The 72089-nt window shown below is 43.3% G+C and overlaps 2 protein-coding genes across 2 annotated transcripts; both read right to left on the reverse strand.

Annotated features, from left to right (window-relative positions):
- Window positions 1-23737: 23737 nt before the first annotated feature.
- On the reverse strand, window positions 23738-32907 carry LOC133382037 (lysozyme C-3-like). Its single transcript, XM_061621695.1, has 4 exons — window positions 32739-32907; window positions 31989-32150; window positions 26396-26474; window positions 23738-24066 (listed from the first exon to the last, which is right to left on the reverse strand). The coding sequence occupies exons 1-4, from the start codon at window positions 32872-32874 to the stop codon at window positions 24000-24002; spliced, it is 444 nt and encodes a 147-aa protein (XP_061477679.1). The 5' UTR covers window positions 32875-32907; the 3' UTR covers window positions 23738-23999.
- Window positions 32908-48639: 15732 nt separating this feature from the next.
- Window positions 48640-57179, reverse strand: LOC133382038 (lysozyme C, milk isozyme-like). The gene is made up of 4 exons (XM_061621696.1): window positions 57032-57179; window positions 56162-56323; window positions 52846-52924; window positions 48640-48706 (listed from the first exon to the last, which is right to left on the reverse strand). Exons 1-4 carry the CDS (start codon window positions 57165-57167, stop codon window positions 48640-48642), a joined length of 444 nt encoding a protein of 147 aa, XP_061477680.1. The 5' UTR covers window positions 57168-57179.
- Window positions 57180-72089: the final 14910 nt, after the last annotated feature.

Below are 72089 nucleotides of genomic sequence, written 5' to 3' on the forward strand. Positions count from 1 at the left end.
CCTCCTAATGTGGACATAACATCCATACGTTCAGAGTATAACATGCTTACTTTCCAGATCCAGAACAATAGGATCCAGCCCAGAATGACAGAAAGACCGAAATTTTGTGTGGGTATTGGTATACCATCTTGTTATGCATGGCTGAAGGATAAACTGGGTGCTCAGAACCCTGCCCAGAAGCAGGTAACACAGACTGCACAAAATACAAAGACATTAGGCGGGTTTAAACAAAGAAATACAAAAATAGGTGATGGGTGGGACGGCAATACGTTTGTTGCCTTAATGGAAGAAACAGCTCCTAAACAAGGCACTTGTTATGTTTGTGCACACACACCACCACATGGACAGGCTGGAGTCCCCTTGACTGGGGCCCCTTTGCCGTTGAAAGAATATCTTTCCTTTGCCTCACATTCCAGCTCACAGGAACTAGAAGGGGGGTTGGTTCTAAGCGGGCCCATCGCCAGATCAGTCTGTGTAGGCAGCGGAAGCCAACCTACGGGTGGAATGGTGTGTGATGGCTTGGTTTACTCTACAAACCCGGGTAATTGGACATTTCTAAACGGAACACACAGAGCAGAGGGTTTGACTTGGTTATCCATCTGGCAGCATTTGTTGCGGCTGACTTTTGCAGACCATCATCTGGTACCTTTCCTCACGGACTTAGTGGACCATCAAACCCCAGCTGGACTCTGGTGGCTTTGTGGACACTCAGCGGTAAGGAAATTACCGATATCAGGCTCTTGGACTTGTACGTTGGGAAGGGTAGTGCCAGGGCTTCGGGTTTCCCCCACCCTTCCCACCTTGCGCCGCCGTAACAAAAGAGGAAGCGGTACTGAGGGGTTTTTTTCCAATGTATGGCGCAGCCAAAACATACCAAGAACTCATAGAACTTTCTCAAGCCTTTATGAATGATTCGGCTATTTCCTTTTCAGATCTTACGAATGAACAAGGACAAATTAGAACTGTAGTTTTGCAAAATCGGCTCGCCTTGGACTTTTTATTGAGCTCTCACGGGGGGGTCTGTTCGTTGATAGGGAGTGAATGTTGTACCCATATTACAGACAGTAAGGCTGATGTCATTAAACACATTAATGATATTGGGAATATCTATCATGAGGTGGAGCGCATTGGGAACTTCTCTTTGTTCTCAGGATTCTCTGACTGGTTTTCTGCATGGCCAGATTGGCACAAAGTTTTATTCTACATTGTTATGGTACTTGCTTTGGTCATCTCTGTGTCTTGTTGTTTGCAATGTATTCCTAATTTGATGCAATTGGCTTCAGCGTGCTTCAGCAAGCTTACGTTGTCCTTTTCCCGGAAACCACAACCAACCTACATGGAAATGGCGTTGAGACCGATTTGGCAACCCAAACAAAGTAATGCAGCTACCTGAGAGACTGTTTGTCTCTCAGGGCTGAGAGGGGGGATTGTTAAGGATAAAGTCCCCAATGGTCGTGAAACCATAGTTCACTTGTCCTATCCAAACCAGCTTGGGCTTCATGGGAAATAGAACCAAAGTGGCCTTTATTTGACTTTTGGTATAAAATGTCGGTTTATTTCCTGGTGACCTGACCCTTACCTACATTCCAGTGGCTCGCATAATAAAAGCCGGTTTAAGCTGGAAACTTCCCTACTATGCATTTCTGTATCACATTTATGCCTTGCTTATTGTTACTAATGCACCTTGCATAGACATGTCAAACGCTGTTCCTATGCCCCTCATATCCTTGACTTGTAATACTCCTTTTGATATGTAAGCAAAGTAATATCATGTCTGTCTCCAATTTAGGGGGCGCCCAGTTGCAGCTGGGCCTCCCCTCAATAGTTGCCTTTGTCTGCTCCTGCATAGTGCTTATCTCAAGGACATGTGAAATATGCAGACATGGAGTCTGAAAGATAGTCTTGATGTTTCCACTTTGTCCTTCCCCCTGTACCCCTTTACCTCCTTTCCTATGCCCCAAAGCTATGGCAGTTAGCAATTGTTTCTTTTGTGTTTTATGACGTGAAACCGATATTGTAAACTTCGGGATAAACCTATATAAACCCTTGAACACCAATAAACGAGGTTCCCATGCTGGCCTGCTTCGGCTTGTAAGTATTGGGTCCCCTTTGCAAAGGTTTTTGTCTTGTGTTACTTGATCTCTGATAGTGGGTTTCATTTGCACTCAGCTCCGCACTCTTCCCGGGTGTAATAAGCGAGTTGGGGAGACAGAGCGGCTTGCGTGTTGGGTTTGGACCTAACAGTAGTTAATAATTCTTTTGAATTGAATGTAGGATGCATCCTCCTATCCTGGGCAGGTTTACACAGAAGGAAATCCCATTTGGATCTATGGGACTTACTCCCAAGACAGGAACAAAGGCTGACATTTCTTTTTATTACAGGAGAGTTGCTGTTGCTTGTCTTCCCATCTAGATTTTGCATCTTGCATAGAAACATCTTTTTTTAATCCTCTCCCCCATTTCCTTATGCTTTTCAATTTCTTTCTTTTTCTTTTAACCCAATTGGGAGAAGCATTCGGGTGATCTCAATAACTGGCTCACTTGCTCACTACACTTGGATGTTTTTAAACGGCATGGGGGTTTAAAGAGATTAAAAAGAGCTGGATTTTGTTAAACCCTTTTCTTTGTTAAAAAAGAAAAAGAAACAGGGAACACCATCCTCCTAAAAACCAGACAGATGTAAATATTCGTCTCTGCCATTAGAGCAAACATATGCATAAGATTGAGGCTACCATCCAAATCCCTTACATGGAAGGAAGTTCAATGGACCATACTTCCGTGAAGGTATGTTTAGGATTGAATCCTATGCTACTGAGATGCTCTCTCCACCCACCTCACTCCAAGTGTGCCAGGCATCTTGATGGGCCATTAGCTACTTCATTTAATTTGAAAAGACACACACTGTGAAGAAGCAAGAAACACATCAAAGTGAAATCATGTACTAAACATGTTAAAAATGTGTGAAAATTTTGTACCGTGGAAAAGCATTTGATCACATTGAATGGCAGCATTTGCTGGCTGAGCTGGATCTGCCAGTGGCTTTTGATACCATTGAATCTTTTGGATCACCTTTTGTGAATGGGACTTGGGAGTAGAGCAGCACCCCCCTCCCAAGAGCATTGTACAAAACTGAATGCAAGCCCAGGAATGTGGGGATGAGGCGCAGCATGGCATCCCCAGTAAGCGAGCCCACCGCCAGGCTGACAAAGAACTGGATCATGGACATTGGAGGGGATTTCTCTGACTTTCACATGGTGTTTGTAATACTTTATAATGAGGTAGTCAGAGGACATTCTTCCTTCACCTCTTTACTTTTTAAATTAGGCCATGGCACAGCAGCAGATTGTCCAGTAGCACATTTCCAATATGGGGACACATGCTTGTGGTGACAGTTCTACTCAATGACATAATGTTGTTACCAGGGGCCTGTATAGAAAAATATATGGCTGCCTGAGGGCCTTATCCATTATGCTAAGCAATCTTGGGAGGGTATAGAAAAGCATGGATTGGAGTTCTGCTGTCAATACAGACTGAACCATAATACTCAGTTTATTGAAGATTTTCAAGCAGAGAAGCCTATAGAGTAAGATCACTGTCTCCCCACAGACACATTTAAGAAAAACTTTCCATCCTATACCACGAATGCCCTCCTGTTCCACCTTGTGGAGCACAAATGCTTGCTTAGAAAGAGAGAGACTCAGTTTCATCAAAGGGAACCAAGAGGATGCTGGATCTCATTCAGAGTCATGGAACTCAGAGGCCACAGCCACATCTCCACTGCGAGAAGTCTCTTCCTTTGCAATTGCTCTTCCAAGCAACCCTAAAAGTGAGAATGAAAGCAACAAATGAAGAAAAAAAGGTCACATAGCTGTTCCATGGATTGCTACAAGTGAAATGGATCTCCTTTAAAAGCTTCAGAATGTTTCCAAGTGAGGCATCAAAATCAGCTGCTTGTTCATCCTTCCTGTTCATTGTGTGTGCATAATGTCTTGCCTTCTGGTCTCTCCTCCTGCTCCTCTGCAATCTATTTAAAAACAAGGGATTGGGATTGTTAGTCTCTGCCAACCAAATGAAATAGTTTTTGGCTGCAGTAACATAATTAGTAGATAATGGTCAGCAGCCAGGCCACAAATCTGTCAGGCTTGAGTTGAGGCAAAGAGGCCTTCTCTGAATGCAAGAAAGTCATCTGCAAATGAGTAGTGACCGGCACAACACAGGATGAATCCTCCTGCTTATCAACTGTTAAGCAAGAGGATTCCTGACTGTAGGGCGCTGCTCCTTTGCATGCAGAGAAGCCCCTCGTGAAGGGGAACTGGTGTGCAGGGCTTGGGGAGGCCTGTCAGGAAGGTCAGGTGGAAAGGCAGGCATCTACCTTCCCCAGCAAAGGCCTCCTCCTTCCTGTCCACACCTGCCTCTTCTCTTCTTTCTACCCTACTCCCTGCCCGCTGATATCCTCAGATCTAGGAAAGGGCAAGAAATTCAATTCAGTTCTCATTTAAAGCGAATCTCTCAAATTTGCACTTTCTGAAACAATATAAGAACCAAAACTCAGCCATGCACTGAAATTTGCACTTATTTGAATTTTGCAAGGCAGTTTGCCAACCGAACAATGTTTATAAAAATGTATATGTTAAGGGAAAGTGTGCATAAAAATTAATATAGGAGTGAAAATAACATAAAAATGCATTATATTAGGAGAAATTGCCTACAAAAATGTGTTTATTATTCTTACTGAAATATTGGAGAATTTTCATGAAGATTTTTCTTTTAAAAATTTGCAAATTGCTGCAGAAATGTAGAGAACTGAATTTAAGACTGGAAAAATGAGAAAATGAGAGAACCGAAATTGGCAGATCCTTCCACCCCTATCTGGATCAATCTGGGCTGCCATACCCAACCTGTAGAGATCTGGGGCTATCTCTGCCCAACTTGGCTGAGGCCTAAATGCCTCCAAATAGGCTCGATTTGGCTCAGGCCTCGGCTGAATCTAGAGCACAGCCCTATTTCATACCCCTTCTTCCAATTTTCTCATGAACCTCTTTTCTCTCCAGGGCCGTGAACAATGGAAAAGTTACATGAGAAGAACATGAGAGAACTGAATATGCCTTTTCTGATAAGAGGATAAAGGTAGAGGAGACAAAAGAGTTCTGACAGCTCAGACTGCAATCCCATCTGCACTTACCCTGGGGGTAAGCTCCATTGAACTCATTGGGAGTTACTTCTGAGTAAACATGCATAGGATTGGGCTATCATGCATCTTTGAAAGATACATGCATTTTTACAATAATTCTTTGGGGGCATGAGGAAGCTAGCAAACAATTTTAACCTTTAAAATAGCTTAGATTTCCCAACATACTCAGCCATCCACCCCTGGGTTTCTCTTTAGTCAGCTACAAAATTCAGGTGCTCACGTCTTTTCCTACATTCCAGTTCATTTATTACTACATTTATATCCTTTCTTTCCTCCAAAGAGCTGAAGGTGGCTTACATGGTTTTTCTCCTCCTCCAATTAATCTCCACAACAACCCTTTGAGGTAGGTTACGCTGAGAGATGGTGACTGGCCCAAGGTCACCCAACAAGCTTAATGGCTGAGTCAGGATTTGATCTTTGGCTTTCCAGGTTCTAGTCCAAAACTCTAACCACTACTCCACATTGGCTCAGTTCCCAGACTGTTTCCTTAAATCCCACCTAGATACTAACTGCTCCTAGTAGCCACCAGCCATCAAAAACCAAGGCAGCATCTTTTAGCCATCATCAGTGCATACTGAGGAAGCATCTTAAGCTGCCAGCTATACAGAAGCCTAGTGAAAGCCACCTTTCTCTGTACAGCCACAACAATTGAAAGCTCAGTGCTATTGAATCTTGCAAGCAATGAGATGTCAGCAAGAGAAGAACTCAGCAGGCACTCATCCCTTGGGGGTCATGGACAATTCTCTTAGCACACTCAATGGAATTTGTGATGTCGTCACTTATGAAAGCTGTTGAAAGATTTGTCAGAAAGCAAAGGAGGTTATTGTGGATTTCTAAAAATGGTTATTTCCAGTGCCATGAAGCAAACACCCCCATTGCATAAAATATTATGCAAAATAGTATTAACTATTATGCAAAATACTGGATAAAATATGTCAGGAAGAGCACATTAGAATGATGGTCTAGTGAATGTCCCAGAACTGTTAATTCCTTTCTATGGTCATGCAATGGATTCAGCCAAAGCCCAAATCCTGAATTGAATCGGGCCAATTACTGTGGATTGGGTTGTCACATGTCACATGAAGATCCGCCCCGGTTTACATCTCCCATTCCTCATAATGTGGCTACCCTCCACCTATGTTTATTATTTTCCATATAGGGTATTTTGCTCCCCCTCCTTCCCCTTAAACAGACAAACTACCTTTACGTCAAGCAAAGCAAAATTTCCCTGCTATTAGCAGGACGAAACTCCTCTTCTATGTTTAAACAAATCCTGACCACAAGCTCTCTAGGCTGCACCTGTTTCCTGCTTCTTTGTTCATAATTCAAATAGTGATCTTACCACATTCTATTGCCACATCAGCAATGCGAAAACCCCCTTTTCTCTATCAATGCTAACTCTAGTCTGCATAAAATCATTTTATTAAACATAAAAGCAGCCTATCATTCTATTAACTACTTATTCTTAACAATAAAAATAAAAGCTTCATACTTTTATTTATCTCTTAAAATATTCTGAAAAAGCAACATATTTCACATATATCACATACTGATTTTATTTTTTTTAATGTTCAACTGGTTTTGACAATAAACTGTTATATGAGATGTATGTATTTTTACATCTCCTGTGTGTGCGTGTGTGTGTGTGCATGTGTGTTGGAATATTTCCAACAACCCTGTGAGGTAGGTTTGCAGTCTGGAAACCAAGGCAGCTCACAATAAGAAATAAATCCCTTTAAAATCCAATAACCATAAAAACAAGTATAAACAGTTGCAAAATAGCTTAAAGTGGCATGATTCTGAATTTTGGGTTGCGTGGATGAAGTTGCTTATCACTTGAGGTTACAGTTCTGTCCCTGTTTGAGTAAGCCCCACTGAATACATTGGGACTTGCTTCTGAATAAATAAGAGTAAATAATAAACATATTTAATAGTCATGCTTATACAAATATTTCTTCATTTTTCATATCTTTGGTTTTTGGTTAGGAATCCTGACTGGTTGTGGGATGCTTAGTTTTCTGCCTTACCCGTAGGAATCTTGTTGTGGTTGGTATGGTATTGCATTTAAGAAATCATCACTGTCTTTTGTTTTTGTTTTTCTATTTGCATTTCATTTACCTTTATCCTCACTCCCTTTCATCCATCCTGAGCAGGCCATAGCCAGCTGGGGAGGACTAGCCTCAGAGTGTGGCAACGGTAAACCCCCTCTAAATACCGCTTGCCATGAAATCCCTATTCATAGGGTAGCCATAAGTTGGGATCGACTTGAAGGCAGTCCATTTCTTTGCAGAGGATCCCAAGCCAAGCTTTACCAACAACACAATCCAAACCATATCTACTGAGAAGTAAGTCCTATTGAGTTCTATGGGGCTCAGTCCCTTAGTAAGTGTGTTTAATTGCAGCTCTTTGGGGGCATCCATCTTTACTCCTGAGTGCTTCCATCTAACATCTCCACAACACTAGGCTCCTTTCTTCCTACAATGGACTTCTGGTGACTGGCCTGACCTGGCCTGAGGGCACTTTAACCCCTTTTTGTCAGAAGCGAATTGGCTAAATTAAATGTTCCCTACCCAGGCTCCATCTTTTAACTAAGATTTCTATCTTAATTTCCAATCAGATAAATGTTTTTGTATGAATTGTATGCGCCAAGCAACTGTGATTGATGCTTAATGTATAGTGCTTAATGACATCACTTGGACCCGCCCTGTGACATCACTTGGACCCACCCCATGACATCACTCAGGCCCACCCCTGAAATCTCAGGGTTTGGGATGCTTCTGACCTGGCAACCCTATGGAGGAGGAGGAGATGCAATTTCTCCTTTCTATGCTAGTCTCCCTGCTACACGTTTGTCCCCCAACTTATTCAGGAGCAAATACGAGGCTGGGTGGGGGGATGGTCCTGAGGACATTCAAGGGCTCATTGGCCTAAAGCTCTCCCAAACTGGAGCCATAGAATGGGTTGGGGGAGTTGTGCACAGCCCTAGTGAATACAAGTGTGTGAGAAACATCACCGTTTTTTCAGATGTTTGAGCATTGTCCCAAGATATGGAGAATATTATTTTTAATGAGCTGCCATTAAAGTATATAGTGTGTCCTAGCTCCCCATCATCAGTTGTAGTAATCATAACAGCACTAGTTATTCATATAATAAGTTCAAGAAATGGATTTAGGGACAAAGAGTAGAAATCAATGACTAAGAATGGCTCAACTAAGGAGCAGGTGATGTTTCGTATTCAGAACTCCTTAGCTGGGGAGCAAGTGATGCTTCTTACTTACTTCTCCAGCAAGACCCAGTTGTTGCTAGGGGGAGGGATTCGGTTGACATTTAAGGTGAAGTTACTTAATTCTCCCTACCTGAAACAATATGGAAACTGAAATATAACTGTCTCTTAACTTTGCAATGTAATGCAATGTCTCCTCATTTTGCAATGCAGTTCTCCAAATAATGTATACATTACGGGGAAGTGTACATGAAAATGCAGATATCAGTGGAAATAACATACAAAATGCATTATAGTAAGTAAACTGCATACAAAAGCATTTATTATAACAATAACAATAAGAACAACCATAATAACAATATCCCACCCTCCCTTCCAGTAGGAGCTCAGGGTGGCAAACAAAATCACTAAAAACACTCTAAAGCAGGCTTCGAATCCCCACACTGCCATGATGCTCACTGGGTGACCTTGGGCCAGTCACTGCCTCTCAGCCTGAGAGGAAGACATTTTCCATTTTAGGGGGACGTTACATGAATATACATGTATTAGTGAAAATAACATACAAAAGTGCATTATGCTAAGTAAAATTGCATACAAAATGTGTAAATTATAATAATACTAATAATATCCCACCTTCCTTCCAGTAGGAGCCCAGAGTGGCACAAAAAAACACTAAAAATCACTCTATAGCATATTAAAAACAGACTTTAAAACATATGAAAACAAAATATACTTAAAAACATATTAAACATCTTTAAAAACATCTTTTAAAAAAAGGTTTAAAAACATCTTAAAAAGAAATTCCAATACAGACAAGACTGAGATAAGGTCTCTATTTAAATGGCCTTTAGTAGGCGCTGAAAAGATAACAGAGATGGCACCTGTCTAATATTTAAAGGGAGGGAGTTCAACAGGGTACGTGCCGTTACACTAAAGGTCCGCTTCCTGTGCAGAATGGACCTCCCGATAAGATGGTATCTGCAGGAGGCCCTCACCTGCAGAGTGCAGTGATTGACTGCGTATATAAGGGATAAGACGGTCTTCCAGGTATCCTAGTCCCAAGCTAAATAGGGCTTTGTACACCACGACTAGAACCTTGAAGTTGGCCTGGTAGTAAATGGGCAGCCAGTGCAATTCCTTCAGCAGCAGGGTGACATGTTGGCAATTCCTTGCCCCATTGAGCAGTTGTGACTCTGCATTTTGCACCAGCTGCAGTTTCAACACCGACCTCAAGGTCAGCCCCACATAGAGCACATTACAGTAAACCAGCCTGGAGGATACCAGTGCGTGGTCAACAGTGGTCAGGTTATCTTGGTCCAGAAACAACCACAGTTGTCTTATCAGCTGAATAAGCTGTTTTATCAGCTTGTAAAAGGCATGCCTAGCCACTGAGTATGACCCCATCCAAAGCAGGCAACTGATCAATTATCTGAACTCAGGAACCACCAACCCATAATGCCTCCGTCTTGCTAGGATTCAGACTCAGTTTATTGGCCCTCATCCAGCCAACCACTGAGTCCAGATACTGGTCCAGGGCTTACACAGCCTCTCCCAATTCAGATGCTACAGAGAAATAGTGGTGGATATCATCAGTGTGCTGCTGACACCTTGACCCAAATCTCCTGATGACCGTTCCCAAGGGTTTCATAGGGGACAAGATGGTACCCTGCGGCACTCCACAGCACAACTGCCAGGAGGTCAAAAGACAATCAGTGCTATTTTCTGAACGCAGCCCTGGAGATAGGATGAAAACCACTGTAAAACAATGCCTCTAATACACATCTCACCAAGCTGGCTCAGAAGGATACCACAGTCAATGGTATCAAAAGCTGCTGAGACATCAAGTAAGAATAACAAGGTCACACTCCCCTGTCCTTCTCCCAGGGCGACCAAAGCCGATTCAGTCCAATAACCAGGCCTGAATCCAGACTGGAATGGGTCAAGATAATCTGTAATCCATCAGGATGAGGTAGTCCCAAAACCAGGCTAAAGGAACCAGAATGATAAGAGAAGGTAGGAAGGCTGCCTACCATGTGCCTGGCAGCTGCTCATTTAAAGTAGAGTCTTCTTACTTTTAAAGAAATTATTAGGTGAATGCTAAGAGTAGAGAAAGATTAAAATTAAAAGGATTTCCCTTGATAACAACTCCTCCTGCTGGGAGGAATGGTGGGATATAAATCAAATAATAAATAAATAAAAATCAGTGGGCATACTACTCTCAGGTGCCTGGTGGCCAGCCTCCCTGGTTTTCTGCAATGTAACTGAAGGCCAGGGGAAGATGTTAGGAGACAGCTCCTCCCATGGGGCTTTTTCAGATCAGGAAGTGCAAGCAACTGGGGAGGCTGCAGGGCACTGAAGAAAGGTTTAATGGAGAGAAAAGCAGACACATGCACCCTTGGCCACCTGTCAGTGATAAGGTAAGCTCCACCTCACACCCACTAAAACTGAATTCTAAAATGTTGAATTCTGAATTCTGATTGTGTGAGCTACATGAACTCCACAGTCCCTTGTCCCCAGAACAGTACAGACATGAGGGCGGGGAAGGGGGCTCCTTGCATGGACTCAATTCTCTTTGCTTATTAGAATTCTAGGCCACAGGGGAAACACTTGAGGAGTGTGAATGCAAGTCCCTTGAAGGGTGTCGCTGTGGAGGGAGGGTGGCCTTGGGAGAGTCCTGAGGGCCAAATAGAGAAGCCTGGAGAGCCACATTTGGCCCACAGACCTGAGTTTCCCCACTCCTGGTGTCCACCATGGGAAATGAAGCCTCTCCAAAAGCACAGTCAACCCTCTGAAAAGCTGCTGTCAGTATGTCTGTCTCCAGCTCAAGTTCATGCGCTAGACGTTCTTAGGGCAAATCTCTGCCCAGCCATTAATGTCCTGGGTAGGAGGAAGCTAGACAACCTGCTATCTTGTCAATCCTCACCTTGCCTCAGTCTCCAATATTGTGATTTATTACTCGCATGTGTCCCACGGCAATACCCACAACATAATAAAACAGTTACAGAACAGCACAAAACAATAGCAGGAGATGAGGTTAAGGTTGGCTCACCTTACGTGGAAGTTGCAAGGTTTACTCTGATAATATCTGTGTGCAGCTGGTGCTGAGCCAAGCTTTGTCCTTCAGTTTCTCAAAGGTATTCTTCCCATGAGGAAGAGGATCTATTTTTCTCAGGGCACTTAGACTCTTGGTGTGTGCAGTGTTACCGATGCAAGGTTGTGTGTGTGTGTGTGTGTAGGATGCTGAAGATATGTTTGTGTGTGTGTTTGTCAAAAAGTACTGAGAATTATTACCATCACTTACATATAGGCTGGGCACGTGTCTGACTTTACAGAGGACAGATCTCTATTTTGAAGGTGTTCTTTATTTGACAGCTTCCACGAAGTCCCAGAGACCAGCATGGGTATGAGAGAAATCAACTATTCATCAACCTGCCCACACTGGTTACTGGAGCCTATTGCACAGGGATTGTGGAGTAGCACAACTTGCCTTGTGATATTACTACTTGTACTACAATTACAAGTTGTTGTTCTTGTTGTTGTTGTTGATTAATAATAATAATAATAATAGTAAACCAATGAGGACTCATGTTTGATTGCAATTATCTTCTCGCTTCTTTTCTTTCCCATTCAGGGATGTAGTCAACCAGGGTCTGAAGGGGATCTTAGACCCTTTCCTTTCTTGGGAGCCAGGTCCCAGCAAGATCCCAATGTCTCCAGCATCCTCTGAGCCGATCAGCATGAGCGGGGAGTATGTTAGACCCTGATAAGAGTCTTCTAACCTGTTTCCTTGTCCTTTCTTGCTGATTGGAGCCAATCAGAGTGAAAGGAGGCAAGTGAGCCACTGAGAAGACTCTTCTCAATGGCTAACACTCTCCCCTTTCATGCATATTGGTTCCTAGGGATCTGTTGTTGTGGGAGAAGGCATTAAGAAGGATCTCATTCTCAACCCTGCAGCAAAAAAAAAGGGAGAGAGGGCATGGCTGTGACTAACACGAAGGGACCTGGTACTTCTGAATTTATCATTACGCTACTGCTCCTACTCACCCATCAAACAGGAAAAGAGTTTTGATTAGGCTCAGTTTATTGAATATTTTCAGGCAGAGAAGCCCACAAAGCAAGATCATTGCCTACCCATTTACAAAAACAAACAAGCTGTCTCATTCATATACAAAGAAGGCCATTCTCTTCCACCATGTGCCATACTCTGTAGTGTCTATGAATAGAAGAACCAGTTCCAAAACTATTTGCCAAGCTTCATCCAGGACTTTGCTATGGAACAAGATCAGAGACTTTCACCAACAGAGATAAAATGCACAAGTAAAGCTACAGAGTTGTAGTTCAGCAACATCTGGAAGGCCATTGACAGCCTTCAATCGTCAGAATTTTCTACTCCCGAGTAAACTTGGACACCTGTTGGGAACTGAGTAAACAAGGGTGGTTGTAAAGGTAGAAAAGGGCAGAGACATGTAACCTCTACACAGGGCCGGGACCAGGCATGCCAGGGCCCTTGGACACCAGCCTGTCCTGGGCCCCGGCACTCACCCACATACTTCACCTACTTTTCCCTTGAAGTGAATGCTGGCTGCGCTATACCTCTGCCACCATCTTGGTTAATGACATGCATGCACACTGCAGATTATTTAGGGGATTCCTAGAAAAGGTTCTTTCTAACCCCACAAAGCAATCCCCCCATTGCACAAAAAAACACATGTCAAAAAGGGCACATTAATCTCAGTGGCTGCCTCCTTAGAGGTCCATCAGACTCCACGCCTGAATATTTTTTGGGAACACTTAAAGGCTTTCTCCTTTCAGCTGTCCTTCAGCTGCTAGGGCAGGGTTGGAGAACCCCTTTCAGTCTTGTCCTCATGGACAACCTTCTGGGAGATCCCTACCAGGGGTGGGTGGAGCCAATGGCAAAAGGGGGTGGGGCAATGGATGTGACTCTTCATACGGTCAGCTATATTCCAGCCACATGTAAGTCAGAGGTTTTGGTCACCCCCCATTTCTTCCTCCTCCATCCAGGCAAGCATAGGGCATCATCACAGTTCAAGGGCACATTGCAGTGAGGCAAAGGTACTTGGGGAGGGCATGGAGCAGGGGCAGTAAGACAGGGTGTGATCTGGTGAGGAGGCGTGGCCCAGGAAACGTCCTGAGAGTTGGATAGATAGGACTGGAGGACCACAGTTGTTCCTTGGGTCTGTGGTTCTCCACCCTGTGTGAGGTATGTAGTTATGTGTGTTAATTATAGTGAAAAAAGTACACCAATTCCAAAACTATTTGCCAAGCTTCATCCAGGACCTTGCTATGGAACAAGATCAGACTTTCGCCAATAGAGATAAAAAGCATGAGTAAAGCTACAGAAAGGCAAACACTGGTGTAACCTCTACACAAGGCTGGCACCAGGCATGCTGGGGCCGTTGGGCAGCAGCCTGCCCTGGGCCCCGGCACCCATCCACATGCTCCACCTACCTTTCCCTTGAAGTGAATGCTGGCTGCGCTATGCATGCATGCCTGCCATCAGTCAAGATAGTGACTGAAGCTTCCCTAAGAGGCTGATGCTTCTGCTGCCATCTTGGTTGATGACATGCATGTACGCTATGTGCATGCTGGCATAGCATCAACCAAGATGGTGGCAGGGACATCAGCTCCGTAGGGAAGCCTCGGCCGCCATCTTGGTTGATGGCAGGCATGCGCCTGCAGCACAGCCAGCATTTACTTCAAAGGAAAGATAAGTGGGGCATGCACAGCAGTAGGTGGGATGCCTGGGAGCTCCTTCTCTGCTATCTGTGGCAGGGTCAGGAGCTGGTGCTGCCGTGGATAGTGAAAAGGAGCGCTACCTACTCAGCCAGCCTAAGGAGAGGCCCTTTAGGGGCCCCCAGCCAGGGCCCAAGCTGGCCATCACTACATGATAGTGCTCAGATAGAGATAGATGAATCAGCCTGCGGCTGAATTTAACGTCCAATCCAATCTTCGTTGCTTAGTGAAAGACCATGAGAATTTAGGACCACACTATGTGTCTTCAATCCTCAGTTACTTATAGTTTCACTTCACTTTTTCCAAGTACAGAAGCAGCATTCTGACTCTGAAGACGTGTGTGTGTGTGTGTGTGTGTGTGTGTATGTGTGTGTGACGGGCCTTTCCCAAGGTGATATTTCTGCTAAATATTGCCGTAAGTTCTTTTTCTGTAAGAGGATAGACAGGAGAAGAGAGTTTTGACAGCTCAGACTGCAATCCTATCTGTACTCACCCTGGGGGTAAATTCCACTGAACTCAGTGGGAGTTACTTCTGAGTAAACATGCGTAGGATTAGGCTACAGTGCATCTTTTAAAGATACGTGCTTTTTTACAATTATTCTTTTTCAGCATAAGGAAGCTGGCAAACAATTTTAACCTTTAAAACAGCTTAAATTTCCCAAAATACTCAGTCATCTGCCCCTGAGTTTCTCTCTAGTCAGCTACAGAACTCAGACACTCTCCTCCTTCCCTACATTCCAGTTCATTTATTACTACATTTATATCCTTTCTTTCCTCCAAGGAGGGGAAGGTGGTTTTCCTCCCTCTCTACTACATCATCATCACAACAACTCTGTGAGGTAGATTAGGCTGAGAGATGGTGACTGGCCCAAGGTCAGCCAGTGTGCTTCGTGGCTAAGTCGGCATTTGATCTCAGATCTCCCAGGTCCTAGTCCAACACTATCACCACTTCTCCACACTGGCTCCATCAGTTCCCAACCTGTTTCCGTAAATCTCCACCTAGATAGATGGTAACAGCTCCTAGTAGCCACAATGCCATCACTGCACATTTAAGGAAGCATCTTTTAGCATTCATCCATGCCTATGAGGAAGCATCTTTTGCTACTATCCGTACAAAAGCTTCGCGAATGCCATCTTTCTCTGCACAGCCAGAACAACTGAAAGTCCAGCTGCTATCGAATCTTGCAAGCACAGAAATGTTAGCAAGACTCACCAGGCATCCATCCCTTGGGGGTCACGGACAACAGTCTTGGCACACTCAATATCGTCTATGATGTCATCATTTGTGAAAGCTGTTGAAAGATTTGGCAGAAAGCAAAGGAGGTTATTCAGGGGATTCCTAGAAAAGGTTCTTTCTAACCCCACAAAGCAATCCCCCCATTGCACAAAAAAACACATGTCAAAAAGGGCACATTAATCTCAGTGGCTGCCTCCTTAGAGGTCCATCAGACTCCACGCCTGAATATTTTTTGGGAACACTTAAAGGCTTTCTCCTTTCAGCCGTCCTTCAGCTGCTAGGGCAGGGTTGGAGAACCCTTTTCAGCCTTCATACTGTCAGCTATATTCCAGCCACATGTCAAAAGTTTCAATCAAACCCCGCCCCCATCTCTTCCTCTTCCATCCAGGCAAGTGTAGGGCATCATCACAGTTCAAGGGCACATTGTGTTAGTTATATAGATACTTGTGTTAATTATAGTGAATAATAGTACATGAAGAAAATTCCCCCTCTATTCCCCCTCATGCACCCCCTGCATCCTCCCCAAATCTGCTCCAGTGGGTTGGGGGGACCCCTAGAATTGATTTTGGGGGCATGCAGGGAGAGGAGAGAGGGAGAATGTTCCATTGCACAAGCAAAATTCCTTGCACTCCTGGAACATTCAGTTAGTGCTACACTGAATTCCTCCCTACGCTAGCTATTCAATAAGACCTGCAGTAATCATAACAGCACTAGTGATTTGTGCAATTAGTTCACATTACTCAATGCATTCTGGCTCTCATCATGGGTGAGTGAAAGCCTGAAACCCTTCCGTAATGATGGAGGGTTAAAGAGCAGGTTTGGGAAACAGCTTTCCATAAAGGCACTGCCTCCCCTTCCATTCTTGAACCGAGCGTGGAGAAAGGGGAGAAGAAGAGGGCAATGCGTTGATGATGCTCTCTCATTTCAGTTTAAGTCATGGATATGGGGACAAAGAGTAGGAAGCAATTATGAAGAACTCCTTCGCTGGGGGCAAGTGATGTTTCTTACTTCCTTCTCCAGCAAGACACAGTTATTGCTAGAGATGGGGAGAAATACAGTTCACATTTAATGTGAAATTACCTATTTCATGCTTTCTGAAATATGAGAACTGAAACATTTCTCCAAAATTCCTCCAAAAATTCCTCCAAAATTCACTGTTCTCCTAATTATTTGATGTGGTTCTCCAACCATGTAATGTGTACATTAGGGAGAAAGTGTGTAGGGCTGTGCAACTGTCCTGTCTGAATCCCTGATAAACTAAATCAGGACGATCAGTGCCCATTTGGGCTGGACACAGATCGAATCGAGAAGCTCAGTATCTGTCTGGACTGAATTGCTTTGGCACAGAGTGATCCATTGCAATCTGTAGCTCAAAGCAGTCCCTCAGACACCAGACAGAGTATTTCCAATGTGTTGTATTTTATTAATTGCAACACTGTTAGAGTGTTGGACTACAATCGGGGTTCGAATCCCCACAAGCCATGAAGCTCACTGAGTGACCTTGGGCCAGTCACTGCCTCTCAGCCTCAGAGAAAGGCAATGGTAAACCACCTCTGACTACCGCTTACCATGAAAACTATTCATAGAGTTGCCATAAGTCAGGAAGGCAGTCCATTTCATTTTTTCATAAGGAAAACACCAGAGGAGGGGAAGGAGGGGAGCTGGCCTTTACTTACTGAGAGCTTCAGAGCTAGAATCTCATCCAACACTCTCTGATCACAGTCCTTGTGGGGGTGTGGGTAGGGATGCTGAGAATTGGCAGGATAGAGCAATCAACTGACTGTTGTTATGTGCCTTCAAATCAATTACAACTTATGGCAACCCTATGAAACAGTGACCTCCAAGAGCATCTGTTATAAACCACCCTATGCAGATCTTGTAAGTTCAGGTCTGCGGCTTCCTTTATGGAATCAATCCAACTCTTGTTTGGTCTTCCTCCTTTTCTACTCCCTGCTGTTTTTCCCAGCATTATTGTCTTCTCTAGTGAATCATGTCTTCTCATTATGTGTCCAAAGTAGGATAAGCTCAGTTTCATCATTTTAGCCTCTAGTGATAGTTCTGCTTTAATTTGTTCTAACACCCAATTATTTGTGTTTTTCACAGTCCATGGTATGCGCAAAGCTGTCTTCCAACACCACATTTCAAATGAGTTGATTTTTCTCTTATCCACTTTTTTCAGTGTCCAGCTGCCACATCCATACATAGAGATCGGGAATACCGTGGTCTGAATGATCCTGACTTTAGTGTTCAGTGATACATCTTTGCATTTGAGGACCTTTTCTAGTTCTGTCATAGCTGCCCTCCCCAGTCCTAGCCTTCATCTGATTTCTTGACTATTGTTAATGACTGTGCCCAGATATTGATAATCCTTGACAAGTTCAATGTCCTCATTTTCAACTTTAAAGTTACATAAATCTTCTGTTGTCATTACTTTAATCTTTTGACATTCAGCTGTAGTCCTGCTTTTGTGCTTTCCTTTTTAACTTTCAACGGCATTCATTTCAAATCATTACCGGTTTCTGCTAGTAGTATGGTATTGTATGCATATCTTAAATTATTGATATTTCACACCTCCTTCATCTTGGTCCAATCCTGCTTTCCGTATGATATGTGCTACATATAGATTAAACAAATAGGGTGATAAAATACAGCTCTGTCTCACACCTTTTCTGATGGGGAACCAATCGGTTTCTCCATATTCTGTCCTTACAGTAGCCTCTTGTCCAGAGAATAGGTTGCGCATCAGGACAATCAGATGCTGTGGCACCCCCATTTCTTTTAAAGCATTCCATAGTTTTTCATGATCTACATAGTCAAAGGCTTTGTTGTAATCTGTAAAGCACAGGGTGATTTCCTCCTGAAATTCCTTGGTCTGTTCCATTATCCAACGTATATGATATGATCTCTGGTATCTGTTCCTTTTCTAAACCCAGCTTGGACATCTGGCACTTCTCACTCCATATATGAGAAGAGCCTTTGTTGCAGAACCTTGAGCATTACTTGACTTGCATAGGATATTAAGGCAATAGTTGGATAATTACTGCATTCCCTGGGATACCCTTTCTTTGGAATTTTGATGTATATTGAACTCTTCCAGTCTGCGGGCCATTGTTTTCTTTTCCATATTTGTTGACAAATTTTTGTCAAAATTTGGACAGATTCAGTCTCAGTAACTTGTAGCAATTCTATTGGTATGCCATGTGATTTGTTTCTTCCAAGTATTTTCACCTTATATTCTAAAATTTCTGGTTCTTCATCATACGGTTCCTCCATGAATGACTCTCATCTTTGCATCTCTTTTATAGAGTTCTTCAGTGTATTCCTTCCATCTTCCTTTTATTTTATCTTGGACAGTCAGTGTGTTTCCCTGTTGATTGTTCAACATCCCTACTCTTGGTTTAAATTTCCCTTTCATTTCTCTAATCTTTTGGAATAGGGCTCTTGTTCTACCATTTTTGCTGTCCTTTTCTATTTCTGTACAGTAACTATTGTAATTATACAGCCACAAGAGTGGCTGTATACTATAGTCAGCAGGGATTTTTCGCATTCTGCAATGTTAAATTGAAAATGCCCCCAGGCCATTTTGATGCTTTCCATAAGCTCATTTCAAAACAAAACCTTACAGAACTTATAGTCCTGAACTCAGAAACGTTTGCTTAACAATCCTGTCAATTTTCATGGTGATACACAAAACAGTCAGAGAGAATACAGAGTTGAAAGTGTAAAAAGAGAGAAAAACCAGACCCCTTTTGGACTTTTTTTCTGTCAGAGTTCTCATAATCTGTTGAAATTAATTAAAAATCAGCCATGTTCACAGAGTACCTGTACTCCTAATACTGACCTTGCCCCATACTTTGTCCATCTTCTGCAATTTAAAAGTTTTTTTAAAATGCCTGGCTGATTTTTAATTAATTTAAGAAATTTTGGCTTGAACTGAATGATAATGTTGGGCATGCTCAGTAAGAACCGTCAGTGTTCTAAAAGTCAGAGTCACAGATGCTTGTCTTGGCTAATCAGGTGGCCACACCCACACCAGATTTTGATTTCAAGTGAGACAGTCATGGCTTCCCCCAGAGAATCTTGGGAAGTGTAGTTTGTGAAGGGTGCTGAGAGGGACTCCTATTCCCCTGACAGAGCTCCAGTGGCCAGAGTGGTTTAACAGTCAGCCACTCTGATTGAAGCTCTGTGAGTGGAACAGGGCCTCTCCTAGCAACTCTCAGCACCTTTCACTAACTACACTTCCCAGGACTCTGTGGGGAAGCCATGACTGGCTCAAGTGAAATAACAGTCTGGTGTGGATGTGACCAAGGATAGCTTTGGTTTAAATTTGGGTGGGAAACTACATGTCCCTGCTGTAGAATAAAAAGGTGGGGGAAACCCTAAAAAAGAATGATAATGTTCACAGTGTTTTCCTTTTGGAAAGGAAAAGAGCTTCCCCTTTGCCCAGTGCCCACCTACCCAATCTTCTCCCCTCCCCCTCCCTTTCCTGCCCTCCTCCCCCCTCCCCTCCCCCAGGTCAGTTTCACCTATTCTAAGCATGATTGCACAGGGGTAAAGCCCACTGAACTCAAAAAGCATGCAAATGATCAAACCTGCCCTCCCCTCGTCCTTCCTCATATCCCCTCCCTCTTGCCTCTTGCCTCTGCCTTCCTTCATCCCTCCCTTCCCCTCCCCATCCCCTTCTTCTCCTTCTCCCCCTCCTCTCTGCCCTCCCCCTCCCCCTTCTCCTCCCCCATGGTAAGTTTTACCTATCCTAGGACTATGCCCTGGGAGAGCAGGGTTCAAATCGCCACACCGCCATGAAGCTCACTGGGTGACCTTGGGCCAGTCACTGCCTCTCAGCTTCAGAAGAAGGCTTGCCATGAAAAGCATTGGGTGATTGTCTTTCAGCCCCCTGGCAGTTGTGCTGTGGGGTGCCACAGGGTACCATCTTGTCCCCCATGCTGTTTAACATCTATATGAAGCTTTGGGGAGCGGTCATCAGGAGATTTGGGGTGAGGTGTCAGCAGTATGCTGATGATACCCATCTCTATTTCTCTGTAACATCTGAATCAGGAGAGGCTGTGCAAGCCCTGGACCGCTGCCTGGACTTGGTGGTGGGCTGGATGAGGGCCAATAAACTGAGTCAGAATCCTAGCAAGACGGAGGCGCTGTGGGTTGGTGGTTCCCGATTTCAGATAATTGGTCAGTTGCCTGCTTTGGATGGGGTCGTACTCCCTCTGAAAGAGCAGGTCCGTAGTCTGGAGGTGCTCCTGGATTCATCTTTGTCGCTAGAGGCCCAGGTGACCTCAATGGCTAGGTGTGCCTTTTACCAGCTTTGGCTGGTAAGAGCTGCGGCCGTTTCAGGACCTGGATAGCATGACCACTGGTGTTGTCCATGCACTGGTAACCTCCAGGCTGGTTCACTGTAATGCACTCTATGTGGGGCCACCCTTGAGGTTAGTCTGGAAGCTGCAGCTGGTGCAAAATGCGGTGGCGAGACTGCTCACTGGGGCAGGGTATTGCCAACATGTCACCCCGCTGCTGAAAGAATTGCACTGGCTGCTTATTTGCTACCGGTCCAAGTTCAAGGTTCTAGTTTTGGTGTACAAAGCCCTATACAGCTTGGGACTAGGATACCTGAAAGACTGTCTTATCCCTTATATACTGAGTCGATCACTGCACTCTGCAGGTGAGGGCCTCCTGCAGATACCATCTTATCAGGTCCATTCTGCACAACATAGGAAACAGAACTTTAGTGTGGCGGCACCTACCCTGTGGAACTCCCGACCCTTAAATATTAGACAGGCGCTATCTCTGTTACTTTTTCAATGCCTATTGAAGACCTCCCTCTTTCAACAAGCCTTTTAAGTTGAGACCTTATCCTAGTCTGCATCTGTGTTGGAATTGCTTTTTAATATGTTTTTAAACCTCTTTTAAAAAACAATGTTTTTTAACCTTTTTTGAAAAGATGTCTTCAAAGCTTAAAAAAAATATTTTTAAAAATTGTTTTGTTTTAAAGTCTGTTTTTATAATGTTTTAAAGTGTTTTTAGTGATTTTGTTTGCCGCCCTGGGCTCATGCTGGAAGGAAGGGCAGGATATAAATCAAATAATAATAAATAAAAGAAATTATGATTGCTTTGTTCTTCATCTTCAGCTTTACTCTGATTTTCGATATGACCAGGTCATGATCTGTACCACAGTCTGCTTCTGGTCTTTTTTTTGCAGAAAGTATGGAACTTCTCCATCTTCTGATACCAGTTATATAATCAATTTGATTCCTATATTGACCATTTGGTGATGTCCACATGTACAGTCATCTTTTCAGTTGTGCAAAAAATGTGTTTGCAAGAAAATTATTGGCTTCACAGAATTCAGTAAGTCTTTCTCCTGCATAATTTCTATCTCCTAAGCCCCATTTCCCCACAATCCCTAGTTCTTCTGTGTTAATTGGGAGAAATTTGCACAAAAATGCTGAAGACTATTCATGAGCATTTTTTTTTTAAATTACAAATGGTTACTGAAATGCGAAGTGAATTTAAGACTGCAAAAATGGAACCGGAGCAAACCCAAATGGATAGATCCTTCCACCCCTAGTTGTGATTCACCTGCCATAGAGTTTGCTGTTCTCTTACCAAAGGGCTCCTCCAGTGATCTAAGTGTGTTTTTTTCAGAGCCCTTTGGATTTGAAGTGCTACGCATGCTAGTGCATAGTAGGTTAATTTGTGCAGCATGGCCATGGAAGCCGCTGAACCCATGGGGGAGCCTTCTAGGTCACCGCAGATGTGGTAAAGCTGAGTAACCTTATTTCCATGGTTCATATATAATTAGGCTTTGGGGAGAAAAGGCTTGAGCTACTTGGTGAAAGAGAATGTGTCATGTGAGAATCCAGGAGAACTTGGACCAAGGCAAGAGATGTATGGACTAAGGCAGTGGTTCCTAACCTAGGGGCCCTGATCCCCAGGGGGGCCACAAAGTAATCCAGAGGGGGCCTCAACCAGTAAAGAAGTTATCTGTTGTTTTTTTTTAAAAGTCTTCACTGCCTGGACTCTGTCTGCTCCCCACTGCCACTGCAGATGACACCTTCCCCTTGTTCCAAATGAGAAGGGAGGACTTTTGCTGAAGTGCCAGAGCATCTTTCAGACATGCCAAGGGCAGGCATCTGCCTATAAAAGATGTGGCAAATGCCAAAGGAGGCTGAGGGTGAAGCTACCAAGAAGAAGACTCCCTATCACCGACTCCCATCTCCTCACACTGCTGCTGCTGACGACACTCTTACTCAGAACGAGTACTGCAGTTGAAATGTATTTATTTATTTAATTATTATTGCATTTATATCTCACCTTTCCTCCACCTTGCTCAAGGTGGTACACATAGTTCCCCCCCTTTCCATTTGATCCTTACACCACCCCTGTGAGATAGGTCAGGCTGAGAAACTGTGTCTGGCCCAAGGTCACCCAGTGGGCTCCATGGCTGGGTGGGGATTTGAACCTGGATCTTAGACCAACACTGTAACCCACTGGTGTTGGGAGACAGGACTGTAGATCTTCAGACTGTTGTGGGGGGGGGATACCAATTTGCTTGGACCTTTGCATTAAGAAAAGAAAATGCAGGGAACTTTTTATGGAAAGGTTTATTTGGAGATGTGATTTTGCCACGCACTATTTTTTCAATTAACAGAGACTAAAATTACAACTAGTGTGGAGGGGGTCACAAAACTTTGAGCTGTTAAAAGGGGTCTTGCACTCATAAAGGTTGGGAACCACTGGACTAAGGGCATGTTGGGCTCCAGCTTCAGTGTCGGGAGGTTCGAAGAGCAGCGTGGGGTTGTCTGAAAGCCCTTTTGCAAACAGCCCCTTGAGGGGAAATCAATTTCCACTGAAACCACTTCCCTCTCCTGGGGCAAGGTGCTCTCCCACTGTCTCTCAGCTGGCCTGGCCCCAGCAGAAGAACAACCAGGAGCTCACTTTAAACTGCTGATCAGTACCTGCCCCATACCTGATGTCACAAGTGTGGGGTAGGTGGGCATGTCGTGGGGAAACCAGTCTTGCTGTTTTGTAAAGACCAAGCAAAGATCAACTTGTGTCATTGCACCCACACAGACTGTAGCTCCCAGAGACCAGCATAGGTATGATAGAAATAAATGATTCATCACCCTGCCCATGCTGGTTACTGGAGGCTATTGCACAGGCATTATGACACAGCAGAAACTACCTCCTGATGATGATGGTATTTTACTACTACTACTACTACTACTACTACTATTATTATTCTGCTTGCTTGATCACCAAGGAGGACTCAGTGGAATTGGGGAAGGAAGCAGTGTTTGATAGCAATATCTTTGGGTTTCTTTTCTCCCCCATTCACCCATCAAATAGGAAAAGAGTTTTTATTATGCTCAGTTTATTGAAGATTTTCAAGCAGAGAAGCCCACAACCTCAAGCAAATCACAGCCCAGCCCCGCATACATTTCCACCCTCATTCATTCTACCTTCTGGGGCACAAAGGCTTGCATAAAAAGAAGCAGCTCAGTTTTGAATGTAGAGGGAGAGGAATCTGGTTCATCAAAGGGGAAATCAAGAGAAAGGCTGGGTCTCATTCAGAATCATGGAACTCAGACTCCACAGCCACGAGTCCACCGCGAGAGGTCTCTTCCTTTGCAATGCTTCCGCCAAGCAACCCTAAAAGTGACGGTGAGAGCAACAAATGAAGAAAAAAGGCTCACGTGGCTGTTCTGTGGATCGCTATGGGTGAGATGGATCTCCTTTAAAAGCTTAGGAAAATGTCCAAGTGAGGCATCACCATCAGCTGCTGGTCCATCCTTCCCCTTTATTATGTGTGCCCTTGACTGGCCCAGAGGAAGCAGAGAATCAAATGAAGTCTTGTGCCCTGGTCTCTCCTCCCTTGCAATCTATTTGTAGTAAGAGGTGGTGTTCTTCATCCATCTCTGCTCACGATCAGTATTGGTGGCCAATGCAGAGCCTAGCCATCCACACCCCACAATGCCCCTCTAGCAAGATTTCCAATTCCCACCCTCTGGGGAACTTTGTGTTGGCCAGTAGTGCAATCTATGTGACTCACAGACAGAGGTTTTTTCGGAGGAGAATGAAACCTGCAATAAACGGGTTAAACAGAGCAAGAGGGGTTGCCAGGTTCCTCAAGGCCAGCAGATGGTTGGCAAGGGCAACCGCTCTGATAACAGCAGCTCTCGCAGAAGCTCTAGTGTGGGGGAAAGTTGTATGGAGAGAGGACTGCGTTTGAAACTTATTGTCAGTAAAAGACTCTTACAAAGAACTTTGCTTGGCCTGGATTATTTCTGGTTCTGCACAGCTCCAGAGTCGCTGCTCTGGACTGTACCAACACGCACGCGCCAACACTTTGGCCCTCCAGATGTTGCCGAACTACAACTCTTTTCAGCTCCAGCAAACATGGCCAATGGCCTTGTCATGGAACAAGATCAGAGACTCTCCACCAGTGTAACCTCTTTATGCTAGTCTCCAGAAACTGGGATCTGTTAGGGATGGATGAATCAGTCTATTTCCACTCCATGTCAGTTTCATGTGTCTACAGCCATCAGCCCATCCCATCCTGCTTCTGTATTAATCTATTACTACTATTATTTTTTAAAAACTGCATACAATTTACACTGGAGAGCCAGTGTGGTGTAGTGGTTAAGGTGTTGGACTATGACCTGGGAGACCAGGGTTCGAATCCCCACATAGCCATGAAGCTCACTGGGTGACCTTGGGCCAGTCAATGCCTCTCAGCCTCAGAGGGAGGCAATGGCAAACCCCCTCTGAATACCACTTACCATTCATAGGGTTGCCATAAGTCGGAATCGACTTGAAGGCAGTCCATTTTCATTATTTTTAGTGTATTTCCCCCTGCATTTTAACCTGAAATACACATTTTTATACTTAAAGAAAAAGCTGAGAAAATGGGGGAAAGTGCAAAAATCCAAAGTAGAACTGTGCAAAAATCCAAAGTAGAACATATTAGTTCTGGAATTAGAGATCAGGACAGTTTGCGTAGAAATGTGGATGAAATAGTGGATGAAAACCCTAGAACTGTACCACCAATAAGCTGCTTCTTCCTTAACAGCCTGCAGTTGAATTTAAGGCCAAATCTAAATCTTTACTGCTTAGTCAAAGGCCACAAGAATTTAGGGCCAAACTATGTGTTTTCAGTGCTCACTGACATATAGTTTCGACTTTTCCTCTTCAGTACGCAAACACAAGATAGGATTCTGAAATGTGTGCGTGTGTCTTCTTAAAACATACCCCCAAAGCATATTTCTGCTAAGAATTGCCCCATGATCCTTTCCTATAAGAGGACACAAGCTTTCTGAAGGCAAAGACTGCAATTCTATCTGTCCTTACCCGGGGGGCGGGTATTCTCCACTGAAGTCAGTGGGAGTGACGTCTGAGCTATAATGCGTCTTTTAAAGATATGTGCTTTTCTGCAATTATTCTTTTTGGGCATGAGGAAACAGCTTCAAATTCTCAAAACAATTCTGTGAGGTAGGTTAGGCTGAGAGATGGTGATTAGCCCTAACAAGTCACCCAACAAACTTAATGTTTTTAACTTGCTTTTAAAAATGTGTTTTTTACATTTGTATATTTGTTTTTAATTATTGTAAACCGCCCAGAGAGCTTTGGCTATGGGGTTTTATACAAATGTGCTAAATAAATAAAGACAGAGTCAGGATTTGATCTTTGGCCTTCCAGGTCCTAGTCCAAAACTCTAACCACTACTCCACATTGGCTCAGTTTCCAGACTGTTTCCTTAAATCTCCACCTGGAAAGATACTAACTGCTGCTAGTAGCCACCAGCCACGGAAAGCCAAGGCAACATCTTTTAGCCATCATCAATGCCTACTGAGGAATCATCTTAAGCTGCTAGCTATATAGAAACCTAGTGAAAGCCACCTTTCCCTGTCCAGCCACAATTGAAAGCTAAGCTGTTATTGAATCTTAAAAGCAGTGGGATGTTAGCAAGAGAAGAACTCACCAGGCATTCATCCCTTGGGGGTCACGGACAATTCTCTTAGCACACTCAATGGAATTTGTGATGTCATCACGTAGGAAAGCTGTTGAAAGATTGTAAGAAAGAAAAAAAGGTAATTGTGGATTTCTAAAAATGGTTATTTCCAACACCATGAAGCAAACACCAAAATATTGCAAAATATTGGATAAAAATATGTCAGGAAGAGCATGTTAGAGAGATGGTCTAGCAAATGCCCCAGAACTGTTAATTCCTTTCTAGGGTTGTGCAACAGATTCAGCCAAATCCCAAATCCTGAATCGAATCAGGCCAATCGGGATGGATCCAGGTTTCCCCCAAGTTGAGAGGAGACAGTCCTGGATCACTGTGGGTTGGGTCGGTCTGCCCAAAGCAATCTGGAGCTTTAAGGGGATGGGTGTTGCAGCTCCAGCATGTTCTCCTGCAGGGATCATGCTGAGGAAGCAGACACCAGCAGGATAGGGAGTGGAGGATTCCATTTTGTGGGCTGCAGGAACAAGTGATGAGTCAAGAGCCAGCGTTTTTAAGAAAAACTAAATGTTACAAGGCCTAGAGAAGTTACATGTCCTGCTGAAGCTTATCAGCAAGAATACATGCTGGGAAGCTGTTGTGTGATGGCTAGCTTGGAATGCAGATATGGGTGCAGAAATTAATGTGCTGGGTGCATAAGAAATGATGGGCATGCATAAGTTAGAAGATGAACCAATGGAAAGGTGGCAGGATGGCATTAGGGGGCCAATTAGAATGTGTCATGAATTTTTGCTTGCATTGTATAAAAGTGTAGCACCCTCCCATAAGGGGTGTGCTTGTTTTGCGAATTATCGCCTTGCACCTCTTCTGACCAGAATGAAATAAAGCTTGTTGGACCCTTCAACCTGGGTGTGGTCTTTTGCAGAGCTTGGAAGTAACTAGTTACAAGTAACAAATTACTTGTAATTCATTACTTTTTTGAGTAACGAGTGGGTAATTCCTTTACATTTTGATTGTAATAGAACTAGGAGTAATTTTACTACTTTTGCTGAGTAATTGTAACTTTTCCAGAATTACTTTTGGGCGTTACTTTGGGGGGGAGCAGGGGAAGTCTTCTGCTCCTCTGATTTGTGGATAAAAATCATGTTCCTAAAACTGGGCTTCTGTGCAGTGTCGCTCTTTCCTCATGCTCTGTGGATGGGCAGGAGGCGATGAGGGAGGAGGTGGAGAGTGAGACGGGGTGGAGTGGAGAAAACAATTATTTTAAAAAATGGATAGTGGTGGTGAAGAATGGAGTGGAGGGAAAAAGGAGCCAGAGGGCAAAACATGGATAAAGGAGGAGAAGGAGGCAGCAGCAGAATGGAGATAAAGAACTATGGAGGTGAAAGATGACAACATGTGTGTGTGTATACTGTGTTTGCACTTGGCACACAAAGTGGCCTCCACCACCCTCTCTGGCTACTGTGCTGCATTTGCAGTACTTTAACTTTTTTGCATCTGAGGGGAAAATGTTTGCTTGAGTGAGTGTCCCTTAGTTGGTGGCAGGACAGGGTCTGGGAGGTGGTTAAGTCAGAGAGATTATGCTGGCTGGCTGAGCAAAAGCACTTGACAATGGCACGGAGAAGAGCTGGGAAGAGAAGGCATGGCCTGGTGAGGGGGAACTGGCCCAGGGAAAGTCCTGAGAGCTGGATAGATAGGCCTGGAAAGCCACGTTTGGCCTGAGGTTCTTCACCCCTGTGTTAGGGTTATATGTGTGTAGAGGGTATTTATAGTGGACAGTAGGGCTGTGCTCTGTGTTTGGCTGAGGCCTGAGGCAAATCAGGCCTCTTTGGAGGCACTTGGGCCTTGGCAGAGTCGGGTTCAGACAGCCATGGATCATGACAGGATAGGTTGGATGACCCAGAGCAATCCGTGGCTGTTGGGGGTGTGATGTAGGACAAGAAGAAGAGGTAGGCAGAGCAGGAAAGCAAGCTGAAGACTTACTTTAGATCCCAGCTGTGTCTTCCTTGGGAAAATAGGCATAGCTTCCTGCCTGCCAACTCCCCCCCCCCCCAGCATTAAGGGCCATAGCTTAGTGGTAGAGCATCTGCCTTGAAGGCATGAGGTCCCAGGTTCAATCACTGGCATCTCCAGATAGGACAAGGAGACAATCCTGTCAGAAATTCTGGACACCTGCTGCAGTCAGTGCACTTCCTATGTCCCTCTGTTCCAGGATCGATCCCTCAGCAATTCTGCACAGTAAGGGGGATGTTGTGCAAGTGGTTTTCCTAAAGGAAAGTCACTTGCTCAACATCACCAGTGCAGAATCACCCCCCCCACTGATCAGCTGTTCAGTGGAGAGGTCAATTCTGCAGGGTGCAGGTAATGTTCTGCAGTTTTCCTTTAGAAAGCAGTTTGCAGAGCATCACTAATGCAGGATCATCCCCTGTGCTGATCAGCTGTCCAGTGGAGGGGGAGATTCTTCAGGGTGCTGCAATTCCTCCTCTCCAATGCCTCTCTTGAGGCATTGATTGTGGGGGGAGGCATCACAGCACTCTGCAGAATGTCCCCCATTTCATTTTTTGGGGAGGAGGAGGAGACACAAGGTCTCCTTTTCCTGCTGCTGTCCCTGCTATATGTTTAATTTTAGTTTTAAAACCCTAACTGAACAGTAGCCCTGACCCCGAACTTATTCAGGAGCAGATATGAGGCAGGGCAGGGGGATGGCCCCTAGGACAACCCAGGAATGGTTGACCTGAAGACCCCCCTGAACTGGAGCCATGGGACAGGAAGGGGGGCTATGCACATACTTAGTGAATACAAGTGCGCGTGAAAGATCACTGTTTTTTGAGACATTTGTGCATTATCCCAAGATATGGAGGATATTATTTTGAATGAGCTACCATTAAAGTGTACAGTGTGTCTTGGATCCTCAACATCAGTTGTAGTAATCATAACAGCACTGGGTACTCATGTAATTAATTTGCATCACTCAAAGCATTCTGGCTCTCATCATGGATGGCTGAAAGGTTAAAAATGCTTTCTTTTCTTGCTGTAATCATGGAGGGCTAAAGATCCTGTCTGGGAAAGGAGAGGAGAAGAGGGCACTGCATTGATGATGCTCCCCCACCTCAGTTCAAGAAATGGATTTGGAGACAAATAGCTTATCCCCACGGGAGCATTATTTTTTTTACTAAAGACACTGTTTTTACTTCCATTTTCTATTTGCACCATCCACAGTAAGGGCTCAATGTCCTCTAATTTAACCACGCCCTCTAATTTAACATTTCCACTCCTTCTGGTTGCATGGCAATCAAGATTGCTCAGTAGAACAAGCTGCAGTAGGTTCCATTTTGAAAACAACAACCTGCAAGTGCAATTATTTATATTTTCACTGGTATGATACAGCTGAAACACAAATCTTTATTTGAGCAGTGTTATGTTTTTGCTCTCAAGTTAGGGGGAAAAGAATAATAATGACACCATTTGCAGCAACATAAAAAAGCCCAGCAGAATGGAGGAAGTTGCTTGCCAGCCCACAAGAAATGAAATGAAAGAAGGGAGGAGGAGATAGTGGCCGTGGAAAAGGGAATGATTGACACACCCACCTAAAAGCATCAGAGCAAAGCATCTGCAAGGAGGAACTCAGCGCAGTGAAGATGGTTTTTCCTCCCCTTTCTGTCAGGATGCAGGATTGGGGCCCTGAAGTTTCAGATGATGAGGAGAGGGAGGGGGTCATTCGGACAGAGTCGTGTGAAGGAGAAGCAGAAGAGGGGGAGGGAATCTCAGAGATAGAACTGTCTGGGAGCGAGGACCTTGAATGTCCAACAGACATAGATTCTTACCATGAGCTTCCCACGCCTCCTCCCCCTCCGAGCTTGGTGGAGTTGGAGAAGGAGGGAGGGCAAGGAGGAATCCAACCCTCTCCTGATCCAGGAAAAAGCAAGGAGAAACAGCCAGATGGTTTAAGCATTGCCCCCCTGCTTTCCCGCATACTTGAGTCAGATTTCTCAGGAGGGGAGGGGGCGGTGGCACCCCCTTCACCACATACAAGGAGACAGCAAAAGAGGCGGCAAAAGAAGGGGGAATGTGGGGTGTGGATGAGGGCACTTTGAGGCGGAGTGAGAGAATTCGCACTTGTTTGCCCCCTTCTTAAGGGACAGGGGAAGTAGTGGTTCCTTGTTCTGTCAACTCTCTCCTCTGTCACAGGTTATGTTTAGTAGTTAAAGTTCATGAGACGACGTAGTCTTTGTCTGGATATCACTTTAATAAAAACTGATTTGCTTTCACCAACTGGTCTGGTTCCTGAGCCTCAACCTGGACACGACACTTTCTGTATTATCAGTGGATTGGGTTAGTATGGATTTACAGGGATAAAGCATCTGTTTGCTGGTAACATCATCTGAACCATGCAAATTTAAAGGAGATGTGAGTAGCACCAAACACACAGTAAACCACTGTGTTAATGAGCCCAAAGAGTAGAATGCAATTATTAAGAATGGCTTAACTAAGGGACAGGTGATGTTTCTTTTTCAAAAATCCTTAGCTGGGGAACAAGTGATGTTTCTTAGTTCCTTCTCCAGTAAGACGCAGTTGTTGCTAGGGGTGGAGGAGAAATTGAATTTGGTTCACATTTAAGGTGAAATTATTTCATTCTCCCTTCCTGAAACAATATGAAAACTGAAATATATCTGTCTCCTAATTTTGCAATGTAATGCAATGCACTTCTTCTAATCTTGCAATGCAGTTCTCCAAATAATGTATACATTATGGGGAAGTGTACATGAAAATGCAGATATCAGTGAAAATAACATACATACAAAAATGCATTATACTAAGTAAAATTGCATACAAAAGTGTATACTTTAGGAGACATCCATGCTAAAATGGTGATGAACTCCCATGTAGACTCTTACTTTTTTTAAATAAACTAGTGCAGAAATGTAGAAAAGTGAATTTAAGAAAAATAGAAACTGAAAATGATAGTTTTGTCCATCCCCAGTTGCTGCTTCAGTGAACTTGTGATAAGCTGGGTCCACCAAGCAGGCTGGCCTTACCTTCTGCACTTCCTAGGCCCTCCATGCTAGATGATGTCAAGGAAGCAAGAAAGGCTCACTTTTCAAGTTTGGTTCCCCTCGGTATCTAATTTTCCCAATTTTCAGTTCAGTCTCCACATTTTGTGCATTTTTTAAAAAAGAAGTCCTCATGACAATTCATTAGCATTTTAGTGCAAATTTCTCCTAATATACACATTTTGCAAGCAATTTTCCCAAATATCATGCATTTTTGTATGATTTTCTCTGACATATGCATTTATATGTACACATTACTCTACTACATGCATTTTACGCGTTACTTGGCTGGAGAACTATATTGCAAAAATCAGAGAACTGAATTTCAAAGGATGGCTGTGTTTCAGTTCCTGTATTTTTTCAGAAGCTACAAATTAGGTGGATTCATCTTTAAATGTGAAGTGAATCAAATGTCTCCCCCATCAATACTCTGGACTAAAACAGGAAAATGGTAACTGGAGAATGAAACAGTAGAAGCTTCTTTTTAAAAAAAGATCCAACCTATTTGGGAAATTGCAGGGACCTTTTGCTAGTTATCCCTATAGTATCAAGTTGCTTACCAAAGCAGGAGGATTTGCAGCCATTGGCTGTTGGGCGCCTTCCATTGTCACACCACCAGCGGCTGTTTATCTGAAAAATCCCATAGTCACGGCTGCCATCCTTGTTGGGTCGCCCCACAGCTCTGGTGTTGTATCTGCTTTCATGAAATGCCATACAGATCCCTGAAACAAAGTAGACATGGGAAAGTACACTATGAGTTTAGATTTTTTTAAAAAGTTGAAAATTTTTGAAACAGAATAATTTTTAAAAAATTCTTTCAACATTAACTGTTGCAAATCTGTTATTTATTCTTTTTGGGTTTTTTTTTTTTAAATGGGTTAAATAGAAATGTCCACTTAGGTCAGGTGTAGGAACCTTTGACCCTCCAGATGTTGCTGAACTACACCTCCCATCTTCCCTGGCCGTTGGTCAGATTAGCTGGGGCTGACGGAGGTGTAGTTCAGCAATATGTGGAGGGCCCAAGTTCCTCACAACTGACTCAATTTCCTCCACTCCACATAGCCAGCACTTTTCATTATTCAATTGCATATTACTAGGGGCTAATGTTAGGTTTGGTTTACCATTGTGTAGAACTGCAGTGAGTGAAGATTCTTATCCCTGTTTCTCTCTTTCAAAGTCTAATGAAAGTTGGAACATTTTACCTAGAAGCGGTGGGGGTGGACTGTTTCCTGAAAAGAAGTCTCCACTTCAGTTGTGCCCTAAAACAACATGAAGTGACAAAGCGAAAGAGAAAGGAATTGCAAACTCACAGTTGCCCAGGCTGTAGCCACGGTATCTGTCCAGCCCTCGCTGCTTACAAATCCGAGCCAGTTCACATCTCTTCATAATTCTGGCTGCATTCACTACAATGAGGAGGCAGAAGAGGGTGAGGCCTAGAACCTTCATCACTATGACTTCCTGGAGAGTGATGCTGGGATTCCCTCAGATCCCCAGTAGCTTTTATAGCCCAAAGTTCTGGGAGGTGTCTATAGACGTGAAACAGAACATTGATTGTAGGGGTGTTAGTGTGTGTGCATTTATTCACAAGTAACATCAATGTCTATTAAGATTAGCATCATATACCTTCAGGTATTTCTTACTCTTCTGCCATTAGTATATGGTTACATTCACCTATTTGGACAATGCTCATCTTCCTTTCTTTATGAGTCACATGTTTTTAAGAACTCCAGCAGGTTTGTGTGTGTGTGTGTGTATTTTTTAATATGAAGAGATAGATAGTTGCCTGGTACTTGCACAAGGATTTCTCTCCCAGTATGATCTTCTATTTACTTCCAGCTGTCTGGTTTATTTTAATTAGAACAGGTGTTAACAGATTCCCATTTACATCTTGTGTACATGTTTATTTTCAGGGGTGTGTGAAGTTTTTATGCTTCTGTGTTGTCTTCCTTCAAGAGCAAGTTACTCCTCCTGTTTGTTATATTAACTAGATAGCAGTGCGTGACGTATACACCTCTGTATTCTTTTCCATTTCCTTTCCTAGTTCAGGCTTTTTCAGTTTAGAGAAGCTCTGTAAGAATTTTCCAAGTTGGGGTGTATTTACTATTTTGTGTAATTTTAATGTGAAGTTTTATTATTATTATTGTTATTATTTTAATTATGTTTCACTTCAGTTGTTCCCTTTCCTCATTGATCCAGCTCATGAGCCAGCCTACAGCCTACAGATCTTGACATTGTTTATTCTTAATAGACAAATTTATAAACGTTGTATTGTAGTTGATATTTTCAAACATCTTATAATTGATTTTAATGTTGTTCATATGTATCTTTACAGATTGCCCTTGATAAAAGGTCTTTTGATACCCATAACATGTCAGGCTACAATAAATAATAATTATTTCCACTCGTGGCTGGTTACTGGCTCGGCACTTCGAGGGTCTTCCTGTCCATGCCTGTGGTGCTCTTTGCTTTTCTGCTATTTGAAAGGCCCTCTGAAACAAAGATCTTCTGCTATTTGAAAGGCCCTCTGAAACAAAGATCTTCTGCTATTTGAAAGGCCCTCTGAAACAAAGATCTTCACTCCTAAAACCTATCGCAAGAGGCCAAGAGAACCTGGGGGGGGGAATCCTGTATTCTAAGTGCTACCACTGAGAAGGCCTTGTCATGTAACCCTAACCCACCACATTTCAGAAAGCGGCTTGTATCCAGTGTTAGTCCTGCTCAGAACACACCTACTGAAATTAATGGGCATGACTGACTTAGGGTCATTAATTCCAATGGGTCAACTTGGAGTAGTTCTTAGTTGGGTAACGCCCAGTGGGAAGTGGATATGGAGCAGAGCCTTGGGGAGTAGTAGATTCACAAGGGAGAAAGCAGCCCTTACATTCTCCTGGTTCCAGACTTTTATTCAGGGCCTTATGGTTAAAATCAGCACTTTGAATTTGGCCATGGGTCAGTGAAGTCGATGTAAAATGGAAGATCAATGTTCCCTGCAGCATGTGCCAGCACATGTAATCTATCAGGGCAACAGTAGTCCCAAAACCAGGCTAAAGAAACCAGACCAATAAGAGAAGGTAGGAAGGCTGCCTACCATGTGCCTGGCAGCTGCTAGGTGCTTAAAGTGGAGCCTTCTTACTTTAAAAAAAAAATGAAGTGAATGCTAACAGAGGAGAAAGTATTTTTTTAATTAAAAGGCCTTCCTTTAAAAAGAAAACCAGTGAGCATCCCAGTCTCAGGTGCTTGGTGGCCAGCTTCCTGGGGAAGATGTTATGAGATAGTTCCTCCCATGGGCCTTTTTCAGCTTTTTCAGTGCAGGCAACCAGGAGAGAAAATGCAAAGAAAAGCACACACATGCACCCTTGGCCACCTCTCAGTGATAAGGTAAGCTCCATCTCACACCCACTAAAACTGAATTCTAACTAGGGTTGCCAGGTCAGAAGCATCCCAAACCCTGAGATTTTGGGGGAAGGCCTGAGTGATGTCACGGGGTGTGCCCAAGTGATGTCACAGGGTGGGTCCAAGTGACATCACAGGGTGGCCCCAAGTGATGTCATTAAGCATGATACATTAAGCATCAACCACAGTTGCTTGGCACATAAAATTCATACAAAAACATTTCTCTGATTGGAAATTAAGATAGAAATCTTAGTTAAAAGATGAAGCCTGGGTAGGGAACATTTAATCTAGCCAACTCGCTTCTGGCAAAAAGGGTTTAAGTACCCTCAGGCCAGGCCAGCAACCAGAAGGCCATTGTAGGAAGAAAGGAGCCTAGTGTTGTGAGAAGTTAGATGGGAGCACTCAGGAGTAAAGATGGATGCCCCCGAAGGCTGCAGTTCTAAACACACTTACTAAGAGACTAAGCCCCATAGAACTCAATAGGACTTACTTCTCAGTAGATATGGTTTGGATTGTGTTGTAGGTAAACCTTGACTAGGGATCCTCTGCAAAGATATCCATATCCAAGTAGGGTTGGCAACCCCCTGCCTGGAATGCCTTGCTTTACAAATTGCTTTACAGATTTGACCCTTCACTTCAGAAGGAGGTTTGAGAAATGAGTAAGAAGATTCTCCACCTTTTCTGTCTCCCCTGTGGGCTGCTATAAACTCACTTTGTCAGCTAACCCAATTCCAATGAACATAACTGACAGAGAGAACGCACACATGATTTGGTCTACCTTCATAGGCAGCAGTTTGGGAACAACAATTGCAGACATGCTGCCTAGTATATGAATTCTCTTTTACCACTATTGGGCACGAAACAAACAACAAGGTGCATCATCAGTGGGTTTAAGAGGGTTGAGCGGTGCTCATGGACCACTGTTGTCGCTTCTATGGATGAAAGGGAGTGAGGATAAAGGTAAATGAAATGCAAATAGAAAAAGAAAAAGAAAAGACAGTGATGCTTTCCTAAATGCAATACCATACCAACCACAACAAGATTCCTATGAGTAAGGCAGAAAACTCAGCATCCCACAACCAGTCAGGATGCAAAAAAACCTAACTAACTAAAAAAATCCTGGCAGCCAGTCAGCCAAGGTCACAGAAATCCCCATGCAGCACAATATGACCCAGGGGCTGCAGTTAGTGCAGAATGCTGTGGCACGATTGCTGACATGAGTGAGACCCTATCAGCACATAATACCTCTGCTCTCAAATCTGCACTGGTTGCTGATTTGCCAGAAGGCCAAGTTCAAGGTGTGCTTTCCATGTTACAGGTGCCACATAGTACTTGTTCTGCTCTTGTTCTGCTCTTGTAAGCTCTTTAGTGATGGACGAGGTACAAAGGCTCCTGTCAGTATATCCAGCTTTGGAACTCCCTGCATATTGACATTAGCAGGTGTCTTCATTGTACTCTTTTTGGCACCTTCAGCTCACTTAATGGTTTTTCTGTCTGTTGTAGCAATTGTGCTGTGCTGTGCTAGATGCTGTATGATTTCAATTGTATTATATTGCTTCTTTTATTTCTTCCATAGAAATTTCTTACATAGAAATAAAGTCTATAGAATTGAAACTGTAATATAATACAATATAGTATAAGAAATAAAGGAAGCAATAAAAAATACAATTAAAAATCAATTTGAATGTTTAATGCCAGCATGGCACAGACCACCTGAAGGTAGACCATGGACCACAGTTTAAGAACCCCTCCAATATAAGATATAAAAGAAGTAATAAAAATACAATTAAAAATCAATATGAGTATTTAATGCCAGCATTCCACAGACCACCTGAATGTAGCTTGTAGACTCTGGGGACCCACTAACCGCAATTTGGGAAGCCCTGTCCTAGAAGATCAAGCACTTTTATTCTCGATAAAGAGATCCGGAATATATATCTCCTGATTCAGTTCTAATTTTTCCCAACTGTACTTTATGAACAAAATCCTTCTAACTGTATGAATAAGAGTCTTAAAAATACCTCAAGGAAGAACAAATCTGTATCAAATATCTCTCTTATGAATGTTGGGTTCTCCAAATGAAACCTTTCACCTTATTATAACTCTCCATTAGTTTTCATAGCATGAGATCAAAAAACAAATAAATGAATAAAATAGCTGCAACATTGAAAATAATTGCAAAAAAAGTAGTACATCTTTCATTTATCTGATACATCAGACAATTTCCAATAGTGAAAAATTAAAGGCCAGGAGCAGTACAGCTCATTAAGACCACTTTTTACAACACTTTTCAGACTCAAATACAAATACCTAGGTTCAAAATACTGACTGTGTCAGTTCTGAACAGAAGTTTAAGTGTTTGTTATGTTCCCGGCTGGCATTATAAATTCTGGCAGCTGATCATGCTTACTTCAAATATAAAACAAGCATTACCACCATCCCACACATTCTCTAGTTCAGACTGTAGCCTGAGACACAGAAGACATCAACTCCTCTCTCTTCAAGACCATAAAAAGATCCTCCTGGATCAGACCACTGGTCCACCTAGTCCAGCATCCTGTTCTCACAGTTGCCAACCAGATGCCAGCAGGAAGTCCACAATGAGGACCTCAGGGCAATAGCACTCTTCCCTTCTGCAGTTTCTAGCAACTGGTATTCAGAAGCATACTGGTCCAGAAGTGGAAGTAAAACATGCTTGTCTCAACCCCACCCCCAGTCACTCTACATTCCCATTTCTGCTTCAAAAACAGCAGGAGGGAAGGGAGGGAGGTTTCCCTTCTGCTGCCCCAGAACTGCTGCAGCAGTAAGCCAAACACCCACTGCACTGAGACAACTTTAATTTCCAGTGCTCCTGACACCTGACTCGCTGCCATAGCGAGAGGCTGCACATGCAGGGCAGCTTGCAGGTGGGGGCCCTTAGGTGGGGGGGCATGCCACCTTCCCAAATCCAGCCCCAGCCACATCCTGTCAGCCACTCAGCTGCCACCACCACCCTGGCTGCACTACCTGCTGTCACCCTCCAGCCCACTGCCGCTGCTGCTCAGGGGAGCCCCGCATGGCACAGCTGCCTGTCTGCCCATGCACTGCCCAGGTGATCCTTCACCTGCCACTGCAGCTGCGCACTGCTTCTTGGGCGAGGGAGTCCCCAGTTAAAGTTTGTGTCGGGCTCTGAGCAGGAGGAGGGGGCAGGACGAGGCGGGTCCAGGGAGGGAGGGATGCGGAGGCTGCTGATTGCTGAGTGAGAGAGAGAGACAGAGCGGGAAGGAGGGAGGGAGAGGAGGCAGCGACCCTTTCAGACCCCTTCCCAGCAAGCAGAGAGTGTGGAGGGCTCCCTTGGGAAGGGGCTGCCAGAGCCTTTGGCTTATGCATCAAACACGCATGCACGGCTGGGTGGGAGTCTGGAAAGCCAGAGGTTCAGGTATTTGGGGGTGATTTGACTGGAGACCAGAGAGCGCTCCCAAATGCCGGAGTCTCCAGCAGAAAAACTGAGGTCTGGTATATCCCTAATTCTAACAACCTCAGTGACTGAGGCAAAAAGATGGAATGCCCTTTCATGGGCAGGCAGACGGTTTGGTACAACACTAGAAATAGCACTTTTCCACTCGTGTTCCCCAGCAAGTGGTGTGCAGAGGCACACTGTCTCTGGTACAAGGGGAGGCAATAAATAGCCATCATGACTAGTAGTAATTGATAGCCTTGTACTCCATGAATTTGTCCAATCCTCTTTTAAAGCCACGTTGTTGGCCCTCAGCAGATTTTGTGGTTGTGAATTCAATACTTTAACTATGTGCTGTGTGAAAAAAGTGCCTCCTTTTGTCTGTGCTGAAAGTCCCACTGTTGGCTTCACTGGATGAGACCGTTTCCTCCATATCAGGCATAATTTTATACACCTCCATCATGTCCTCCCTTACACCCTTAAAATACTGTAATCTATTCTCATTGGTGAGTGGGACCAATTTCAGTGCTCTCAGTTTCTCATTGTTCTGATCTTAAATTCACACTTCTGCAGCAATTTGCATTTTTTTAAAAAAAGTTCTCATGCAAATTCATCTGCTTTTTGTACTAATATCCCATAATAAACATTTCTAGACTATTAATATCAGTTTTGGGGGCATTCGCTGGACCATCTCTCTAATGTGCATTTTATGAAGTTTTTGACATAGATATATTTCTGCAAGCAATTTCCCCTAATATGTCTGCATGTATGTCTGTTGTTTTCATGAATATATACACTTATATGCACACTTTCCACTTGCCTTTTTGTACATCTTACTTGCAAAAATCTGGAGAAAAACAAATTTTGAAGGATAGCCCGCTTTTGATTTGCGTATTGTTTTGCAAAGTGCGAATTAAATGAGAACTGAATTTAATTTCTTCCCCATCCCTAGTTGGTAGTTAATAATTCTTTTGAATTGAATGTAGGATGCATCCTCCTATCCTAGGCAGGTTTACACAGAAGGAAATCCCATTTGGATCTATGGGACTTACTCCCAAGACAGATTTGAACAACTGCTTTTTATCACAGGAGAGTGGCTGTTTCTTGTTTTCCCCTCTAGAGTTTACATCTTGCATAGAATTAAACATCTTTTTAAAATCTTCTCTCCCATTCCCTTATGCTTTTCACTTTCTTTATCTTTTAACCCAATTGGGAGAAGCATTTCAGTGACCTCAGAAGCTGGCTCACTTGCTCACTACACCTGGATGGTTTTAAACTACACAGGGTTTAAAGAAATTAAAAAGAGTTGGCTATTATGAAACCCTTTTCTTTGTTGAAAAAGAAACAGGAAACAGCATCCTCCTAAAAACCAGGCAGATGTAAATAGTCACCTCTGCCATTAGAGCAAACATATGCATAGGATTCAGACTGCAATCCTAATCCTTTATATGGAAGGAAGTTCAATGGACCATACTTCTGTGAATATACGTTTAGGATTGAATCCTGTGCTACTGAAACACTCTGTCCACCCACCTCACTCCAGCTGTGCCAGGCATTAGCTACTTCATTTAATTTGAAAAAACAGACACTGTGAAGAAGCAGGAAACACATCAAAGTGAAATCATGTACTAACCATGTTTAAAATATGTAAAAATTTTGTACCGTGGAAAAGCATTTGATCACATTGAATGGCAGCATTTGCTGGCTGAGCTGGATCTCCCAGTGGCTTTTGATGCCGTTGAATCTTTTGGATTACCTTTTGTGAATGGGGCTTGGGAGTAGAGCAGTACACCTCCCCCCCTCCCAAGAGCATTGTACAAAACTGAATGCAAGCCCAGGAACGTGGGGGTGAGGCACAGCATGGCATCCCTAGTAAGCGAGCCCCCCGCCAGGCTGACAAAGAACTGGATCACGGACATTGGAGGGGATTTCTCTGACTTTCACATGGGGCTTGTAATACTTCAGAATGAAGTAGTCCGAGAACATTCTTCCTTCACCTCTTTATTTTTAAATTAAGCCATGGCTCAGCAGCAGATTGTCCAGTAGCACATTTCAGAAATGGGGATACGTGCCTAAGGTAACGATGCTACTCAGTGACACAGTAACATGTGTGTGTGTCCATGTTCTTAAAAACTTTCCCCAAAGCCATATTTCTGCTAAATTTTGTCCCATGATTTTCCCCCATAAGAGAATAAAGATAGAGGAGAAAAGTGTTCTGAAGGCTAAGACTGCAATCCTATCTGCACTTTTATTTATTAAATTTACATCCCGCCCTTCTTCCCAGGAGGAGTCTAGGGAGGCAAACAAAAAATGCTAAAATTGCTCTAAAACATCTTTAAAACAGAATTTAAAATATATTAATACAAAAAATCCCATAGTCACAACTGCCATTGCTGTTGGGTGGCCCTACGGCTTTGCTGTTCAAGCGACTTTTGTGATATGCAGTACAGATCCCTGGAACAAAGTGAACAGCAAAAAGTACGCTATGAGTGTACTTTTTTTAAAAAAAAGTTGAAACATTTTGAAACAGTATAATTTTTAAAAAGCATTCTTTCAATGTTAACAGTTGCAAATCTGTGTTATATATATATATATATATATATATATATTGTTTTTAAAAAAACCCAGTGCTTAATAGAAAAGTCCACTTAGGTCAGTTGTGGGGAACCTTTGACCCTCCAGATGTTGCTGAACTACATCTCCCATCTTTCCTGGTCATTGGTCATATTTACTGGGGCTGATGGGAAGTGTAGTTCAGCAATATATGGAGGGCCAAAGTTCCTGACTTAGATTTCCTCCACTCCACATAGTTAGTACTTTTCATTATTACAATCGCATATTACGAGGGGCAGACGTTTGGTTTGGTTCATCTCTGTGTAGAATTGCAGTGAGTGAAGATTCTTATCCCTGTTTCTCTCTTTCCAAGTCTGGTGTGTTGCTTACCATATGACCAAGTCAATAGCACCTGTTGGATGCCATTCCTGAGTGTAGTATACGATACCAGTCTTCATCAAAATGATTATGTAAAAGTAAATACACATCCATGCAAATGGCACACCCAACTGCTACCTACCAACAGGAATTCCTAACTCAGATTTGACAGCCATCACCCATGGTAAATTAGACACAATTCACCATATGGCCAATTTCTACGGATTAAATGTGATTGCACCTTAGCCACAGATTTCCATCATGAGGCGTCCACTTTGTCCATACAATTGCTTGAAAGGGGTTATCCACCAGCAGTGTTAGATAAGGCAAACAGAAGGGCTTCCAAGAAAAATAGATCAGATTTACTGATCTCCACATCTCGGCCAGTGGGGATAGATTGGTGTGTTGCTTACCATATGACCAAGTCAATAGCAACGTGTGCAAGAGCATCAGGAAATTTTGGCACTTGTTGGATGCCATTCCTGAGTGTAGAAAGCCACCACTATTCCCTTTTAAATACACGAAGAACCTGAGGGATTGGCTTGTCCATAGTAACACCAACCTTCCCTCAGGTTCCACTCAGTCCACCCTCACAGGAGCCTCTGCTCCTCTCGGACACCATCCATGTGGTCACTGTTCTTTCTGCAAACACATCTGGAAGTGTCTTTCCTTTTCTAACTCTCTGGACAATATGGTATACTGCCTTCACCATTTTCCCACATGTAGCAATATTTCCGTAGTTTATGCGATAAAGTGTCCCTGCAAAAATGTTTATATTGGCCAAACCATGAGACCCCTCAAAAAAAGCATTGGAGAGTGTTGTGGAAAAATCACTCTGAGTTTCGAAGTTAAAAAGTCTTTATTAGCCAATGCATTGGGGAGATTCTATCAGGCCATCATAGCACTGAGGAATTTCTCGAGGAAACGTTAGCACCCATATTTATATACATTTAAAAGCACAGCATTATTCTCATGGAAAGTTACAGAGAGTGACAAAACATCACTTCTTATCTCCCTTCACTGCCCCTGAAGCTCCAGCAGTTTCCCTCCTTCCTCCTCCCGCCTTGAGACTTGCTGTCTCTACAGATGATTTCCATGAAGGGAGCCTTGGAAGGGGGAGGGGAAGGGAAGGGAGCTGGGGCCTAGTTTTTCCTTTCTGTTCCCAAAGTTGGTTATCAAGTTTTTATGCTGAATGTGACGCCCTTCCCTGGCTTTCCCTGTCAGGTTCCTACCTGCTCGTGGCTACTGCCTTTCACTAGGCACCACCAGGGACTCCACCAGTCCGGACTGTCCTTTTTTATGGTTTCTCTCTCCGCTCTAGCACAGATCTCAATAGATCCCCCTGCTAGGCAGCACCACCAGTCACGTTCTACAACCAATGTTCCCAGAGACCTTGCCTGAGTCTCTCTATCCAGTTACATTCGTGACTGCGTGCCTATGCTGTTCCCAACCCCATTGTATCAATGCAGTTAACTCATAACTCGGGGTTGCTCTGGATACTTATAATGTTATCTTCTCCTCTTCACCGCTGCCACCATTTGTTACTGTTTCCCTTCAGCCTTGGTTATTACCTTACCCTCCCTTCTGGTCTGTGAAACCCCAGCCAAGGATCAGACCTTCGGTAAACCAAAATAGTATTTATTAAATAACATTAATAACAAGATAACTTTGATAATGATCTACAAGCTTATGGTTTCATCTATTACTGTGATATTTGACTTATTACTAATCCGAACTCCACCTCCCTCTTTCTCCACACTCTCCTGACATACACCAACTCACACCCACCTCCCAACTCCACCAAAACAACCCACTCACGTCCACCCAGATTCAACTGTCATCCTTCCATTTATACTCTCAGCCATCCAAACACTCAGCCAATCATCCAGCATTCTACTGCTCATTTACTCCCCCCTCCTCTTTCATTCCACTTACCATGTATCTTCTATACAAACAGCACTTACCATATATACATTAATACGGGAACATCACACTGAACTTATATTACTTGTCATTTCCGCCCCCATTTGGAAATTTAATTTACACATACATATCAAAATTTCTTTTTCTCTGTCCCAAGTTCAAAGGCTTTCATAGTTGTTTCATTGTACCACTTGAGCAACAGCAGATAAGCATTATGACAGCATAGATTACAATTAATATAGCAAACAATCTCAATAAGCCATGTATTATGGTAAAGCCCAGGGAATCAAATGTAGAGGTAAACCATAAGCCAATGTCCCAGTCATTTATTTCATGGAGTTTGGCAGCTTCCTTTCTAGTATGGTCAGCCTATTGCAGGGGTGGCCAAACTTGCTTAACGTAAGAGCCACATATGATAAACTTCAGATGTTTGAGAGCCGCAACACATGAACAAATATTACACACACGTTTTTATTGTTACATGCACATTTTGTTACAAAAATTTTATATAAATATTAAGAAATATATGTACATAATAATATTCATGCATGTATGTAGTTTTTAAACTGTTAATTTGTATTAGTTTCAATAATCACAAAGTACACATGTCTATACCAAATGTTTTCAAAATCCTGAATGATTATTGTTTTACCTATATTGAGCATATTTAATACGGTAATGAACTACGGAAACATCTAAGAAAAATATGCAAATAAAAGGGGTAAAAACAGATATTTTAATGATATTTATTTGTCAGTAAATATCTGGTCAAAACATGGAGGAAAATATGTAAACCAATACAATTAGAGATATTTTAATCAGATACCACCTTACAAAATTATAGTCTTATCATAATATTTTTATGACACAAACAGACATTGCTGCAATTATCAGGCTATTTACTGCTAGTAGAGGTCTTATGAGTCTCCATCTTGGCTGTGAGTCATTGAAAATCCGGCTGATATGTTGTCAAGGATGTACGAATTAGCTTCGTCAGGTGTTGATTTGTAAGGATAGCATGATGCTTCAACTTCACAAACTTCATTACAGAGTACAGTGATTCACAGCAGTATGCTGTGCTGAAAACTAAGATGAGTCGCACACTGGTTTTCTTCCGTTCAGTTGTCAACAGTGTCTGCTGGCTATTTAGTGATGATTTTAACATGGTTAACTTGTTTTTCCGTAATTCTGATTTAGGTGGATAATTTGATGAAAAGTTTTTGTGATTTGTTTCATAGTGGCATTTCAAGTTACTGGCTTTCCTTTCTTTTCCCTAATTTGGTTAATACAAATTTTTATGCTGAACTTATCTTTCTAAATCCACGTCAAGAGCATCTCAGTAACATTCACAATAATAAATTGGGATTTCCATTGCTGACCCATTTCCAGACACAAAGACATGCTCCTTCTGACTTGGTCTTTTGGGCCATAGAAAAAGCACAGCGTACCAATAAAGATGTTTTGTTGAAAAGAGAGCTTTTTTGGATCCTCCAGTTGAAGAGTGAATCCCCCACAGGTCTTAATGAATAACTCCCTTATTATAGATAATGTCAGATAGGTAGCAGTTAGGTGTGGATCCATTTCCGTGGATGTGTATTTATGTTTCCATAATACTCACTTTGATGAAGACTGCTATCATATACCTAAGAATTTCAAAATTTCTGTGCCTTTATTGTGTGGCCACACCTGACTGTGTGGGTTGCTCTTGATCCTCCTTCCTTTAAGAACCAGCTGTACCTGTTTATTTTCAGGGGTGTGTGAAGTTTTTATGCTTCTGTGCTGTCTTCCTTCAAGAGCAAGTTACTCCTACAAATTGTGTTTGTTATATTAACTAGATAACAGTGCGTGGTGTATATGCCTCTGTATTCTTTTCCATTTCCTTCCTAGTTCAGTCTTTTTCAGTTTAGAGAAGCTCTGTAAGAATTTTCCAAGTTGAGGTGTATGTGCAACTTTGTGTAGTTTTAATGTGAAGTTTATTTATTTATTTATTTATTATTTGATTTATATCCCACCCTTCCTTCCACCAAGAGCCCAGGGCGGCAAACAAAAGCACTAAAAACACTTCAAAACACCATAAAAACAGACTTTAAAATACATTAAAACATAAAATCTTGAAAAACATCTTTGAAAAAGCTTTCAAGACATCTTTAACCAAAGTTAAAAACATATTATTGTTTTTAAAAAATTAAAAAACATATTAAAAAGCAATTCCAACACAGCCGCAGACTGGAATAAGGTCTCAACTTAAAAGGCTTGTTGAAAGAGGAAGGTCTTCAATAGGCGCCAAAAAAATAACAGAGATGTTATGTTTCACTTCAGTTGTTCCCTTTCCTCAGCCTCCAGACTACAGATCTTGACATTGTTTATTCTTAATAGACAAATGTATAAACATTGTATTGTAGTTGATATTCTCAAGCACATTTTATAATTGATTTTAATGTTGTTGATATGTATCTTTACAGATTGATAAAGGGCCTTTTGATACCCGAAACGTGTCGGTCTGCAATAAATTATTATTTCCACTGGGGGCTGGTTACTGGCTCAGCGAGGGCCTTCCTCTACTTGTCTGCGGTGCATTTGTGGTGCGTCTCTCTTGCTTTTCTGCTATTTAAAAACCCCTTCTAAAACCAATTGCAAGAGGCCAAGAGAACCTGGGGTGGGGGATTCTGTATTCTAAGTGCTACCACTAAGAAGGCCTTGTTTTGTAACCCTAACTTACCACATTTCAGACAACAGCTTGTATCCAGTGTTAGTCCTGCTCAGAGAACACACCCACTGAAATTAATCATAGAATCACAGAATCATAGAGTTGGAAGGGGCCTTGTAGGCCATCGAGTCCAACCCCCTGCTCACAGCAGGAAATCCACAGCTAGAGCATCTCCCGCAGATAGCTGTCCAGCCTCTGCTTGAAGACATCCAGCGAAGGGGATCCCACCACCTCCCTAGGCAGTCGGTTCCATTGCTGAACTGCCCTTACTCTCAAGAAGTTCCTTCTAATGTCCAATCTGAATCTACGCTCCTGCAACTTAAAACCATTAGACCTAGTCCTACCCTCTGGGGCAGCAGTGAACAAATCTGTACCCTCCTCTATGTGACAACCCTTCATGTACTTAAAGAGTGTAATCATGTCGCCCCTCAGCCTAACTTAGACTAACTTAGGGTCATTAATTCCAATGGGTCTACTCTGAGAAGTTGGGTATAGCCCAGGGGGAAGTGGATGTGGAGCAGGACCTTGGTGAGTAGCAGATTCACAAGGGAGAAAGCAGCCCTTACATTCTCCTGGTTCCAGACCTTTAATCAGAGTCAAAATCAACACTTTGAATTTGGCCTTGAGTCCAAATAGGAATTGAGGTAAAATGGAAGATCTATTTCTCTGCAGCATGTCCCAGATGACACTTGCTACAGTGCTTGAATCTCAATAAAACATTTGTATAAAGGGAGCCCTGCAAAGAGCATATTATAGTACTCTAATCTGGATGTTACCAATACATGGCTGATACTGTCCATGCCCTTTTTATCCTGAAGAGAGCATAGCTGGATTGGCATTCCCAATCCCAATTCCCAATCCCATTCCCAACGCCTTCTTCCCCTTCCCCCACCCTCCTTCCCTTTCCTCCTCTCCATGCTCAGTTTTACCTATATTAAGCATGATTGCATGGGAGTAAATACTATTGAACTCCATAAGCATGCAAATGATCAAACCTGCCCTCTCCTCCCCCGTCCTTTGTCCCCCTCCAATCCAATCCAATCCAATCCAATCCGCTCCTTCCCCTTCCCCCTCCTCCTCCCCCATGGTCAGTTTTACCTATCCTAACCATGATTGCATAGGAGTAAATCCCATTGAACTCAATAAGTATGCAAATGGTCAGACCTGCCTTTCCCTTCCTTCCCTTCTCCTCTCCCTTCCTCCTCCCCTCCCCTCTTCCTTCCTCCTCCTCCCCTGCCCACTCTAGCCCTCCCTCCTTCCCCCCTGGTCAGTTTTACCTATCCTAAGCATGATTGCAGGGGAGTAAATCCCACTGAAAATGATCAATCCATTCTCAGCAAACTTGCACAGGATCCAATTTCTTACCTCTCGGGTTAAAAAGCAGAGAAATTCAGTAATAGGCAAAAAACCTTGCGGTTTAAGAACGTACCTATAGCCCACAGATATTTCTATCCAACTTTAAAAAGCAGGGAAATTGGGCAGCTATAGTGAATGCACCAGGGGAGCAGGAGACCTGACCTCCTCTCTGAGATATTGTACTGCCCTACAAATTTGTCAAAATGCAAACACCATTTGGGTTGGTCTTTCACAGTCTAATCCACTTGCTGTGTAGCTTGGAAGAATTTGGTAACATATGCCTCTGAGCATATGGTGAGTGGTAGGAACACCTGCCATCTCCAAAGATGGAGAATTATATTTTTGTATGTTTGTTGGTGTTCTTACTTTGCTTCTTTGTGTGTGTTTGTCAAAAAGTACTGAGAATTATTACCATCACTTACATATAGGCTGGGCACGTGTCTGACTTTACAGAGGACAGATCTCTATTTTGAAGGTGTTCTTTATTTGACAGCTTCCAAGAAGTCCCAGAGACCAGCATGGGTATGAGAGAAATCAACTATTCATCAACCTGCCCACACTGGTTACTGGAGGCTATTGCACAGGGATTGTGGAGTAGCACAACTTGCCTCCTGATATTACTACTACTACAACAACTATAACAAATTGTTTAATAATAATAATAATAATAATAATAATAATAATAATAATAATAATAATAATAAACCAATGAGGACTCAGTGGAACTGGGTAAGGGTGAAATGATTGATTGCAATTATCTTCTGGCTTCTTTTCTCTCCCATAGTGTAGTCATCCAGGGTCTCAGGGGATCTAAGACCCTTTCTTTTTTTGAGAGCCGGGTCCTAGCTAGATCCCAATGTCTCTGGCATCCTCTGAGGCAATCAGCATGAGCGGGGAGTGTGTTAGACACCAATAAGAGTCTTCTAACATGTTTCCTTGTCCTTTCTCCTGATTGGAGCCAATCAGAGTGAAAGGAGGCAAGTGAGCCACTGAGAAGACTCTTCTCAATGGCTAACACTCTCCCCTTTCATGCATATTGGTTCCTAGGGATCTGTTGTTGTGGGAGAAGGCATTAAGAAGGATCTCATTCTCAACCCTGCAGCAAAAAAAAGGGAGAGAGGGCATGGCTGTGACTAACACGAAGGGACCTGGTACTTCTGAATTTACCATTACGCTACTGCTCCTACTCACCCATCAAACAGGAAAAGAGTTTTGATTAGGCTCAGTTTATTGAATATTTTCAGGCAGAGAAGCCCACAAAGCAAGATCATTGCCTACCCATTTACAAAAACAAACAAGCTGTCTCATTCATATTCAAAAAAGGCCATTCTCTTCCACTATGTGGGATGCAATGTGCAAATGCTTGTGTAGAAAGCAGCTAGATTTTGATTGTAGTGAGGAAGGTGTCACTTTCATCAAAGGAGAAATCAAGAGGAAGGTTGGATCTCATTCAGAACTATCAAACTCAGAGGCTGCAGCCATGTGTCCACTCTGACAGATCTCTTCCTTTGCAATGGTTCTTCCAAGCAACCCTAAAAGTCAGAATGAGAGCAAAAAATGAAGGAGAAAAAAGGTCACCTGGTGTGGGTGAGATGGACCTCTTTTAAAAGCCTCATAACGTTTCCAAGTGAGGCATCAAGAGCTGCTCATTTATCATGCCTGTTCATTCTGTGTGTCCTTAATGGGGCCAGACTTAACATAGAACCAAATAATGTTGTGCCTCCTGGTTTCTCATCCCACTCTCCCACAATCTATGTAAAACAAGTGACAGTGCTTTTCATCTGTCTCTGTTGACGATCAGTATTGAGGGCAAGGTGGAGTCTACTCATCCACACTCCACAATGCCCTTCTGGCAAGATTTCTGATTCCCATTCTTCTGGGAAACTGTTAAGTATCCTAGAGATGAGCTGTGGGGAGCCTTTGACCTTCCAGATGTTACTGAACTACAACTCCCATCAGCCCCAACAAATATGGCCAATGGCCAGGGATAGTGGGAGTTGTAGTTCAGCAACATCTGGAAGGCCGTTGACAGCCTTCAATAGTCAGATTTTTCTACTCCTGAGTAAACTTGGGAAACTGTTGGGAACTGTGTAAACAAGGGTGGTTGTCAAAGAGCTGAGGTTCTGAAAGCATTGGCTTCCACCCCATCACACAGTCTGAGCCAGCTTTGCCCACCAAACCTCCTCCCTGCTATCCTAGTAGGTGTTCTCTACTGTGAAGCCAACCACTTCTTTGCTTGACCCTTTCCCTTCATGGCTTGTTATGAGCTGTAAGGAAAGGCTGGGCAAAGGGATCAAAGCAGTGGTAAATGCATCCTTGGAAGAGGGTGCAATGCCATTAGCTCTCAAGGAGGCAGTGATAAAACCTATTTTGAAAAAGTCCTCCTTGGATCCCCAAGAGTTGAACAACTTTCGCCCAGTCTCCAATTTACCATTTTTGGGCAAGGTGATAGAACGAATGGTGGCTAAACAATTACAGACACACTTGGAGGAAGCAGATTATTTAGATCCTTTCCAGTCAGGCTTCAGGACTGGATACGGAACTGAAACAGCCTTGGTCGCTTTGGTGGATGATATGAGGAGGGCGTTGGATAGGGGAGAGTATACGTTCCTCGTCCTCCTGGATCTCTCACCGGCTTTCGATACCATTGACCACGGTATCCTTTTAAACCTCTTGGAGGGACTGGGAATAAGGGGCACTGTTTTACAGTGGTTCCGTTCCTATCTCTCCGGCAGATATCAACGGGTAGCATTGGGAGATGAGGTTTCAGACCCTTGGCCTCTCAACTGTGGAGTGCCACAGGGTTCTATCCTCTCTCCCATGCTATTCAACATCTATATGAAACCGCTGGGAACTATCATCAGGAGTTTTGGGCTGCAGTGTCACCAATATGCAGATGACACTCAGCTCTATCTCTCATTTAAGTCCTCACCAGAGTTGGCTGTGAATACCTTGTCCAATTGCCTGGAGTCCGTAAGTGGATGGATGGGAGAGAACAGACTGAAGCTAAATCCCGACAAGACCGAGGTGTTGCTAGTGGGGGATAAGAGAAGATTGGGAAATTTTGACTTGGTCCTTAATGGGGTCATCCTTGACTCCCAGCTGTCCATGGAAGCTCAAGTTTCATCAGTGAGCCGGGAAGCTTAGTACCAATTACATCTGGTACAGAGACTGCGTCCCTACCTCCCTGTACATCTTCTCCCACGAGTGATACATGCCCTGGTCTCCTCTCGCTTAGACTACTGTAATGCGCTCTACGTGGGGTTACCCTTGAAGACGGTCCGGAAACTACAGTTGGTGCAAAATGCAGCGGCACGCTTGATAAAGCAGAGCCGCCGCCGGGATCATATTACCCCAGTGTTGGTGGATCTGCACTGGTTACCAATTGTGTACCGGGCCCAATTTAAGGTGTTGGTATTAACCTTTAAAACCCTATACGGTTTTGGCCCAGTTTACCTGAAGGAACGCCTCCAGTATCACCAAGCATGCCGCCAAACAAGATCAGCCTCACAAGGCCTTCTCTCGGTCCCACCGGTGAAACAGCTAGGCTGGTGCGGACCAGAGAGAGGGCTTTTTCGATCATGGCCCCCACCCTCTGGAACTCGCTCCCTTTTGACCTCCGTCATGCCTCCTCCCTGACGGTCTTTCGCCGAACCCTAAAGACCTGGTTATTCAGGCAGGCCTATGGGATTCTTGGGGTGGGCTAGGTTTTATATTATATTAATTGTAGATGGATTGATGTTTATGTTTGATTCCTCATTGTATATTGTTTTATATTGTATTTTTGCTGTAAGTCGCCCAGAGTGTCCGTGAAGTCGGACAGATGGGTGACTAACAAATAAAATTTATTATTATTATTATTATCCTATACAGTGCCATACTCTGTAGTGTCCATGAATAGAAGAACCAGTTCCAAAACTATTTGCCAAGCTTCATCCAGGACTTTGCTATGGAACAAGATCAGAGACTTTCACCAACAGAGATAAAATGCACAAGTAAAGCTACAGAGTTGTAGTTCAGCAACATCTGGAAGGCCATTGACAGCCTTCAATCGTCAGAATTTTCTACTCCCGAGTAAACTTGGACACCTGTTGGGAACTGAGTAAACAAGGGTGGTTGTAAAGGTAGAGAAGGGCAAACACATGTAACCTCTACACAGGGCCGGGACCAGGCATGCCGGGGCCCTTGGAAACCAGCCTGTCCTGGGCCCCGGCACTCACCCACATACTTCACCTACTTTTCCCTTGAAGTGAATGCTGGCTGCGCTATACCTCTGCCACCATCTTGGTTGATGACATGCATGCGCACTATGCGCATGCAGGCCTACCGTCAACCAAGATGGTGCCAGAGGCATTAGCCCCTTAGGGAAGCTGCAGCTGCCATCTTGGTTGATGGCAGGCATGTGCCTGCAGCACAGCCAGCATTTACTTCAAAGGAAAGATAGGTGGGGCATGCACGGTAGTAGGGAGGATGCCTGGGAGCTCCTTCTCTGCAATCCATGGCAGGGTCAGGAGCTGACCCTGCCGCGGATAGTGGAAAGGAGCTCTACCAACCCAGCCTAAGGAGGGGCCCTTTAGGGGCCCCCAGCCAGGGCCCAAGCTGGCCATCACTACATGATAGTGCTCAGATAGAGATAGATGAATCAGCCTGCGGCTGAATTTAACGTCCAATCCAATCTTCGTTGCTTAGTGAAAGACCATGAGAATTTAGGACCACACTATGTGTCTTCAGTCCTCAGTTACTTATAGTTTCACTTCACTTTTTCCAAGTACAGAAGCAGCATTCTGACTCTGAAGACGCGCGTGTGTGTGTGTGTGTGTGTGTGTGTGTGTGTGTCACGGGCCTTTCCCAAGGTGATATTTCTGCTAAATATTGCCGTAAGTTCTTTTTCTGTAAGAGGATAGACAGGAGAAGTGAGTTTTGACAGCTCAGACTGCAATCCTATCTGCACTCACCCTGGGGGTAAGTTCCACTGAACTCAGTGGGAGTTACTTCTGAGTAAACATGTGTAGGATTGGTCCACAGTGCATCTTTTAAAGATATGTGCTTTTTTACAATTATCATTTTTTGGCATAAGGAAGCTGGCAAACAATTTTAACCTTTAAAGCAGCTTAAATTTCCCAAAATAGTCATCTGCCCCTGAGTTTATCTCTAGTCAATTACAAAACTCAGACACTCTCCTCCTTCCCTACATTCCAGTTCATTTATTACTACATTTATATCCTTTCTTTCCTCCAAGGAGGGGAAGGTGGTTTTCCTCCCTCTCTACTACATCATCATCACAACAACTCTGTGAGGTAGATTAGGCTGAGAGATGGTGACTGGCCCAAGGTCAGCCAGTGTGCTTCGTGGCTAAGTCGGCATTTGATCTCAGATCTCCCAGGTCGTAGTCCAACACTATCACCACTTCTCCACACTGGCTCCATCAGTTCCCAACCTGTTTCCGTAAATCTCCACCTAGATAGATGGTAACAGCTCCTAGTAGCCACAATGCCATCACTGCACATTTAAGGAAGCATCTTTTAGCATTCATCCATGCCTATGAGGAAGCATCTTTTGCTACTATCCGTACAAAAGCTTCGCGAATGCCACCTTTCTCTGTACAGCCAGAACAACTGAAAGTCCAGCTGCTATCGAATCTTGCAAGCACAGAAATGTTAGCAAGACTCACCAGGCATCCATCCCTTGGGGGTCACGGACAACAGTCTTGGCACACTCAATATCGTCTATGATGTCATCATTTGTGAAAGCTGTTGAAAGATTTGGCAGAAAGCAAAGGAGGTTATTCAAGGGATTCCTAGAAAAGGTTCTTTCTAACCCCACAAAGCAATCCCCCCATTGCACAAAAAAACACATGTCAAAAAGGGCACATTAATCTCAGTGGCTGCCTCCTTAGAGGTCCATCAGACTCCACGCCTGAATATTTTTTGGGAACACTTAAAGGCTTTCTCCTTTCAGTCGTCCTTCAGCTGCTAGGGCAGGGTTGGAGAACCCTTTTCAGTCTTGTCCTCATGGACAACCTTCTGGGAGATCCCTACCAGGGGTGGGTGGAGCCAATGGCAAAAGGGGGTGGGGCAATGGATGTGACTCTTCATACGGTCAGCTATATTCCAGCCACATGTAAGTCAGAGGTTTCAATCACCCCCCATTTCTTCCTCCTCCATCCAGGCAAGCATAGGGCATCATCACAGTTCAAGGGCACATTGCAGTGAGGCAAAGGTACTTGGGGAGGGCATGGAGCAGGGGCAGTAAGACAGGGTGTGATCTGGTGAGGAGGCGTGGCCCAGGAAACGTCCTGAGAGTTGGATAGATAGGACTGGAGGACCACAGTTGTTCCTTGGGTCTGTGGTTCTCCACCCTGTGTGAGGTATATAGTTATGTGTGTTAATTATAGTGAAAAAAGTACACAAGGAAAAATCCCCTCTTCCCCCCCCCATGCACACCCTGCATCCTCCCCAAATCTGCTCCAGTGGGTTGGGGGGACCCCTAGAATTGAGGAGAGAGGGAGAATGTTCCATTGCAGAAGCAAAATTCCTTGCACTTGTGGAACATTCAGTTAGTGCTACGTTGAATTCCTCCCTACGCTAGCTATTCAATAAGACCTGCAGTAATCATAACAGCACTAGTTATTTGTGCAATTAGTTCACATTACTCAATGCATTCTGGCTCTCATCATGGGTGGGTGAAAGCCTGAAACCCTTCCGTAATGATGGAGGGTTAAAGAGCAGGTTTGGGAAACAGCTTTCCATAAAGGCACTGCCTCCCCTTCCATTCTTGAACCGAGCGTGGAGAAAGGGGAGAGGAAGAGGGCAATGCGTTGATGATGCTCTCTCATTTCAGTTTAAGTCATGGATATGGGGACAAAGAGTAGGAAGCAATTATGAAGAACTTCTTCGCTGGGGGCAAATGATGTTTCTTACTTCCTTTTCCAGCAAGACACAGTTACTGCTAGAGATGGGGAGAAATTCAATTCACATTTTATGTGAAATTACCTATTTCATGCTTTCTGAAACAATATGAGAACTGAAACATTTCTCCAAAATTCCTCCAGAAATTCCTCCAAAATTCACTGTTCTCCTAATTTTTGATGTGGTTCTCCAACCATGTAATGTGTACATTAGGGAGAAAGTGTGTAGGGCTGTGCAACCGACCTGTGTGAATCCCTGATAACAAACTAAAACAGGACGATCATTGCTAATTTAGGCTTGATACAGATCGAATAGACAAAGCTCAGTATCTGTCTGGACTGAATTGCATTAGCACAGACTGATCCATTGCAATCTGTAGTTCAAAGCAGTCCCTCAGACACCAGACAGAGTATTTCCAACGTGTTGCTTTTTTATTAATTACAACACCGTATAAGGAAAACACCAGAGGAGGGGAACTGCCCTGTGCTTACTGAGCGCTTCAGGGCTAAAATCTCATCCAACACTTTCTTATCACAGTCCTTGTGGGGGATGGGTAGGGATGGTGAGAATTGGCAGGATGGAGCACTCAACTGACTGTAGTCTTTTTTTTTAAAAAAAATCTTTAAAAAAACTATTTAAAGTGGCTAACACACACACACACACACACAAAGGCCCCAGCTGTTGCAGTCTGGCTGAATCAATCACCTCTTGAGTGGCTACCCTGTCTCCATGTTACATGCGCTTATGTGAGAAAGGTATGGATGCTTTACTTTGAAGAAAAATAACTTTTACGAATAAGTTTAAAGACAGCTAGTACAAGCCAGCCCTCCCAGAGCTACCTGTTTGTAATTTGGCTGGGTTAATTCCTCTTGAGGGGCTACCCTGCCACCACATTGCATGCACTTATGTAAAAATCAAGGCAAGTTATGTTTTACTTTAAAAAAAATGTAAAAATGGCTAGCATGAAAAGCTTTGGAGCTACTTGTCTGAAAGCTATAAAAAGTTATGGAGGAGTTTCCCAGTGCAGATCTGCATTCCCATCAATTGCAGATGGGAGATCTGACTTCATAGAACATGGTCTGCATCTATGGTCTGAACAGAATCAACCTGGGCACAGATTGATCCAGCCTGAATTGGGGCCCAACCTGGCCTGCTGAAGTGGGACCCAAATTGGATTGGGCGCGCTTGTGGAGCCCTAAAAGTGTGCATAAAGTCAAAGAAACATACAAAATGCATCGTATTAGGTAAAATTGCATACAAAAGTGCTTCCTGTATATTAGGAGAAATGCACACTAAAATGCCGTCAAATTCTCATGAAGAATCTTCAAAATAAATAAATTTGCAAGCTGAGGCGGAAAGGTGGAGGACTGAACTGAAGACTCGGGGGGGGGAAGAAATGGGGAGAAACTGGAATTGACGGATTTGTCCTTCCCTCGTTGCTCTGACAAGACATGTCCACCAGCAGGCTGGCCTTACCTTCTGCACTTCCAGCAGCAAAGACCTCCATGATAAACAGTCAGACAGGGAAGCGAAAGAGAAGCCCGAGGCTGTTGACGTGGGCAAAGCGAGGCTCGGCCTGTTCCTGCCCTTTGTTCATTAGAATGGAGAAACTATTGTGGTGTGTGATATGGGCGCATAGGCTGGGATGTATTGGGAGGGGGAGGGTGGAGTAGGAATGTAGTGACAAGGTGGGGGATGGGAATGCTAAGTGAGGGTCTGGGTTGACTCAGGAGAATGGAAACTGGAGGGAGAAGACCTGGGAGCTTCTTTTAAAAACATGATCCACCCTGTGTGGGAAATTGCAGAGGCCTTCTGCTAGAGCCAATGTGGTTAGAGTGATGGACTATGACCTGGGAGACCAGGGTTCGAATCCTCCCACAGCCATGAAGCTCACTGGGTGATCTTAGGCCAGTCACTGCCTCTCAGTCTAATCCACCTCACAGGGTTGTTGTGAGGACCAAATGGGGAGGAGAGAACCAGGTACACCACCTAGAGCTCCTTGGAGGAAAGGTGGGATATAAATGTGACAAATAAATAAATGAAATGAAATAGGTATCCCTGTAGTATTGAGTTGCTTACCATCACAGGAGATTCTGCAGCCATTCGCTGTTTCACCCTGTCCATTGTCACACCACCAGCGGCTGTTTATCTGAAGAATCCCATAGTCACGGCTGCCATCCGTGTTTGGTGGCCCCACAGCACCGCTGTCATATCTGCTCTCATGATATGCCGTGCAGATCCCTGGAACACGGTGGGAAGGAAAAAGGCCGCAATGTGGGTAACAAATGTTGGGAGGGGGCCTACACTGTCTTTTTAAGTGGCAACATTTTGAAACCAAATAATTTAAAAACAGTCTTTCAAGAATGACTGCAGCAAAATGCGTATCTTAATAACCACGCAAAATAGCACTAAATAGACATTTTTAGGGCTGTGCACCAGATTCAGCCGAAGCCCAAACTGATTCGGGCTGGTCTGAGGGGAACTCAGCTTGGACCGAGTCGGGTGGAGACAGCCCTGGATTGCTATGGGTCAGGTTGGGCTGTCCAGATTAATCTAAGGCTGTCAGAGTGGGGCGTCAGGTGGGAAGGGGGAGACACAGTCAGCCTCAGCACATTCTCCCACAGGGGAAGGGACTGGCAAAGCAGCACCCCTCAGAAACGAATATTCCGCTCACCAGCCAGTGAGCAGGGGGCTCAGTCCTGCAGACTGCGGGGTGCTGGTTTTGCAAGCACCTTCTCTGCAAGGAAGGCACTTACAAAAGATCACCCTGAAGGCCTGTCCCCTCAGTGTGGTTGGGAGGAGATGCCCCAACCCTTCCCGACCGTATGTTTAACATGTTCAAAACCTGAATTGATTCAGGGCTGGATCTGGGTTGGGTCGGGGCAGATCAGCTTTATCCCAAAAACATATGAAATGGCAAAGACAAAGAGGAAGGAACCACAAACTCACAGTTGCCCAGGCTGTGGCCATAATATCCATCCAGCCCATGCTGTTTGAAAAACGCCGCCAGTTCACATTTCTCAAACACTTTGGCTTCATTCACTGCAATGAGGAGGCAGAGGAAGGTGAGGGCCAGGACCTTCATCACTGCGACTCCCTGGAGAGTGATGCTTGGATTCCCTCAGATCCCCAGTGGCTTTTGTAGCCCAAAGTTCTGGGAGGTGTCTAGGTGGGAAACAGAACATTGATTGTGGGGGAAAAATATGTAGCAATAGGAAATAATGTTGTAGTTCTGGATTGACTGGTTGGATGATAAGAATGTGCCAAATTTTAAAAAGAAGAAGAAAACAAAGCCTCACAGCAACTTGGGGGAAAAAACTGAACAACGGAGTAAGATTAAAATAGGCAGCAAAACAAAACAGGAGCACATGCGCACACCCACATCCGCACTTCGAAGGTGTAATAGATAAATAAATATCAAACTTGGGTGGGGAGTAGTCAGTGGCCAATAGTCAAGGATGATGAGAGTTGTAGTCTAACAGCATCTGGAGGACCACAGGTTCCCCAACTCTGACCTAAGTCTTAGGGGGAAAAACATTCTAGAGGGATCTCAAGGCCATTTTGCAATGACGATGATGATGGGGTGTTTTTTACCCACCCTTCACCAGCAGGTCCCAGGATGGGTTACAACAATTTAAAATTCAGTATTAATATGAAAGTGTGGGGAGAAATTTGGGGACATTGGAAGGGAATTCTCTGTCTTTCAGGTGGGGGCTATAGGCCAAGGGCTTCTTCCTCCCCTGCTTTACTTTTAAAATTAAACCACGGCTCATTAGCAGAGGACCTGGCACCATCCTTGGAAATGGGGCCAGTTGTGCTCCTGGTGACAATGCCACTTGTGGTGACACTGTGTTATTACACGTATATAGCTACCTGAGGCCTCCATTTAGGAGTCCACCTTAAGAGTTGCAGGCCTCTAGCAGCCACTGCAAGAACACACCCCAAATCCATTGCACTGGAATACAATATTGGCTGTGCAAAAACTGCCACTGTTGCTTAAAGGAAATTTCTTCCAAGGCCCCATGTAGTTTCATGGTGTGATCTACATGATCTCCCTACCTCCTTATGCCCAGAACAGTGTCAATGTGATGGCAAGAAAGAAGATCCCTTGCGTGGATTCAAATTAAATGCAGATTAAATGGAGTTTTAGTGGTAGGCTTATCCTGTTGTACAAGTGTTCATTGTGCACGCACACACACACACACACACACACACAACACACATACTTGTGTGTCAGTTATAATGGCCCAACGCCAGGCATATTTGCAACATATTACAGAAGAGACAGCTTGGAAAGTCAAACATCTATGTTAGGTACAGTCTCATATCTGTATTCCCAGAGGTTGGAACAGTCCAGCAATAGTTTTGCCTCACAGCAACTAAACTTTAAGGGCTGAGCTGTTGTGGCCCCAGAGGTGATTTATGCAACCAGTCAGCTTGGATGCCTCACACAAGGACTTATTCTAGATCATTGTAATGATTCTTTTATAAAACATACGTAAACCTTTTGTGCAGGGCTGTTTTCTCAGTGAGTGGACTCTGAAACCCTGTCCAATTTTGCATTTTCTGCACAGATCTTATATACCATCCCTCAGGACATTTGGAGGTAAGATCCAACTACATGCACTCTGTCTCTCACCCTTCTCTGCCATCCAGTTATTGTTCCAAAACTTTTGATTTTTGAGCTATACATCTAGGGGTTTTGGCTTCCAAGATTCAGCTGGGGTTAGGGGCTGGTGAAGGGGGCCTGGGCCTGGAAACTGTTGTGAGATGACCAATAGGCAGAGAGAAAAGAGAAACCTTTGGAGAAGAAGAATAAAGGGGCCAGTACAAGGCATTAATAACAGCTATGATCAGCTGCCCTCTGCCTTCAGGGGTCTGGTCCATGGGTTAGTCTAGTGACAGAGGTTGGAGACGAGGGATGGAAAGATTTGTCAGTTTTGGTTCTCTCAGTTTCTCATTTTACCAATCTGAAACTCAGATCTGCACATTTCTGCAGCAATTTGCTATTTTTTAAAAAAATCCTCATGAAAATTTTCCAGCATTTTAGTGTGGATTTCTCCTATTAAAAACATTTTTGCAGGCAGTTTTGACTAATGTACACATTTTTGCAAGACATTTCTCATCATATAATTTGCATGTTATTTTCACTCATATATTCATTTGTATGCACACTTTCCCCCAATATATGCATTTTTGGTGAACATTTTTTGGCTGGTGAACTGCATCGCAAAACTAAAATAAGTGTGAATTTTGAAGGATGGCTGTGTTTCAGTTCTCATATTATTTTGGAAAGTGTGAATTTGGTAGATTTGGCTTTTAATGCAAATTGAATTGAAATTCTCACCCGTCACTACTGGAGTCCAATAATATCCCCCCCCCCCAAAATCTGAAGGCAGCTCAAAAGAGGGATCACTGCTTGTAATATGTAAAAAAGCAAACCCCCATCCATTTTTACCAGCTTGTACAGCTTTTGTTGTTGTTGTTATGTGCCTTCAAGTTGATTACGAGTTACGGCGACCCTATGAATCAGTGACCTCCAAGAGCATCTGTCATGAACCACCCTGTTCAGATCTTGTAAGTTCAGATCTATGGCTTCCTTTATGGAATCAACCCATTTCTTATTTGACCTTCCTCTTTTTCTACTCCCTGCTGTTTTCCCCAGCATTATTGTCTTTTCTAGTGAATCAGGTCTTCTCAATATGTGTCCAAAGTATGATAACCTCAGTTTCATCATTTTAGCTTCTAGTGACAGTTCTGGTTTAATTTGTTCAATCACACAATTATTTGTCTTTTTCACAATCTGTGGTATGCACAAAGCTCTCCTCCAACACCACATTTCAAATGAGTTGATTTTTCTCTTAACCACTTTTTTCAATGTCCAGCTTTCACATCCATACACAGATATCGGGAATACCATGGTCTGAATGATCCTGACTTTAGTGTTCTTTGCATTTGAGGACCTTTTCTAGTTCTCTCATAGCTGCCCTCCCCAGTCCTAACCTTCTTCTGATTTCTTGACTATTGTCTCCATTTTGGTTAATGACTGTGCCAAGGTATTGATAATCCTTGACAAGTTTAATGTCCTCATTGTCAACTTCAAAGTTACATAAATTTTCTGTTGTCATTACTTTAGACTTTTTGACATTCAGCTATAGTCCTGCTTTTGTGCTTTCCTCTTTAACTTTCATCAGCATTCGTTTCAAATCATTACTGGTTTCTGCTAGTAGTATGGTATCATCTGCATATCTTAAATTATTGATATTTCTCCCTCCAATTTTCACACCTCCTTCATCCTGGTCCAGTCCTGCTTTCCGTATGTGCCATCCTGGGCTCCTGCTGGGAGGAAGGGCGGGATATAAATCAAATAATAAATAAATAAATAAATAAATAAAATGTTTTCTGTACATATTAAACAAATAGGGTGATAAAATACACCCCTGTCTCACACCCTTTCTGACTGGGAACCAATCGATTTCTCCATATTCTGTCCTTACAGTAGCCTATTGTCCAGAGTATGATGGAGAATGTTCTCCTATGGGATCTTTTAATGGGGGTCCTTGAAGAAATTTGAAGACACAGGCTTGGAGCAAAATGGTAGGTTTTTATTCTTTACAAGCATATGCAGGGTCAGCCTCCCAGAGAGTCTGGAGAGGGCTGCACTGAGGCACAGTCTGCATAGATCTTTTATACAGTACAAAATACACATGAGACATTAGTTCACCAATCCCACAAGTTCCTTCCGGCATAACATCACAGTTCCTCCTCTCTGCAATCTTTCCAAACCAATCAGAAAGCATTACGTAATATACTTCTTATTCCAATTTTCTGTCTATCTTACTAATATCACCATTGTTCCGCTGTTCACCTTGACTAATTGTCTTCCAGGCCAGTTGAAACCAGTTACTATTGTGAATGTGCCTTCAAGCAAACCCGGTACACCCATTGTTCCATTGTTCTTGATCGGCCAGGCTAACATGTTCCTTAACAGATTGGGTTTGGCTTAGCTTAGGATGGCTGAAATTCCATGAGCACCACAGTTTTAATAGGGTTCTTATTTCTTTTCTTAGAAATCCTATTCCTAACTACAAGAATACATAGCTATAGAGGAAGGGTTAGAATTAAGGTGCTGTACTGTGCCTGGAGACCATACATTCAAAACAAGGCACTGGGTGATTCTGAATCAGTCCCTGTCTCTCAGCCTCAGAGGAATAGAAAAGGCAAACCATTTCAAAATACCTTTTTACTATGAATACCCACTTATCAAGCTGTATCCTATTTATCAAACTGAGAGAACACACCTAGTTATTTTAAAAATCATTATTAAACCTCACAGTTTCTCTCATTCTTAACTCTGATACTTGTTACAGAGTTTTTCCCCTAGTTGGCGTTATCACTTTACACAAGAATCAAATATAAGTGATTTCTACCTATTTCCCAGGATCAAGCAGTAAAATATATCAGTCACATCTTACACAGGTTATATGCCCATTGGGTTTAAACAATACACTAATTAATAATTGTCAGTCATGCGCCGGCTCAGTTTTGGCAATAAAACAAGAGTTCAAACTGAGTTTACTTTGCCTGCTTCCATAGGTCCTTACTCACAGGTCTGATTCTTAAGCCTATGGATTTTTAGGGTTCCCTGTGAGACTGGATCTTAGGGTCTCAACAGGCCTGCGGGCCTATGCTTAATTCCTTGTGATTTTAAAACATATACCTTCTAATATCTACGATTACATGTGTGGATATATAAAATTCCCCATTAAGTATAGGTTGCGCATCAGGACAATCAGATGCTGTGGCACCCCCATTTCTTTTAAAGCATTCCATCATTTTTCATGATCTGCACAGTCAAAGGCTTTGCTGTAATCTATAAAGCACAGGGTGATTTTCTTCTGAAATTCCTTGGTCCATTCCATTATCCAACATATGTTTGCGATATGATCTCTAGTGCCTCTTCTCTTTCTAAATCTAGCTTGGACATCTGGCATTTCTTGCTCCATATATGGTAAGAGCCTTTGTTGTAGAATCTTGAGCATTACTTTACTTGCATGGGATATTAAGGCAACAGTTCAATAATTACTGCATTCCCTGGGATCCCCTTTTTTTGGAATTGGCATGTATACTGAATGCTTCCAGTCTGTGGGCCATTGTTTCGTTTTCCATATTTCTTGACAAATATTTGTCAAAATTTGGACAGATTCAGTAGCTTGTAGCAACTCTATTGCTATGCCATGTGTTCCTCGTGATTTGTTTCTTCCAAGTATTTTAAGAGCAGCTTTCACCTCACATTCTAAAATTTCTGGCTGTTCATCATGCAGTTCCTCCATGAATGAATCTGTCATCCTTGTATCTCTTTTATAGAATTCTTCAGTGTATTGCTTCCATCTTCCTTTTATTTCATCTCAGTCAGTCAGTGTGTTCCCCTGTTGATTATTCAACATCCCTACTCTTGGTTTAAATTTCCCTTTCTCTAATCTTTTGGAATAGGGTTCTTGTTCTTCCCTTTTTGTTGTCCTCTTCTATTTCTATACAGTAACTATTGTAATAGTTCTCTTTGTCCCTACATATTAGTCACTGTATTGCTGCATTTAGGGTTCTGACCATGTTTCTATCTCCTTTTGCTTTTGCTTTCCTTCTCTCTTTAACCATTTGAAGAGTTTCTTCAGTCATCCACTGAGGTCTTTTTCTCTTTTTAATTAGAGGTATTGCCTTTTTGCATTCTTCCCTGATAATGTCTCTGACTTCAATCCATAGTTCTTCTGGTTCTCTGTCAACTAAGTTTAAAGCCTCAAATCTGTTCCTTATTTGATCTTTATATTCTTCTGGGATGTGATCTAAGTTGTATTTTGGCATTATGATTGCTTTGTTTTTCTTCTTTAGCTTTACTCTGATTTTTGATACGACCAGTTCTTGATCTGTACCGCAGTCTGTTCCTGGTCTTGTTTTTGCAGAAAGTATGGAACTTCTCCATCTTCTGCTACCAATTCTATAATCAATTTGATTCCTATATTGACCTTTTGGTGATGTCCACATGTACAGTCATCTTTTCGGTTGCTCAAAAAATGTGTTTGCAGGAAACAAATTATTGGTTTCACAGAATTCAATAAGTCTTTCTCCTTCTTCATTTCTGTCTCCTAAGCCCCATTTTCCCACAGTTCCTAGTTCTTCTCTGTTCCCTACTTTTGCATTCCAGTCCCCCCTGATTATCAGAACATCTTGTTTTGGTGTGTGATCAATTTCTTCCTGCGCTTCTGCGTAAAATCTCTCCAATTCCTCTTCTTTTGCATTTGCCGTTGAAGCATAGACTTGGATGATGGTTGTGCTAATAGGCTTCCCGTTAAATCTAATTGATACCACTCGCTCAGACCTTGCTTTATAGCTCTTAATTGTTTTTGCTACATCACTTCTCACTATTAAAGCAACCCTGTTTCTTCTTGATTTCTCATTTCCTGCATAAAATATTTTGTAGTTGCCTGATTGAAAATGTCCCATTCCTGTCCATTTTAATTCACTCACGCCAAGTATTGTAATGTTGATATGTTCCATTTCTTGCTTGACAATTTCCTACTTTCCCTGGTTCATGCTTCTCACATTCCATGTTCCTATTGTGTGCGTCATGCAACTCCGGACTTTCCTTTTGCAACTGTGTGCATCAGCCTCTGGGCTTCCTTTTGCCTTTGACCCAGCTGCGTCATGAGTCACAGTGCTACTCGTACTTGTCCTTTGTTCTTCCCCAGTAGCTCAGTGAGTGCCTTCTGACCTGGGGGTTTCATCTTCCAGCACTATCTTGTGTTGCATTTTGGATACTCTGTTCATAGGGTTTTCATGGTAAGAGGTATTCAGAGGTGGTTTACCATTGCCTTCCTCTGAGTTTGGATGCATCTTAGTCTGGTGTCTCAGCTTTGACTATTCCACCTTGGGTGCCCCTGCTAGGAGTCTAGCCTCTTGGTCTGGACTCCTGATGGCATTGCTCTCAGCTTCTTCAACACTCTCAACCCCCTCACCATGTTAAGGTGTGCATCCTAGAGTGGGAGAGCTTTTTTACATTATTTCAAAACCTTCAAATTTCTTTTTTAATGGGGAAGTGGGACAGAAGGAACTTAGGAATGAACACATGCAATACCGACAGACTGGAAACAGACAGATCAGGTTTTTTACATTATTTCAAAACCTTGAAAAACATGACTGATCTGTCTATTTCCAGTCTGTCAGTATTGCATGTGTTCATTCCTAAGTTCCTTCTGCCCCCATTTCCCAATCTAATAAAATATCCTCAAACATTCATGTTTAAATATGCATTTTTGAACATTTTTTGCCTCAAAGGTTACTTCCTGTTTATTGTTCATTCACCCTGATTTGTTTGCACAAAGTTTGCAAGGAGGTTAGACAATGTCAGCTATTCACTGAGCATTCATTCTGATTGTTTTGTGGAGGTTATACAATGTTGTATCAAGATATTTTTATCCCACTTTTTCTAGTTCATTTCCCTATCATCTTCCTTATAGCAAAAATCTGATTTCTTGGAGGCAAGCGAGTTTGTTGTGCAAGAGCACCCAGTCAATCTGAATTGCACAATCTGCATTTACTGATATGTAACTGAATCCCACCCCAAAATAGCAGCAGTCTGGAAGTGCATGAAATCCAGGACTGAATCCAGGTCTATGCAACCATGTATAAACTTGCTTTAAAAGCACAGTGGGTGGAAGGTTAAGGATGAGGGAAAAGTTGATTCAGTTTGCATTTAAAGCCAAATTGATCAAACTTTAAAAAAAAAAGACTCGAAACACAGCCATTGTTCAAAATTTGCACTTATCTGAATTTTGCAATGCAGCTCTCCAACCAACCAATATTTACAAAAATGCACATATTAGGGGAAAGTGTGCATGAATATAAACATATTAATGAAATTACATACAAAAATGCATTATATTAGGAGACATTGCTTGCAGAAATGTATACATTAGAACTACATACAAAAATGTGTTTATTGGGGAAAATTCACTCTAATCATGAGGGTTTTTTAAAAACAAAATCACAAATTGCTACAGAAATATGTAGATTTCAATTCCAGTTTGGAAAAATTGAGAAACTTAGAGAACCCGAATTGACAGATCTTTCAGTCTCTAGGGGTAGGAATGAGAGATCCTGCCTTTTCTTTTAAAAGCCACTAAACAATGGCAGGGGATGGAAGAGTTGTGCTACCTGCCCATTCCTTCACCTAGACTTCTTTTATCTCAAACGTATGCATTTTAAAATGTATTATATCCCAAAACATACATTTTTAAATGCATTTTTTAGTGGAAAATTGCATCATGAAGAGCTGTGGGTCAGTGCAGGCCAGTTCATATAGTGGGGTGGGGAATCTTCTTCAGATCAAGGGCCACATTCCTTTCTGGACAGCCAGGGCTGGATTATCCATTAGGCTTAGTAGGCTGAAGCCTAGGGGCCCAGCACTCTTGGGGGTCCGTGCATAAACTAAAAAATATATAATATAGAGCTTCTGAACCGCCCGCCATCCCCCCGCTTCACTTACCTATTTCTCCACTGTTTTTTGCAGCTACGTGCACTGCACACACAGATTTGCCATCAATCAAGATGGCGGCCGAGGTTTCCCTAAGGGGCTGAAGCCTCTGCCGCCATCTTGATTGATGGTAAACCTGTGCACATAGTGCGCGCAGCCACAAAAAAAGAGGAAAGGTAGGTGAAGCGGGGGGATGGGATTTGACGGGATGGGACAGCGGGCAGCTCAGAAGCTCCTGTCCTGCAATCCCTCCTGCAGCTGTTTCCGCAGATTGTGGGAGTGGAGCGGCCCAGAGGAGAAGGGCCCCCCAAACACCAATCAGCCTAGGGGCCCTCCTCAGCTTAATCCAGCCCTGTGGGCAGCCTTTAGTATTATTTTACTATTGTTGATGGTATCAACAGGGTTGGCTCTTCTTCCTTCCCTCCCTTAGCCCATGGCTTCCTTTCATCCACCAGCATGAACTTACAGCATAGTTCCATTCAGGACTGAGCCAAAATTTCTTATAAGAGAATTTCTTTTTGACTCCCTCTTGTATTTTTGAGAATTCCTCTTCTCCCTAGAAAACATTCATACGTGGATGTGTCACACCATGTATGGAAAGATCTGTCCATTTCAGTTCTGTCCCTTCCCCATTTTTCCATCTTGAATTCAGTTCTTCACGTTTCTGCAGCAATTTGCTATTTTTTTAAAAAAAAAAAGCTTCATGGATATTCTTCAGCATGTTAATGCAAATTTCTCCTAATAGTCACATGTTTGTATGCAGCTATGTACATATTTCATGTGCAGTTTCTCTTAATATCATGTATGTGATTTTCATGAAGATACTCATTTTGATCCATACTTCCCCCTAATATGTGCATTTTTATTCATGTTCTTTGGTTGGGAAACTCCACTGCAAAAATTAGAGAAGTGTGAATTTCAAAGGAGAGCCATGTTTTGGTTCTCATTTTGGTTTGGAAAGTGCAAATTTGATAGATGTGACTTTAAATGTGAACTGAATCAAATCTCTCCCCCATCCCTAGTGCACACGCAGAGGTACATACACACACCTACACCAGTTTGCTGGTCACCAAGAGGATGTAGAATTTTGGAGGCTATTTTTATTCAACGCCTTGTGCAGAAACAGGCTTCCTCAAGTTGATCTTCCACAGTGGATATATGAATGCCTACTGTGTGATGACCCTAGTAAATTAGTAAGATATGCAGATCCCTGCATCTTATTTTACAAGTTTCCGATATATACCAAGCATCATGCCGCTGTGTGAAACCTTGCACTTCTCTCATGGGTTTGTAGATCTGTTTCACTGTTAATTCCCAGTCAAGAAAATTTATTACACGATAAAGGACATATGAGCTACAGTTATAGGAGAACATTGCCATGCACAAAATTGTTCATGTAGTATTGGCAGCTGGAATGCTAGGCAGCTGCATTTGTGCTGAGATCACAAATGCAGCTCACGAATACGTGTCCAGTGTGAGTGGTAGGTACTTGCTGATTTTGCTATTTTATATTGTTTGGGTTGATGTATTGTACATTTATATTGTACATGTATTTTTCTCTTTCATTCTTTTTCTCTTCACTGCTTTAGGGGCCCTTGGGCCAAAAAAGTGGTATATAAGTAAGGCATAATGTAACAGCAAGCAAATGGTTTACCACTAGGGCTGTGCAAAATGTTCTCTAATGATATTTTTTGGTGCAATCATGTGAGTGGGAGGAGGTAGAAGTGACTTGCCGATCCTGCCGGTGTGTTTGTACCATGCCAACCTCTCTGCTGCCTCACTCCTCTCTTTCCCAGCAAACAACAGCAACCTCCCTCTCTGGATATTAGCACAGCAGTTCTCCCCCACCTGGCAAGCCACTTCTGGGCAAAAAACAGGTGCTGGGGAAAAAAAGTTGTGTGGATCAAGTTATGATGCCTTTTGAGACACAGTTGCGGGGCAGGGCATACATTTTATTTTTTAGCAGTGACAGACAGGATCAGTCTGAAGCATCTCCCTTTTACACTCCCTCTTTTTCTTCTTGCTTTAAATTGTTGTTGTTGTTGTTACTACTACTACTACTACTAAATTTAATCTCCCCCCCTCACCAGTTCCCAGAATGGGTTACAACAGTATACAATTCAATGTTAAAAGCAATTAAAATAGATTACAGTCACAGGAATATAGTCCTCACATGTCGAAGGCCAGGATAAAGAGGTGCATCTTCAGCATTTGCTGAAAACTGTACAGTAAAGATGTGAGATGCACCTCGGCAGGAAGGTAATTCCATAACTTAGGGGCTGCCACAGATAAAACCCAGAGCTTGGAAAAGTTACTTTTTTGAACTACAACTCCCATCAGCCCTAGGCAACAGGGCCACTGGATTAGGCTGATGGGAGCTGTAGTTTAAAAAAGTAACTTTTCCAAGCTCTGAAAACCCTCTCCTGGGCCACCATCCCCTGAACCTCTGAAGGCAGCAGAACTACCAAGAAGGCCCCCACTGCTGATCTTAACACCCAATAGGGTCTTTAGGGAAGCAGGCGGCCATTCTATGTTCCCCCTGCTCTTCTGAGGTAACCACAATCTCCCTCCATCAGTCCAGGCCCTTTGGACTCCCACAGTGCATCTGAGGAAGGAAAGGGATGTCCTTCCTTCCTCTGATGTATTGTGGGGCACAATGAACCTAGACTGATGGAGATGGATTGTGGTTGCTATGGGAAAGTGGCAGGAAAAACAGCTGAAAGCACAATGGGTTGTTTTTTTAATTTCTCCACAATTGATCTGTCCTCAGGAGACAGTATTAGGCTGTCATAGACAAAATGAAATTAATAATCAGCCCCGCCCCCATTCTATCTGTCTCTAATTGACAGGCTCAACTCTGTTAGGCTGTTGTTAAGAAGCTAGACTCCAGCTTTTTCCCATCAGCATGCATCATAACCAGGAAGCCAGTGCTCTACTATCTGCACAGCAGTTTTTAGCTTGTTACAAGTCATTATGATTGTGCTCCTTTTTTAATGCGTTCCCAGAGCAATCAACACTTTTGTCCTGGCCCTGGGGCACTGGGGCACTTTTGGGTACCCTCTCAGCATTTGTCAAGGCGCCCTGCCCCTACCATGGCTTATTGTTATTTTTAAACTAGGGGTTCTGACTTTGGGGGAGGACAAAAATGCAGATAAGAACACAGGAAGAGCCTTGCTGGATCAGGCCCATCTAGTCCTGTTCTCAAAGTGGCCAACCAGATGCCTGCGGGAAGCCCACAAACAGGAACTGAATGCAGGATCTGATATTTCAGGAGAAATCTCAAATGAATTGGAAAGACATTTTAGTTTCAATAGGTAGACCTGGTGGTCATACAGCCTATGCGTTTCAATGGGTAGACCTGGTGTCTGAAAAGCGTATGCCTTTCAATGGGTAGATCTGGTGTCTGAAAAGCCCCTGCGTTTCAATGGGTAGACCTGGTGGCCAAACAGCCTATGTGTTTCAATGGGTAGACCTGGTGGCCGAATAGCCTATGCGTTTCAATGGGTAGACCTGGTGGCCGAACATCTTATGTGTTTCAATGGGTAGACCTGGTGGCCGAACAGCCTATGCGTTTCAATGGGTAGACCTGGTGGCCGAACATCTTATGTGTTTCAATGGGTAGACCTGGTGGCCGAACAGCTTATGCGTTTCAATGGGTAGACCTGGTGGCCGAACATCTTATGTGTTTCAATGGGTAGACCTGGTGGCCGAACAGCCTATGCATTTCAATGGGTAGACCTGGTGGCCAAACAGCCTATGTGTTTCAATGGGTAGACCTGGTGGCCGAACATCTTATGTGTTTCAATGGGTAGACCTAGTGGCTGAACAGCCTATGCGTTTCAATGGGTAGACCTGGTGTTGGAAAAGCCCATCTGCTTCAATGGGTAGACCTGGCATCTGAACAGCCTATGCGTTTCAATAGTGAGACCTGGTGTCTGAAAAGCCCATACGTTTCAATGGATAGACCTGGTGCCTGAATGGCCCATGCATTTCAATGGATAGACCTGGTGTCTGAAAAGCCAATGTGTTTCAATGGGTAGACCTGGTGACTGAGCAGCCCATCTGTTTCAATGGGTAGACATGGTGGCAGAACAGCCTGTGTGTTTCAGTGGGAACACCTGGTGGCCGAAGAGCCTGCTGCCCTGGGCAATGATGTCAGGAGAGGCTTTGTGAGGTCATCGAGGGAGGATCTCTGAGGCCTGACCTGGCCTGGTCTTCCTTTCTCTTCCCATCATTCTGCCTTCACCTATTTGTTCCTCAAGGGATCAGCATGGGCCTGATCACCCCACAGAAAAAAGTGGTAGGTCCCGCAACCCAGCAAAAACAGCAAAACAGGAAGTTGCAGAAACACTTCAGGGAAGTGGATGCAGATTATTATTATTATTATTATTATTATTAATAATAATAATAATAATGTATTGTTATTACATCAGAGGATGCAGATAATAAATTGGGAAGTGGATGATGCTGGATTAGAATTTCACACTGAATTGTAGTACTGTTATTATTAATTTATTTAGAGTTTAAAAGTCACCAAAGAGACCTTAAAATGACACAAGAGCAAAGGGTATTGTGGAAAGGTAAAAGAGTGATGATTACAATGTGCAAAGGATGTTTCATTTATAAAGCATTACACCTTCATAAAAAAGGAGAATCACTTGTGCTTCTGGTTTTTTTCACTAAAACATTAGTCTGTGAAATGTTTAGAAAGGGAAAACAAGGCAGAAAAGACATATCTGGACCTCTTAAAGAAAGAAAGAGAAGAAGGGTGGCATACAGAACGGACAATAATTGCAAATAATTCGTTATCCCTCTGGAAAGTGTTACCATGGAGGGCATGTTGAAATCCATTTATTTCATGATACCTACTGCCATCTAGAGGTGAGGGAGAAATTCCATTTGGGCCACATTGTAATGCGAACCTACCTAATTCACACCTCCTGAAACAATATGTGGGAGAAAAGTCTATCCTTTGAAATGTACACTTCTCTGAATTTTGTGGGGCAGTTCTTCAGCCAAACAAATCTGTACTAGAATGCTCATATTAGGGGAAAGTGAAATATCTATCCTGCCCTTCCTCCCCCAGAAGTCCAAGGCAGAAAACAGCAAAACAATGCCATTAAAAATAAAGTTCCAACATATTTAAAAGATTTAAAAACATTAAATACATCTAAAAATATTTAAAAGCATTAGAAGTATCTAGAAACATTATTTAAAATGCATTCTGTTAATAATAACATATCAAATGAATTATATTAAGGAAAACCACTTGCAAAAATGAACCGTTGGTTCTCATCTGAAAGGTGATTTTACTGGATGCCAGTCCATCACGTGGGTAGTAGTCTGTCGTCTGGTCCAAGGACAGGAAATGTGCTGATGTTTGCAGTCTGAGGGGGCGTCGCTGGTCTGCAAACCCCAGTTCATTTTCGGACACCATCCCCCAAGGCGTAATACTGGAATAGCTTATGTGCAGTCCTGGCACGAATCCAGAGAGGTTAAAAATATTGCGGCCAGCGACGGCCTAGCATAACTAATGGAGAAAAAGGGCTACGGTGATAACGTAGGCAAAAGTGTTCCATATGTTTACAAGGAAAAATGATTGGCCCGGAAAGTCAATTTTCTTTCTCTCTCTCTCCTTCTATAACAGCCTTCGAATGCACTGGCAGCAGCTTGACTCTAGGCTAGAAATAGTGGTCGAGCCCCAATGTACCGAACCGGGTGGGCCGTGATGGACTGGCATCCAGTAAAATCACCTTTCAGGTGAGAACCAACGGTTCATTTTCCCTGGATGCCAGTCCATCATGTGGGACATACCAAAGCCGTCCCATCTGCGTGGGTTGGGCGAGCCCACTAATCTGTAGAGATCGCTTGCTGCAGGACCCATCTCCCGAAGGAGGCCTCGGCTGAGGTGTAACGGTCTATCTTATAGTGTCTAATGAAGGTAGAAGGAGAAGACCAATTTGCCGCTCTGCAGATTTCTCTCAGAGAGGCGTTAGTGGAGAAGGCTGCCAGGGTGGAGGCTGCCCTCGTTGAGTGGGCTGTTATGCCCTGTGGTGGTGCCAAGTTGCTGGCCAGATAGGCCAGCCTGATGCAAGTTCTTAGCCATCTCGCTACGGTTGGAGTGGAGGCCTTTTTGCCCAGAGACCTGGGGTGGAGCGATATGAACTTTGCCTCCATGGACCTCAGCTTTCTTGTTCTGTCTATGTACACCCTAAGCGCCCTAGTGATATCTAGGCAATGCAGCTCCTTTTCCCTTGGGTGTGCTGGTCTGGGACAAAAGGATGGTAGGATCAGTTCCTGTTCCCTGTGGAAGGTGGAATTGAGCTTAGGGATGAAACATGGGTCCATTCTAAGGACCACAGACTCCTCGTGAAAGGTGCAGAGCTGGTGTGCAACCGACAGGGTGCCCAGCTCCAAGATGCGCCTGGCTGACATGATGGCAATGAGGAATAGGACCTTATAGGTCAAGAGCTGAAGAGG

The sequence above is a fragment of the Rhineura floridana genome, chromosome 3 (genome assembly GCF_030035675.1).
Source record: "Rhineura floridana isolate rRhiFlo1 chromosome 3, rRhiFlo1.hap2, whole genome shotgun sequence".
Taxonomy (NCBI): Eukaryota; Metazoa; Chordata; class Lepidosauria; order Squamata; family Rhineuridae; genus Rhineura; species Rhineura floridana.

Excerpts from the sequence above, each read along its gene's own strand:
- LOC133382037 (XM_061621695.1), bottom strand. The coding sequence starts at position 32,874 with ATGAAGGTTCTAGGCCTCACCCTCTTCTGCCTCCTCATTGTAGTGAAT. Across the intron at positions 32,151-32,738 it reads TGGCTACAGCCTGGGCAACT|GGATCTGTATGGCATTTCAT; the intron begins GTGAGTTTGCAA and ends ACTTTGTTTCAG. Across the intron at positions 24,067-26,395 it reads CCCCAAGGGATGAATGCCTG|GGTTGCTTGGCGGAAGCATT; the intron begins GTGAGTTCTTCT and ends CGTCACTTTTAG.
- LOC133382038 (XM_061621696.1), bottom strand. The coding sequence starts at position 57,167 with ATGAAGGTCCTGGCCCTCACCTTCCTCTGCCTCCTCATTGCAGTGAAT. Across the intron at positions 56,324-57,031 it reads TGGCCACAGCCTGGGCAACT|GGATCTGCACGGCATATCAT; the intron begins GTGAGTTTGTGG and ends ACCGTGTTCCAG. Across the intron at positions 52,925-56,161 it reads CTGCAGAATCTCCTGTGATG|CTTTCACAAATGATGACATC; the intron begins GTAAGCAACTCA and ends ATCTTTCAACAG.